Source organism: Xenopus laevis, chromosome 3L (genome assembly GCF_017654675.1).
Source record: "Xenopus laevis strain J_2021 chromosome 3L, Xenopus_laevis_v10.1, whole genome shotgun sequence".
Taxonomy (NCBI): Eukaryota; Metazoa; Chordata; class Amphibia; order Anura; family Pipidae; genus Xenopus; species Xenopus laevis.
This window is the reverse complement of record NC_054375.1, coordinates 38034893-38106981: the sequence shown is the minus strand read 5'-3', so window position 1 is coordinate 38106981 and position 72089 is coordinate 38034893. Positions and strand designations below refer to the sequence as shown.

At 38.0% G+C, this 72089-nt stretch overlaps 3 protein-coding genes across 4 annotated transcripts in view; 2 read left to right on the top strand and 1 right to left on the bottom strand.

Moving 5' to 3' along the window:
• cystm1.L (cysteine-rich transmembrane module containing 1 L homeolog) overlaps positions 1 to 11052 on the bottom strand; it is a 13743-nt gene extending 2691 nt beyond the window's left edge. The window contains exons 1-2 of the mRNA XM_018252106.2: positions 10853 to 11052; positions 3066 to 3310 (exon numbers count right to left, since the gene is read on the bottom strand). Of these exons, the coding sequence (XP_018107595.1) occupies positions 3066 to 3297 (232 nt within the window). The 5' untranslated portion in view covers positions 3298 to 3310; positions 10853 to 11052. The remainder of the gene's footprint in view (positions 1 to 3065; positions 3311 to 10852) is intronic.
• An 11784-nt stretch (positions 11053 to 22836) lies between these two features.
• myot.L (myotilin L homeolog) lies at positions 22837 to 51841 on the top strand. Its single transcript, XM_018252105.2, has 10 exons — positions 22837 to 23110; positions 28816 to 29345; positions 32641 to 32785; positions 33738 to 33839; positions 35670 to 35722; positions 45259 to 45391; positions 46860 to 47067; positions 47901 to 48066; positions 49318 to 49451; positions 51452 to 51841. The coding sequence occupies exons 2-10, from the start codon at positions 28924 to 28926 to the stop codon at positions 51622 to 51624; spliced, it is 1536 nt and encodes a 511-aa protein (XP_018107594.1). The 5' UTR covers positions 22837 to 23110; positions 28816 to 28923; the 3' UTR covers positions 51625 to 51841.
• A 3028-nt stretch (positions 51842 to 54869) lies between these two features.
• Positions 54870 to 64761, top strand: nme5.L (NME/NM23 family member 5 L homeolog). 2 transcript variants are annotated; one of them, NM_001094325.2, is given in 6 exon segments: positions 54870 to 54944; positions 57059 to 57214; positions 58032 to 58237; positions 61053 to 61153; positions 62508 to 62626; positions 63600 to 64759. In NM_001094325.2, coding segments are annotated over 5 exon segments (660 nt in total). In that variant the 5' UTR covers positions 54870 to 54944; positions 57059 to 57067; the 3' UTR covers positions 63687 to 64759.
• Positions 64762 to 72089: the final 7328 nt, after the last annotated feature.

The window sequence follows — 72089 nt, the reverse complement described above, 5'->3', positions numbered from 1 at the left end:
ATTTTTTGGTGTTACTGGTCCTTTAATACAAACCAACTGTGGTATCATTTGATTTAAATGGTCTTGCCAGAAGATTACTGTAGTGTTTTCTGCTTCCTAATTCTGAATTCCTAGAATTAACACCATAGTTAGCCTCTGCTCAGTTCATGGTACAAGTGGATTAGACTTTGTTACTTTTCTTTCATTGTACATTTGAATTTGGATGGGTTTCTTTGCTCCAGTGTCTTAATGAATACTATATTCCTCTCAAATCTTAACATTTGAGTTCTTTTTAACCCAAAAATGTGAATTTTGACCAAAAATTCTAATTTTTGTGGAAAACACAACTCAAACCTTAATAAATAACCCCCCAAAGGGTTGGAATTTGCTTTGCTAAACGTTTAGGGGGCACACGGGCAGATTCGGGGAAATTTATTAGCCTGTCGATTAATCGCCTCTTCTTTGGGGCGACAATCTCCCCAAACTGCCTTCCGCCTGCTAAGATGAAAAATTGCCTGCGGCAATGCACTAACGGCGACTCGATTTCCGAAGTCGTCCGAAGTTTCCTCGTGAGTGCCATTGCTCTGGCATTTTCTCATTATAGCAGGCGGAAGGCAGTTCGGAGCGATTGCCGCCCCGAAGAAGAGGCGAATAGTCGCCTGGCGACTAAGTCTCCCCGAATCTGCACATGTGGCCCTGCCCTAAGGATTCAGAAATTTTCAAAAAGTACACGGATTGGACAAAATCCTGCATTTGATGCACCCCAATCTGTGGACTACTGTGGTCTTAATATTTTACAATGTTGTCAGATACAAATACAAACTTCATAAATTATAGTCTCCATTTATTCCTATAGTCAAATACAGAGAGAATATTTTAAAAAGGAAAACGAATTTATAATATATTTATAATCCCTGCAGTATATTATAAATGATATAAAGCTGAGCAACTTTGTGATTAGATTTTAATTGATAATTTTCTATTTTTTTAACCCATGACAAACTAGTTAAAGCAGTAAATGCTGATAAATGTGTCAGTTTGCCCTGTGACAACAAAACACAATCCCCCATATGTAATAAAAGGCACTAAGTTTGCCCAGGAGCAGTAACCCATAGCAACAAATAAGATGTTTGCTTTTAAACAGGTGACCAGTAAATGGTACCTGCTGATTGGTTGCTATAGGTTACTGCTCACTTAGCACATTTTATTAAATAATCTGTGGCAACTGTGACAACACAAATTTTGGGACTGCATCCTAATTCTCCAAGTTAATTGTTAATTACTCTGTCCTTCAGTTTTCAGTTGATCTGGGTGTCCTAGACTGGTAAAAATGCATCTAAATCCTGTTGATATATTTGTAATGCATAATATGATATGAATATATATATGATTTAGCTTAGTCTTTATCCTGGTGCCAGTACCACTGTTCCCATAATTCTATGCTAAGCTTTTCTTTTATGTATATTTATATTAGCACAATTGGTAAAAGGCATTATGACAAAAAGGACAAAGGACAGAGACAAATGAACACTAGGAATTATTTTTCCACCTGTAAGAGGAGAAGGTTGAGTATTAATCTCTTTTGTTCAGAGCCAACCTCAGCTAATTATTCACTTTCCCTCCAAGTTCACCCTAGTGGTTAAGGCCTAGTCATTTTACTCCTTATAAAATATCAGCAAGCATGGCAGCTGTGCTCCTTCCAGCCCCTGTGGTACAAGGCCTGAAATCTTGTCCCCCCCCCCCCTAAAAATCAAAGAGGTCTCTTTCTCTAGCTATGCTAGTCAAAGTACTGGGAGCCTGATTGCCATTTTTATACCTGAAATTTATTATCATGATGTCTGCTTCACCTGTATTTTGTATACCAAGAGGCACATTTATCAAAGGTCGAATTTCGAATTCATGTGAGTTTTTAAAAACTCCCCTAAACTTCCATAAATTCGACCAATTGAAATGTATTTAAAAAATCGGATTTTTTTAGCTCAGGTGAATGCAGGGGCACTCCGTCAATGAGGCAAGTTGAGGCACTCGCCTCAGACGGCAGTGCCCCCCTGGTTGCCAGGGGTGGCAAAAATGGCACTACTGGTAATTAAGAGCCGAATTTCCGGTTTTCAACTCGGAAATTCGGCTCTTTTAGTGCAGAGAGCGCAATTGCGGTCTCTGCACTAGCGACGTGGACCTCCCCGACCCCCGTCCAGCACTGAAGGTGAGTGCGGTGGGGAGGCAGGGGGCGGCAAAAACAAAGGCCGCCTCAGGCGGCAAATTGGGCAGGATCGCCCCTGGGTGAATGCAATCGACCCAAAAGAAACTTGAATCTCAGGATGGCTGCAAACAACTCAAAATTGATCCCTGGACCTCTCCATTTGACTTAAACATCAATTTAGCAGGTTTTAGGTGGCAAATAGTCAAATTCGAGTTCTTAAAGGACCAGAGTATGAAAATCAAATTACATTTTTTTTTAAAAAAAAAACTTAAATCGAATTTCAATAACTCCCTAGTCGAATTTGACAGTTGATAAAAAACGCAAAAGTTCATGATAGGATGATAAAGAACAACAAGTTAAATCCTGATGTAGAATATTGGCTATATACAGGCAACTGCCAAAATAAAGGTTGCATGGTCTTGAAGATCCTCTCTCCTAACAAGTTTAGCCCAATTGGGTTCTTCTTTAAAGGAAAACTATACCCCCAAAATGAACGCTTAAAGGAAAACTATACCCCCCAAACAATGTAGGTCTCTATAAAAATATATTGCATAAAACAACTCATATGTAAAACCCTGCTTCATGTAAATAAACTATTTTCATAATAATATACTTTTCTAATAGTATGTGCCATTGGGTAATCATAAATAGAAAATTGCCATTTTAAAAATAAGGACTGCCCCCTGGGATCGTAGGATTCACTGTGCACACAAACATACCAAACAAATCAAACTTGACCTGAACATGTCATTATAATAAAATAAATCTCTAAATATAAACAACACAAAGGAATCTTCCATTTCCATTTTACGTACTGAAAACCCACATTCACTAGTTCAAGGTAATCTGCTCTTTCAGATTCTTCCAAAACACACAGACCATGTACCTGTATTTTTAGGGGCATCCATATAAACTGGTGCATTAGCGGGTGGAGGTCCCTGCCATCCATATTGCGGATATCCTTGATAGCCTGGTTGTCCTGGCTGTCCTGGCTGGTATCCTACTGGTCCTGGAGGATTGCCAGGATATTGGTTTGGAACTGGATAGCCTGGTTGCTGGCCATATGGCGGGTATGGAGCAGGTGGGCTTGCATATGGTGGAGGGTTTTCGTAATTCATTGAGAAGTGTTTTCTATGGAATAAAACAAATGCAATTTATAATCAGGATGTTAAATAGAACCAGAGTATTTTCTACAGTAAATGGAGTTCTTTAGCATGATGCCAAAGCCGGAAAAGGTTTACAATTATCACATACGGTTTCATATTATAACCTGCATATGTTTAATCATATAACAACCTTATTAATCACAAAAGATGCATACATGTATAGAATCCATTATCCAGCAACCCTTACCCAGAAAGCGTCGGATTACAGCAAGGCCATCTGCCTTTATTTTATCCAAATAATCCAAAATTCTAAAAGTGATTTCCTTTTATGCTGCAATATTAAAATAGTACAGGTATGGGACCAGTTATCCAGAATGCTCGGGACCTGGGGCTTTCTGTCATTTGGATCTGTATACCTTAAGTCTACTAGAAAATCATGGAAACATTAAATAAACCCAATTAATTATTAGTTGGGATCAAGAACAAGGTACTGTTTTATTATTACAGAGAAAAAGGAAATCATTTTCAAAAATTTGGATTATTTGGATAAAATGGAGTCTATGGGAGATGGTCATTTTGTTATTCAGAGCTTTCTGGATAACGGATTTCTGAATAATGGATCCTATGCCTGTACCTTGTACTTGATGAATTAAGCTGCATAAAAACATAACGATGGCAAAACAATCCTATTAGATTCATGCAATGTTTAAATGATTTTTAGCAGACTAAAGTTATGGAGATCCAAATTACAGAAAGATCTCTTTCTTGATACAATAAAAATCAAGAATGCATCACTGTTTGAGTCAGCATCATCATCTGCTCCAAGCAACTGGGAGATCCCATTTCAGTTGGCAGAGATAAACATATTAGGACAAAGCTGTATTATATTAGATATTGGGTTAACTGAATATTTCTAGGGTTCAGCAGTTCCTCTCTACAAAGCTGTGTTATACACAACTATGATACATTTACGTATAGCTGATGTTTAACAGTCCCTTCCTACAAGGCTGTTTTGTACAAACCTCTTATCAAAGTATTACTCTGAGCCACTGATAAAAAGCTCTCTCATTATAATCCCTTAAAATGGCCATAGACGCAAAGATCCTATCGTACAAATCGAGGATTCGTACTCAGTGAGGCAACTTTGGGCGACTATTGAAAACGCATCGCCGCGTGTGCATTAGGGCAGGCGACTTTTCATTGTAGCCTATGGGGAACAACGTTGAGGCAGTTCGGGGAGATAGTCGCTCAAAAGAAGAGGTGATTAGTCGCCAGGCGACAAAATCTCCCCGAAACTCCTCGTGTGGCCTTACCCTTATTAGGCTGCTGCGGGGGAAAAAGGGAGGGGGTGATATCACTCCAACTTGCAGTACAGCAGTAAAGAGTGACCGAAGTTTATCAGAGCACAAGTTGGCCTATTGCAGGTCAGGTAGCGGATCAGTGGGGGAAAATTGTGGTTTGTGAGTCTGGGTTTTGGGTCTGGGTTGTGTTACTTGTGTATCTGGGTTGCAGGGTATGGGTAGTGGGTATAGCGGGTATGGGTAGCGGGTACGGGTATAAGAAAATGGACCTATGCAGGACTCTACCCAAAAGCCTAAAACTATTGCTCTGTGAAGCTACAATTTTATTGCTATTGTTACTTTGTATCAGGCACCCTAGCAATCAAGTAGCTGCTGAAATACCAAACTGGAAATCTGCTGAACAAAACACTAAAAACTGACAAACCATAAAAAATGCAAACTGACTCAGAACATCAATGTCTATTTTATACTAACATTTAATTATAAGGTGAACTGCCCCTTAAATTTAGCATGAGGCATAGGTAATAACCCTGAGATAAGCACCCTGGAAGACCTTGTCTTTTTCACCTATTTTTTCTGAAATCATTTTTGAGGACTTCCCCGTTCTTCTACCTTTGTCATTGGGTGAGAGATGTAGTATGTTGTTTTGCATTTGGTAGTTAAGGTGTAGAACAGAACTCAGCGGAGGTCCCAAAACAAGCATCAGCCCAGTCTTTCTAAGAAGTGAGTGTGCTCCCCTCTCTGCTATAGACAACAGGTTCGCTTATACTCTCAAAATATAAATTATAAATATCCCCAGGGGTGTAACTACAGAGGCAGCAGACTTTGTGGCTCCAGTGGGGCAGGTATAGGGGCCCCATATGGGCCTAATTCGTGTACAATTTCAATAAATATTGGTAAAACAGGTCAACCTCTAGACATTTTGGGAGCCTGAAAAATAATTTGCCGTGGGGCCCAGTAATATCTAGTTACCCCACTGCTGCCCCCTAAGATTCTGCAATTCATATTCCAACAGGAAAACCCATACACAGCTTTTACACATGCTCAGCTGCTCCACAATTCCATCCCACTAAAACTCATCTGGAAACCAGTCGCTTAATGCTGTTTACGGCTTATAACTTTTAAAGACCTTTTTTGTTTTTTACTGCCTCCTTAACACTTAATTCACATGCAACACTCAAACAAGACATTTCACACACTTGTTGTGTACCCACTAACTTCCTAAAGTTTCAACACCCTTGAGTGAATATAACAAGAAAATATTAACTTCCACATTATTATAAGTGAACAGAAATTTAAGTACAAATACCAAAATTCTGCAGAACTAATCTTCCATGGCCCCAACAATACACATCTCTCCTTCATCTTTCCATATAGGTCACCCCCCCCCCAGACTTTCCTTGTCCTTTAATCCTGCATTTGTCAACTGAGAAAAAAATAATACATAATAACACACATTCATCTTAAAATATAGATTTAGAGACAATCTGCTTTTCAATTACGTATTCACTTCATTTTTGCTGAAAAAAAAAAAGACATTTGCATATTGAATAGTAACTTGGTACATGTATTGGACCCGTTATTCGGAAACCCGTTATCCAGAAAGTTCTGAATTACGGAAAGGATATCTCCCATAGACTTCATTATAATCAAAGAATCAAAATTGTAGAAAATGATTTCCTTTTTCTCTGTTTTAATAAAACAGTCTCTTGCACTTGATCCCAGCCAATATATAATTATTCCTTATTGGAAGCAGAACCAGCCTACTGAGTTTATTTGGTGTTTACATGATTTTCTAGTAGACTTAAGGTATGAAAATCCAAATTACGGAAAGATCAGTTATCCGGAAAACCCCTGTCCCCAAGCATTCTGGATAACAGGTCCCACACCTGTAATAGAGACCATGAAAAATGACTACTGCTGATTTAATATAAAAAAAAGGGTGGGGCCTTTTCCCTGGGAAAGCAAAGCCCATTTGTTAGACACCACCCAATGCATAAAATGACTTTGTTTCTACCCCAGTAACCACAACTCGATGCCTCCATCTTGACTGCTTTTCTCTAGGGACCCCAACCCCTTCTCGCTGTCTAGGACTAATTTCCAACTTTACTATACTGTGCATACGCTGGTCCTGCACTGCTGCAAGGGATTCATGAGAAAAGCAGTCAAAATGCCGTACAGTGCTTACAGGGAAAATACCCCAGGTCGTTTCATTTTTTACAGAGGAGGAGTGCTATTCCGAGGTAGAAAGTAAGTGACTTTAATCACAATCTGCTACCTCCCAGTGAATTTTACTCTCCTTGCATTGATGTCAGGGATTCTTAATGCATCAGGACCAAAAACTGGGTTGCAATATTGTTTGGGACCCCCTGAACAAAGTGAAAAGGAGTCTACTATATGTCCTCCAACAATATAGTACAGGTATGGGATCCTTTATCCGGAAACCCGTTATCCACAATTACGGAAAGGCTCCCATAGACTCCATTGTATTCAAATCTTTCAAAATGATTTTCTTTTTCTCTGTAATAATAAAACAGTACCTTGCACTTGATCCCAACTAAGATGTAATTAATCCTTATTAGAAGCAAAAACGTTTACATGATTTTGTAGTAGACTTGAGGTATCAAGACCCAAATTACGGAAAGATCCGTTATCCAGAAAATCCTCAGTCCCGGGCATTTTGGATAACAGGTCCCATACCTGTATCATAAACCCATACATTTATCAATAATATAGAGCAGTGATCCCCAACGAGTGGCTCTTGAGCAACATGGTGCTCTCCAACCCCTTGGATGTTGCTCCCAGTGGCCTGAAAGCAGGTGCTTATTTTTGTAATTTCTGTCTGGAGGCAAGTTTTGGTTGCACAGAAACCAGATATACTACCAGACAGAATCTCGTGTAGGCTGCCAGTCCATATAAGGGCTACCAATAGCCAATCACAGCCAGTGGCGTAACTAAATATTACTGGGCCCCACAGCAAATTATTTTTCAGGCCCACAAAATGTTTAGAGGTTGACTTGTTTCTCCAATATTTATTGAAATTGTATATGAATTAGGGCCTCATGGGGCCCCTATACCTCCTGGGCCCCCCTGCAGCCGCAGGGTCTGCTTCCTCTATAGTTACACCCCTGATCACAGCCTTTATTTGAACCACTTGGGAACCTTTTTCCTGCTTGTGTTGCTCCTCAACTCTTTTTATAACTGAAGGTGGCTCATGGGTAAAAAAAGGTTGGGACCCCTGATATAGAGACATACTGCCAAGGCTGTAAGGTATGGATGTTTAACCCAGAATCAAATTGATTCTGGGTTAAACATCCCATAATCGCAACCTATTTGGTCAAAATTGTAAAATCTTCCTTTATTTGTACGTGCTGCATCACTTGATCTTATGAGGCCCACATTCATAGGAAAGCCATTACTATGGTTATGTACTCTTGCTCTGAAATACTAATACTTATTTACTATTAACAAAAAAAAAAAAAAGCACGATTGACTGGTCATTTTCTTGTGTGGCTCAAAAAATATAAAGAAGCCAAATATTATAAGAGAGACAAATGAGTGAACGGATCTACAATGGAAAGGGTGTAGCAGGTAAAAGCCTGGAGAAAAGCAAATAAAATTAAGAAAAGACCTAGTTAATTATTAAAGGCATTCTGGTAAATAATTAACAGTGTAGGCAGCCATTTTAAAGAATTTTCACTTCCGACATTAAAAAAAATTAGTTTTTAATCACAGTGATGTAGATGTCACTGAAAATCCATAGGCAGGCTATTATATACTCATTTATTTATTCTAATTTCTGTAAGGCTCTTACACAGCGGTGATTCTTCAATCAGTTTCATTCAGTGGCTTTTTTTATGCGTTCCACTGTATGGCAACGCACGAGTTAACAGTCCCCATTCTACTGGTGGGACCGCACTTAACCCCCGAAAGGAGATGGAACATTTTACCTGGATCCGATGGTTCAGTGTGGTGCCGTGGGTAAAATCACTATTGGATAGAACAGCGTCTGTTAAAAAATGCGTTCAGGTTCAGCGTCCCTATAGGATCAAGTGAAGACACTCCTCTGTTTAAAGGGGTGGTTCACCTTTAAGCTGACCATGGCCAATTTGAAGCAACTTTTCAATTGATCTTCATTTTTTCTTTTATATTGTTTTTGAATGATTTGCCTTTTTCTTCTTACTCGTTCCAGCTTTTTAAAGGGGGTCACTGACCCCGTCTAAAAAAACAAATGCCCTGTAAGGCTACAAATGTATTGTTATTGCTACATTTTATTAATCTGCTTTCTATTCTGGACTTCTCATTTTCATATTCCAGTCTCTTATTCAAATCAATGCACGGTTGCTAGGGTAATTTGGACCCTAGCCACCAGATTGCTGAAATTGCAAACAGGAGAGCTTCTGAATAAAAGGCCAAATAACTCAAAATCCACAAATAACGAAAACCAATAGTAAATGGCCTCTGAATATCATTCTCTACATCATACTACAAGTTAATTCAAAGGTAAAACCACTTTAACCCTTATTTATTTATTTTTTTTCTACAACCTGGCCCATCTTGGTTAACAATGCTTTCTAATACAACAATTGCATTAGCTGCAAAGGTTGTATCAGATTATTTCATTATTTCATTTCAATTATTTTACATGTCATCATCTATTCCTTCGACTCCCAGTGGAGTATAGAGCATCCGTATAGGGCATGATTATGCTATAATAATAATAATTTTAGCAATATAGTAATAATATATTGACACGTCAATTAAAATACTCCTCATTCTTCTCTTAGTTTAACAACAAATACTGTGTATCATATTCACCAACTGTGTGGCAAGAGCAGGACACAACCAAAATATACAGGTCTAAACTGTTCCTACATTCAACTGAAGAATCAGATTCCCCTCCCCAACCTGCAGACTGTCCTTTACTGTCCTTTCCTAATTTTAATTTAGGAAACCGGGCAAGATCTGCTCAGCCGGGTTTTATTTAGACAAAAAGGATGAAGTTGATGACTGCGTAACTATGAATGGTGGGGAGCGTCAGCGAATGATAAAAAAGGTTAATGAGAACGCTTCGCAGAGTACAGCGTGTGATTAAAGACAAGTGACTAATTAGAAATTATTTGACGGAAGGGCTGGAATGGGATATTTCGATGAACCGGTACAGGCAGGCTCCCATCTCTGCATTGTGTGAATCTCACTGCATCAGCCTCTGTCCAACACTGCAGAGTCTACTGCAACAACATTCCCTCCCTTCACATCAGTCTCGGCTCATAGATAGGGTTGCCACCTGGCCGGTAAAAATGATGGTTGATGCCAATGTTATTAATAGGGAAGAAAGATAAATATATAGGAAGGCCGGAATTTTTTTCCCAGAAAAGGTTGCAACCCTATTCATAGAAGAAGAAAAAAAATCAAGATACAGGTATAGGATCACTTATCCGGAAACCAGATATCCAGAAAGCTCCGAATTACGGAATGGCTGTCTCCCATAGACTCCAAATTTTTAAAAATGATTTCCTTTTTCTCTGTAATAATAAGACAGTAGCTTGTACTTGATTCCCAACGAAGATATAATTAATCCTTATTGGAAGCCTATTGGGTTTATTTAATTTCTAGTAGACGTAAGGCACGAAGACCCAAATTACAGAAAGATCCGTTACCCGGAAAACCCCAGGTCCCGAGCATTCTGGATAACAGGTCCCATACCTGTACTGGCTTTCTATTGCTATAGGTGAGGGTTTAATGAGATCCAGCTGCCTGAAAGCGTGCGAAATGGCGAAATGGGACTATGCAAAAGGTTTTCGTTTCCCAGTCACACTGTGAAGCAATAATGTTCATTGAGTGAGAGTGTGTGTCCTGACTCATTGTATCACTGCCTCTGAATCACACAAGGCTGCCCACTTGTTGCAACTGTCGCTGACACACTTACCTGGCAGTTTAATGGGCACAGGCTGGACGAGGAGCCTCTGATGAAAGTGAATGTGGCAAAGGCGACTTCCTGGGGCTCGGCCGATTGTTGTTGTTGTTGGTCTGAAGCAATAAACAAAAGGGAGGGCAGCAGCACTGAGCACAACCTTGCGGTAACACAAGAGCTGCCACTGCTAACAAGGCTCCGCTAAGAATATAACCCCTGTTACTTTCTATCACTATCCGCAGCGAATACCGTCATCGTATCGGACCTGACGTCATGTCACCAAAGAAAAAGAACACGTCCTCGCCTTTCAATGACGCAGCTTCTTGCCCCCAAGCGCGGCGCATCTACTTACCAAAGTTGCGAAGCCTCGTCTCCTCCGTCCAGTCGCTCCTCACTGCGGCCAAATCGAGCCCGACAGCAGCAGCAGCAGTAACAGCACAGGCTGACGTCACGTTCTCTCGAGATAGCGGAGTCACCAGGTTTCGTTGCTAAGATGCTTATCTTGAGTGTCTGACACGGTACCTGTTGGCATAAAAAAAAATGGCCTTGTGAGGTGTGAATGTTTGCTGTGCAATGACTAGAGATAACGGCCTCGGGCTGATAAGGCGTACAGAACGTAGGCAAATGGTACAGTCCATTGAGTCAGGCACTGAAGCACACACCCTTCAGCAAAAGGATAAAGTGCCCCAAGTTTTACCTCCGTTTCAACTAAGGGACTGTGTGTGGTGTTTCTGGCCTGCGCTTTGGTGTCATCTTTGACCAGTCCCTCTCCTTCTCTAATCTTATTAATAATACTATTGCCAAAAACTGTAGTTTCTTCCTCCGCATTATAGCCAAGATACACCTTTTTCTTTCACAACAAAACTAATCCATGCCCTTATCTTATCCCATTTAGACTATTGTAATCTCCTTCTAACTGGTCTTCCTGACTCCCATCTCTCTCCCCTCCAATCAGCTACCAGGATCCTTCTGCTCTCTCCTAAAAGGGAACCTGCTCAACCTAGGGTTGCCACCTTTTCTGGAAAAGAAAACCAGCTCTCCTATATATTTATCTATTTTTCCTATTAATAACATTGGGATCCGCCATCATTTTCCGCCATCATTTTTACCGGCCAGGCCGGTAAAATACCGGCCAGGTGGCAACCCTAGCTCAACCCCAACTAAAATCCTTAGCGTGGCTGCCTGTTAAGCAATTGAGAGCATATAAAACCCTTCTACTAACATTCAAAACCCTTCACTCCGCTGCTCCTCCCTACATTTCTTCTCTTGTCTCACAATACGTTCCTGGTTGTCTTCTCCGCTCTTCTCAGAGCCACCTTCTCTTCACACCATCCACATCAACTGCCACGTCTCAAACCCTTCTATCTTGCTGCTCCTTACCTCTGGAATTCCATCCCTGAATTCCTCTGTAAGAAATAATCTCTCAATCTCTTCAAGAAAAAACTAAGAGTCTACCTTTTGGAGCACTAGAACATTAGCCTAGTCCTGTCCCTACTGACTATGCCTTACCATGTGCACTTTTTCATCTCCAATTTGTGCCTATATGTTAGCCTCCCATCCACTTAGACTGTAAGCTCTATGGGGCAGGGACCTCCTTCCCACTATGTCTCTTACCACTTTGTCCTAATATAATTCTGTATATAGTTATTATATGATTTGTCTTCTCCGTATATACTTTTATATATTGTACTTTTATGTACTGTACAGCGTTGCAGCTCCTTAACAGCGCTTTACAAATAAAGTTATACATACATACAAAAGGGCGCGCCACCCCAGGGATGCCAGGTCTAATTTTCAAAACCAGGCAAAATCAGCTCGAAAGCCCAAAAATAGCCAAGAGGCACTTCAAAAGTAGCTAAAAAATTGCATATGTGCAGTGAAAAAAAAGTCTAAAAAAAATAAATATATATATATATTAAATATATCTTTTCAAATTTTTACACGAAGCAAAATGGAACAGATTTGCCCATCACCAGGGACCTAACTACAAAGGGGGCTTAGGAGGTATAGGGGGCCCCATGAGGCCCGAATACATATACAATTTCAATAAATATTGGTAAAACATTTTGGTAGACATTTTGGTGGCCAACGGTTTTTTTCCCCAAAATTGTCTGATTTTGAGCAAAGTCACTGGAAAATGCAAGTATGCTTGAGAGTGCCAGGAGACTTGGGTACAGAGCCCCAAAATCTGGGAACTCCCGATTTCTACAGAAGCCTGCCCAGTTGCATGCTGGGTATTGTAGTCTTATATTAAACTTGCCAGTTGGCAGGGTAGCCTGGCTGGTAAAAAGTATGGCCAATCCCAATGTTATTAATAGGGAAAAAAGCTAAATATAACTACATTACCCAACATTCATTGGGAGACACAGGCTTGGCACATTAGGGCAAGAAAACTTTGGCTGGTTTCCAAAGTACAAACCAGCCAAAGGTCCAAAAAGTAACCCAAATCTCTACCTTGGCTAGTTTGTACTTTCAAAGCCCATCTGGACTTTAAATTAGTAGCCCAATTTGGCTGGAAAACCACAAACCCTGCTCCCCCCAGAAGTTTTGCTGCATAATTAAGTTATTTTTTTCTTTTTATATCAACATTTTATTTGACAATTCAGGCATCCAGGATATTGCACAGACATAGACACTTCCATAAAAGCTATTCCACTTGCAACATTTTGGTAAGAGAAGGAAAAAAAGAAAAGAATAGACATCCCAATAGTGTCAATATTTCACTTTATACAATTTGTAGTAAAGTTATTTCTAAGCAAGCACCCATACACAGCTATTTCACATTTTCTCTGCTTTTAGATATTTGTAATTGAAAACAGCAGTTGTTACTTTATTTATTATAATACACACGTCATGTGAGTGAGTCATGACGTGAGTCATGTGGCAGAAATTACATCACTAAGCTTCGATTATAACCAATGACATCACTAAGCTCTGTTCCTATAGTGAATAAAGTACCCCTATTGTAAAATACAAGGATATTATAAGTCACACAGGAGTTCCATGACCATATAAAAGCATGAGGCAGAAGACCGAGTGCTTTTATACAGGTTTTTGTGTATTATAAGGATATCATTTACAGGAGATTCATGGCTCTTGTGTATTATATAAATTCTGTATAATATACACATACAGATACTGTTCTTAGTTAGGGATTGATACATTTTCTGGAAAAAAACATTGGCTTTTATAAATTTTTTTCATCTCTTTTCCTTATTAATATACTGTAAATTGACACCAGCCAGATGGCAACCCTACTCTCAGTAGTAATTTAACTGCTTTAAAGGGACAGTAACACTAAAAAAAATAAATAGGACAATTCCTTCTAAGCCCTTCCATAAATACAGTATGTTTTATTACAACTTCACTTTAACAGATCTATTTAATAAATACCATTAGAATAATTAAATATGTCAAATGAGCTGTACCCACTGTAGTAAACTATTGTGCCCTCTTATTCGCCTGGACTCACTGGCAGCATAAAGCTTAGTATGTTCTGGTCATGGTGGTAAAGGGACCACAGGGTTGGAGGCTATTCAGAGAGATAAATATGGTGGAGATGGCTTTGGGCCTCTCCAAAAATATGGCATTTTCCATCCCCCCTATCAAGGCATACACCATAGAATACTATAAGTGGAAGATATGGGCTATGTTAAATTTATTGCCAGGCACTTTCAAACAACGGAAAAATGCAGAGCATTATCTGTTCTTTCATCCACTTAGGCTAAGGCCACACTAGGCGATAGCGTGGCGATTTGACTCGCGGCGACTTTTCGCCACGACTTTTAAGCCGCAATCGCTGTGGAAACTTTTGCGCTGGCGTCTATGGGGAATCGCGAAAAATCGCCAGCGTAAAAACACACGCGGCGATCTTTTTTCTATTGTCGCTCGAAATCGCCTAGCGAGGCAATTTCGAGCGACAGTAGAGAAAAGATCGCCGCGTGTGTTTTTACGCTGGCGACTTTTCGCCGCGAGTCAAATCGCCTAGTGTGGCCTTAGCCTTAGCCTTAAGGTTATTAAAGTGCTTATGTGCAGGTAGTCTGGGCCTTAAAGATTACCAGACAAAAAAAAACAGGGAAACTTCTAATAAATGAAATCAGAGACATTAATGCAGTGGCATAATGACCCTCCGCTCCCCCGCCACATTGATAAATGACACTGCACAACTGGTCCAGGCCTCCCCTTTCCTGGGTACTTACACCACTGCATTCATGGTGGAACTGGGAGAGACTGGGAAACTAGGTATACATTTGTGCACTGCCTCTGGGGTGCAAGCAATACATGTTGGTTCCATTAAGGAATGAATACTGATACAGAAAGCTAAAGTACAAGGTGAACTTTATATAATGAGGAAGGGCATCTAAATGGGATATGAGACCTTTGTTGCCTACCAGCTAGCTAATACAGTCCCCATAAGTTTACTCCTTGCTGAAAAGGAATCAATATCTTTTTTTGAAACTACCTAATGTATTTTCTAAAACTACAATTTCAGGAAGAGAATTCAACAGTTACACAACTCCGACTTTAAAACTCTTTTTTTTCTGATCTCAGTGGATGCAAATAGGCTCTGGTTTTTTCATAGACAATTGTAGACTATTTTTATATTCCAATATGGTGAATTTTTTTATCAACATCGCCACCTGCTGGTCATTCTGGCAGGATGTCTATAGTCAGGAAAAAACTCCAAAAAGAAAGGCGTGATATTGCTCTGCTTGAAGCGATACCGACACATTCCTATAAAAATCATAGGAAGGTGTCTATATCTAGGAGCTGCTGCACTCCAAATATTTTCAACTGAAAGCCCCCCATAACCGCCCCAGCCCCACGAACCTTCATTAACCCGACCCTCCAACACTGCTAAATAATCTTCTGTGTTGTTTTAATGGGCTGAGGGCAGCGCGATCGTTTCATACTCTAATTACAAATGAAAACAGGACTGCAGCCTATTTTAAGGATCGCTCCGCCCCCAGCCCAGCGTCACTGAGGCAATGCAGTAGATCCGTTAACTGTGTCAGAGGGTCAGGTTAAGGGCTCTTACACACGGCCGTTCCAACCTGCGCTCCCCTGCGTTCCGTTTTTTGGCGTTCAGCCGCAGGGGAGCGCAGGAATAGACGCAAGTCATTATTTGAAATGGGCCTGTACTCACTAAGGCGCGTGTAGGCACCGAACGCAGGAAAAATGCAGCATGTTGCGTCTGAACCTGCGTTCAGACGCAACATGTACAGGCCCATTTCAAATAATGACTTGCGTCTATTCCTGCGCTGCCCTGCGGCTGAACGCCAAAAAACGGAACGCAGGGGAGCGCAGGTCGGAACGGCCGTGTGTAAGAGCCCTAACGAAGGTTCGCACGGCTGGGGGTGGCTTTGGGGGGGCTTTTAGTGGAAACTATTCGGCGTGCAGCACCTTCTTGATATGGACACGTTCCTATGAATTATATGGGAAGGTGTCGGTATCGCTTTTAGACTATAACTTTAACGGGTGGTTTACCTTTAAGTTAACTTTTAGTATGTTATAGAGTGGCTAATTCTATGCAACTTTTCAGTTAGCCCTCATTTTTTCCTTTTTATAGTTTTTGAATTATTTGCCTTCTTTTTCTGGCTGTTTCCAACTTTCAAATAACCCCATCTAAAAATAAATGTTCTGTAAGGCTACAAAGTTATAGTTATTGTTTCTTTTTCTTACTCATCTATCTATTCAGGGCCTCTCCTATTTATATTTCAGTCTCTTATTCAAATCATTTCATGGTTGCTAGGGTAATTTGGGCTAAAAGGCTAAATAACTCAAAAAACACAAACAATAAAAAATTGTATTGAATATCACTTTCTACATCATACCTAAAGTTCATTTAAAGGTGAACAACCCCTTTAATTTTCGAAGGAGAACATATCACTGCAATTTTACATTAAGTTGTTTTTAGGCTTTACATTTCCTTTAATGAAATAACTAGTTTGGATATATACCAAATACCAAGTGCATAACATTATATTTAATAGAGGACCTTATCTGCTACTTGGCTCCTAGATTGCTAGATTGTCGAGTATGACAAATACTAGATGGAATTTATTGTCCTGCATAGTTCTTTATCATCTAACAACATGTATATCTGCTCAGATAACACAGGTAAGCTTGTGCATAAAACCACACTAGTCCATACAGTTCTGCGATTGTAATTGTGTTCTAATATCTTTATTAACTACTTCTTGATTGTGTAAAAAGAAGAAATGACGTGGTTAAAAAAACTCAGCATTGCTTGTTATTAATAAAACAAAATCCAATACCTTCCTATGCTGGGCAGATTACTGCCTCTCCACGTTTTATGCCGGATTCTCCTTGTGTAAGTATTTAAAACTAGATTTTGTAGAGAAATGCTTCTATGGTTGCCATCTATAATAGCCAGGCTTCCCTAAGAGCTGGTTAACTGTATGGTATGTATTACATAATGGACAAAAATGACACGCCCAAGTTTAATATGATATGTTACAGAAAATCACACAATACCAATAAAGTCTGAATCAAAGTAGTGTCCTGCTTCCGAAAAGAACTAAAGGAAGTGTCCTGTTATTCACCAAATTGTCACGAACGGCACCCAGAATCCAGAACCAATGTTAGGCTCCCTGGTCTCAGCTCTTGCTTCTGCCTTTAACAGCCGCCTTTCACCTTGGAAGGAGCCTCGGCTAATTGGATGCCTCCAGGTCTTATAAAAAGAGGAGCCAAGCGAGGGTTCTGGATGAGCAGAGGGGCACGATCGTTAAGCAAAGTCTTTTGGGCAGAAGGTCACAGTTCAAGGGATAGATGAAAAGCATAGTCAAACAGCCAGGTCGGTGCTGGCAGAATTAAAGCGGAGTCAGACAGGCAAGGGTCAAAAACCGGAAGATCAATCAATGTGGTCGGATAAAGGATTTCAGTATAGTCGGATAACAGGCAGGGGTCAGAATCACAGAAGTCAGAGTGGTCAAGCAGGCAGGGGTCAAAACAGGAATCAGAATATATATAAACGCACCCAGGAACTCACAAGTGGAGCCAAGCAACGGGCAAAGAATAGTACACTGAATTACCCTTAAATAGGGTTTGAATTTCACGCCATTGCGTCAATGCATATAAATCCAGGAAGTGCGTGCCCTAGTACTAACTCGCCGGCAAAGAAGAAGGACCACGAGGCGGGGGTCCTGCCACCAGGGTTAGTCCTCACACAAATAAGCACACAAATAAGCAGAAATATGGCTGCTCAGTTCTGGAGAACATGTTTAGAAGGAAAACAGAGAACTGTTCTGATATTGCTCTGCTCAGGAAAGAGATCTTGGATACCATAAATGTTTAGCTTGATGATTATATCTCAAGTTTATTAAATGTGACTGACTTATTAAGTACTCTGCATGTCTTTGGTTTTTGGTATTTTCCTGTGCTTCTCCTGTGGTGGCTCCTCTACCCACAAGTGTGGGGCTTGCTAGCTGTTTCTCTGTGTATCTAGTGGCTGAGTCTGCACAGGCATTCACTGGCACCTCTGAGTGTTTGTTCACACTTCTTTTCGCACAAGCACATTGCTCATAACTGTGTGAGAGGGCATTTTATCTTGTATAATGTAGGCAGCTTCTTCGTCAGCTCTTACCATACTTATGCCCATGTAGTATGATCTTTTTTTGTATCGCTATGGGATCTATTATCTGGAATGCTTATGATCTAGCGTTTTCCAGCTACTGTTTTTTTCTGTTATTTGGATAACCATACCTAGTAAAAAACATTTCATAAACCAAATAGGATTGTTTTTTTAACTAATATGGATTTATGCAACGTAGTTACCATTGAATACAAGCTACTGTTTTACTATTACAGAGAAAAAGGAATGAAATGAAAAATTTAACATTTCAGTTACTATGAAATTCCTTTATTTCAAAGCTTCCCGGATTTCAGATTTCCAGATAAGAGATCACAAACCTGTACTAGCATGGGATGTATTGGGGGTTATTTATTTCTCAAGTCCTTAGCGCTCATGTAGCAAGTAGTTGCATTTGACGGAATGCTGCTCTCTCGTCCTTGTGCCAGAATGAAAATCTGGTTGTGAGGAGCAGACTGCAGGTCAGTTGTGTACCTTAACAAGTACTGGGAGTGGTGGGCACACAGATCCCCAAGGCAGCAAATCTTAACCTCGCCCCCTCCCAATGGCCTGCTTGCCCCTGCATGCTACTTCAAGTTTGTGATGAGCAACAAACTTTAAGGGGCAAATTTATCAAAGGTCGAGGTGAATTTTCGAATGAAATAAATCGAATTTGAGCTATTTTCTGTGTACTTCGATTAGGGAATAGTCCAAATTCAATTCGAATTTGAAAAAAATTAATAAATCAGAATTTTGAAATTGATCATGTACTGTCTCTTTAAAAATTCAACTTCGACCATTTGCCATCGAAAACCTGCCAAATTGCTGTTTTAGCCTATGGGGGACCTCCTAGAACCTATTTGGAGTCAATTGGTGGACTTTGAAAAATCAAAGTTTTTTTGGGGGAAAACTTTGAATCGAATTTGATCGAATGCTCTATTCCTTTGATTTGTACGATTCGAATTTGGCCGAATACAGACCTATTCTATTTAAAATGGACCTATTCGACAAAAAAACTTTGACTTAATTTCGGTTGGTCTTTTTGAATTCCAATTTCGAAGTTTTTTCAATTCGAAAATTCGACCCTTGATAAATATGCCCCTAAAAGTATGAGTGGGTATGCGGAGTGTGTAATTTTATACAGCAGACCCCGCCCACGATCCAGGCTCAGGGCCCCCTGCAACCAAGGGGTCTGCTGTATTATAGTTACACCACTGCTGCAGGTCAACAATATTATATTACCACCTGCAATAGAACCCCATTGTGACATGCATCTCGTGACACCCTCTTTAATTTGCATGTGTGAATGACACACAAGTTTGTAGGTAGGACTTGGGTAATAAAACAGGCATTCTCCCAACTGTCCCTCATAAATATAGAGCTGAGTAACACAGTCAGTGAAAAACATTGTGGCAGTATCATGCAAAGATCTGGCACATTATGCCAGTTTGGTGCACTTTGCACACTGCCTGGGAGGTCATAAATTCTCCTATTGTGTATTATCTTAAGCCTTAAGTAAAATGATTCTATATTTTGTTAGAGCACTGTCTGTCTATCCTTGATTACCCTTGACAACACTTGACAACTCTCTGTTACAGCTGTTACAACTGTTACAACCCTGAGGGCAATGGGCTTGAGAAAATACTGGGCCCCAAAAGGGCATAGGTGCATGTGTGGTCTCTGAATTATCCTGTACAACAGGGATCCCCAACCTTTTGAACCCGTGAGCAACATTCAGAAGTAAAAGGAGTTGGGGAGCAACACTAGCATGAAAAATGTTCTTGGGGTGCCAAATAAGGGCTGTGATTGGCCATTTTGTAGCCCCTATGTGGATTGTGAACCTAGATTGAGGCTCTGTTTGGCAGTGCAACCAAAACTTGCCTCCAAGCCTGGAATTAAAAAATAAGCTCCTGCTTTGAGGCCACTGGGAGCAACATCCAAGGGGTTGGAGAGCAACATGTTGCTCACGAGCTACTGGTTGGGGATCACTGCTGTACAACAATCCAGCGGCTGCTTAAATAATCATATCTCAGTCTATTCTCTAAAACTAAGACCTGTGTGTGTGTTGTTCCTATGTGTGTAGTTGTGTGCATGTGCCAATGTGTTTCTGGGTCTATTTGTTAGATCAGGAGCGCCCATACTTTACTTATGTGAGGTCTACTTTTAGTCATGATTTCCCATTATGATCTACATCCATAAAAGCATTGTTCACAGTCTGTTCCGTGGAATATATTACTAAATATTGATTCATGAGAAAATGTACATTGCTATATTTAACAATCAACTATTTCTTAAGTAACTTTAACATAAAAAATATCTGAATGAAAAGCATGGAACAGGAGGGTGATTTAGACAAGCTGATTGTTGACACTGGCTTGAGATCTACTGATCACCAGCTAAAGGTCTACTGTTAGATCCCGATTTACCTTTTGGACACACATTGTTTCTGTATGACAATGGTGTGTGCCACTACATCTATAACGGAAAGAATACACATCACAGAGTATTCCAATTTATCTTCCTGTGCTGGGAGGGGTTCCACCGTTCCCCCCTGACCATTAGGGAGAAATACAAAAATATATTTTAATATCTAGCACCACTGAACATCCTCCATAATGAAACATTGTTTTTCTCTATTTTCACCTTTGCAGGATATGCTTGAGGTTATGTAGCAATAGGGTTTATCAGTGGCAACTAAAATTGGGACAGAACTGCAGCCATTAAAATGCCTATGCACTATGAACTTGTGTCTTACATGCACTCATATCAGAGCTAGTGCCATTTGCCAGTCACGCTGGTGCAGAGCCCCCTCTGGATCAAGGGAACACTGTCCCTGTTGCATCTGTCAAATCTAGGAATCATAGGCTTAGTTGCTTAAAAAAATCCTGTGAATCAAAAGAGCATCTGGTGTAAACCTCTGAGGTTGTGGGTCATTGATTTTCCTATACAGGAACTAAGTGGTGGCTTTAATTTTCCTCTTTCAATGTATTTGGTTTAAGCCTCTAATTCTGACCTTAATAACAGCCCTGTTACATTGCAGCATAGTAGAACTATAATCGTTAAAAATCACACGACTCGTGGTACATTTTGCCACCTTAAAGTATGGACATCAAAACGCCTGAAGTGCCTCATCATTGTCCACAATGTAAATTGCAGCAGGTAAGTAATTGAAATCACATTATTATCTTTATACAAACATACACATACAGGCATGGTGATTTAGAGAAGTATTACAATACGCTAATGAAAAACTTTTATTTCAAGATATAAAAATTCATCTTCCTGTCTCCCTCTCTCTTTCTCTCTTTTCTATTATATTCACAGGCACACATGGAGAGAGAGTGATAGCATGGCATTTTAGTTAAAGATATGGAACCTGTTATCCAGAATGCTCGGGACCTGTGGTTTTCCGGATAAGGGGTCTTTCCATAATTTGGGTCTCCATTCCTTTGATCTACTAATAAATCATTTAAACATTAATTAGACCCAATAGGATTATTTTGCCTCCAATTCGGATTAATTATATCTCAGTTGGGATCAAGTACAAGGTACTGTTTTATTATTGCAGAGAAAAAGGAAATTATGTGTGTATGGGTATGGATCCCATACCTGTACTCCAAAATCTTTTTTTCACCTGCAGCTTCTTCCCATACACATGAATGGAAAATATGCTACCTTTATTTATGTAGTCGTGTGGCAGGCATTCCTGAGAGACTCCCCAAATAGAGCTTCAGCATCTGCAGTTGCCACCCTTTTTGGAAAATACCTGCCTTTCTATAGTTTTATCTACCTTCCCTTTTAATAATATAATAATTGACAATTTTATTATATTATTTAATTTATATCATTGGCAACAAGCATAATTTTTAACGGCCATTAAAATACTAGCCAGGTGTCAAGTCGAACAGTAAGGGAATGCATTTTGATTGATATGGTTTATCAAAGAAAATCATATTGATTAAAATGCCTGGGCCCTCTCCACTACCATACCCCATGGTAACCCATGACCTTCCCCAATTGTATCAAAATAACAAATAATTTACTGTAGGTATAGGATCTGTTATTCAGAAACCCATTATCCAGAAAGCTCCGATTGCGGAAAGGCTTCCATAGACTATCCAAATAATCCAAATGTTTAAAAATGAAAGAAAAAAAAACATTACACAATTTTCTCATAAACTTAAGGTATAAAGATCCAAACTATGGAAAGATCAGTTATCTATAAAATCCCACATCCTGAGCATTCTGGATTACAGGTTTACTGTACTACTTTTTATTATTGTTTTATTATTCCAACACTTTCTAAAACTTTGGCCATGGTTTGCAGAAAGAAAGTCGGCAAGCACTCCGGACACTGCTCGTAAAATTAAAACGTTGAAGTTGATCTCAGTAAGTTAAAATCATCAGCATCCTGACGCGTTTTGTATCACAGATACGTAATCATAGGCATTTATTACAGGTCCCATACCTGTATTACTTTTTATTACTGTAGGGTCCAACACTTTCTAAAACTTTGGCCATGGTTTTGTAGCTTTTGCATTAATTCGAACCATTGCTTTCATTATACAGATACAGATATGAGGTCACACACATTAAAGGAAAGCAAATGATGAGATTTCCATTTTTAGGGTCTGAAACAAATCTCCCACCCCCTCCCCAGTCCAGTTAGCTTGTTCTATTTCTTCCTCTTTTTTTTTTTCCCCTTGTCACTACGGAGGGGTTTTCTAAAGTCTATTCATTATTGCCTTTTTTACAGCTCTGAACTTGCAGAAGAAGTAACAGTGCCATACACAGACTCTAATGTGTTATGGAAATGCAAACTCCTAGAAGGCTGCAACTGCAAATGTGTGTCATTTTAAAAGTGACTCTTATGCAGACATAATGATCTGAAGGCTAACCATAGCACGTCAGCTGTTACTTAATGCTAACAGTTGTCTGCACGCTTTCAGTACTAAACCATGCAGTCCAGCACATGCCACTGACTACGACCCATGTTCTTCATGTAACTCACTGCATGAGGTAAGATACTTCATTTTACTACCAATCTTTTGTGCGTGGTTTTTGATCCTCCTAAATTTGATTATGTTAATTACCATAACTGAGTTTAGAGTTTTCAAGTAGAATAACAACATGTTATTTTGTCTTTACATTTTAGAGGTTCTTTACACTACAATGCACAGTGATCAATAGGGCATTCTTAAATAATACGATGTATGTCTGTAAATAGTTATCCATTAAATTCTTTACAAAAGTTCTATTGTTTGAAATGTATTGTTGTATTCTGTGTGGATTCTAAATGTCATCTAGTTAGGAATATGAAAGGAGGAACACTAAGAGACTGTATGGATATCAGGATCAGCCCGTGCTGTATTTTAATAAAACAGATTACAACAGATACCATGGAACTTTGAAGGACATGATAGGGCAATAATACCATAGCAGCATTTACAGTAATTCTAAATTCTTTTTTTTTTGAAGATTAAGTCTGCAACTTTGCAGCAGTGCTATAAAATGTCTGCGCTTTTGTTTAGGACTAGGAGTGCTTATATTTGTACTTGTTACCTTTCAGATATTCACTGTTGCATTGCTGGAAGTTTTACATATGAATATGAATTCATAGTCTGCTCATTGCATGTCATAAAAATATCAGCAATAAGGTATTAGATTAGAAAGTCAACTACAGGTATGGGATCCATTATCCGGAAACCCATTATCCGAATAATGAAATGGCCATCTCCCATAGACTCCATTTTATCCAAATAATCCAAATTTTTAAAAATGAATTCTTTTTTCTCTGTAATAATAAAACAGTAAGTACCTTGTACTTGATCCCAACTAAGCTATAATGAACCCTTATTGGAAGCAAAACCAGCCTATTTGGTTAATTTAATGTTTACATGGTTTTCTGCTAGACTTAAGGTATGAAGATCCAAATTACCCCAGGAAACCCCAGGCCCCAATCGGATAACAGGTCCCATACTTGTACTGCAAATAAATGTTGCCAAGCAGATATGGTGCTTTGTTGCCTGAAGAAGGTCTCCTCCCCCAAAAATACTTTTGATCCAGACAGATTTAATAACAGATTTTACATGTGGCAGCCCATTGTAATTGTGGCAAAAATAGAACTCTGCTGACTGGAGAGGAATATGATAAATTTAACATGGAGTACATGGGGCAGAAGAGAGATTTTCTCAGACAGAGGGAAATGGAATAATCAAACTTTTACAATCCATGTTTATCTGGTATCCAGAACATTTTTATGACCCAAAATAACAGCACAGTTTGAGTCTGCATTGATGTAGGCTGTATTAAAAATGAGTTTTCCATATGCTACTCCTGCCTTCTGTTTTGGAGTTTTAGTGTGACACAGTTTATCCCCTGTATAAGGAATTCTATGTCAATTCTGTTTAATACACAAGTACAGAAAATATAGCTCATTATCTAATAAAACACTCTAGGACAGGGAATAATATAGTAATTTAGTTTGAAAAAAGACACGTTATTTTAGGCTAACCTTTTGGTCTAAATTGGGCTTTTACCATAGGTTGGACCTTTAATGGTGGCTTGAATTGAAACCACCATTAAGGCCATTGTTCTATTTGTATTTGGTCTTCTTGCGCATGTTTTATTTACTGCAACTCTCCAGTTTGGAATTTAAATAGCTTTGCATTTCTTAATTTAAATGCAATTGAAATAACTGATTGCAATGGGCAGTGACCCTGGAATTGGTTTTGACTGTAAATTAAATCTGAAAAGTACAGAAGGATAAGCAACACAAATGAGGTAAGGATGTTGTTAGTAACATTATGCTTTGCATTGGAGATTGCACCAATTTCATCATTGCTTCATGATCACTAAATCTCGTACTCTCTATACAGTACATGTCCGTGTATTTATAGAAAGGCAGTCAGTTGTAAGCAAATAGCTTTGCTTCAGCAGGGGGAATGAAATAGTTGGACAGCAATTCTCACAGCCATACATGGCAGATAGATTTTAGCCTTTAATACAGACAGACAAAAAGGGATAGAGCTGTTTAAAATAAAGTCATTAAGAAACATTATTAGCATGAAATTTCAATATACATTTATGAGTGCCCCAAACTAAATAATTTTAAATGTTTTGTAAAATGTTTGTAATATTGTCTCAAAATATGCATGATAGTTATCCCAAATATCCCAGTTTTGTTTTTTTTGCATTTAGAGGGTAGATTACATACCCTGGCATATACTGATATACCACACAAACAGGAAAAACATTATATGAAAATAACTCTATAAATAAGCTTTGACAATTCTCCAGTGTAGATAGGAAACCCACTGAATATGTATATTAAAGCAAAAACAAATGCTTGTTGTAGGTAAATATATATTGTATTCTATACTAGACCTGTAAATAATTTATGGATATGGAGAAAGAAAGGAAAGAGACTATAGGGCAGATTTACTAATGGGTGAAGTAGCCTTCGCTAGTCGAAATCGCCAGAAATCCCATCTGCAGGGACATTGGCAATTTACTAACGGAGTAGACAACAATTCACTAGCGAAAGAGACCGTCACTAGCGCAGCTTCGCTCCTTATTTTTGCTCAGGTAAACTGTTGTTACTCCTCAAAGTCACTAAAGTGTGAATTTTACAGAATGTTACTTTCTTTCGTCCAGAGTTTCTTTTGCCACCTTAGACCTGCCAGCCTTTTTTGAAGTTACCTGGTATTTTGCTCCCCTTGCTGAAGGTCTGGGGTGTGAGAGCGGTAAGCTCTTTCAACACATTTACACGCAGCATACACTGGTTATATATTTGTAAAGTTTGTACTAGTAGGACATGCAGCATTCTTAGGAACAAGAAATGTGTACCTACAATCAGGCAAGGACATTTGTTACACCCGGAGGTTTAAATGTCCAACATTCACATCAAGATGTGGCACTGCACATTAGCAATCGACATGCTCACTTTCCAGTGCAAGAACAATTATGCCAGTGGGCAGAGAAGCTACATTACTGATTGATTTTACGCCATTCTTAATACAGAGGAACATTTTGCTAACTCTAGCTACAAAGAACTTCTCCAGGGTGTTTTTCAATCAAACATTCACTAGTTTGTCTCATTTAGGAATCTAGTCAATTTAGAGGATTTACCCTTAACAACTACTGTCTATTTACGATCCTTCAGCTTGTTCTCTGGTGGGTTTAGAGTTTAGAAAACCAAGAGACTAGTTTATGGAGCAGTTGTTTATGTGCATCTATTTTAAAAGCTTCTCTGAAACACAACCCCATGTATCCTGAAACAGCTTTCTCCTTATTTCATTGTAATAAGCACGTTTGTTTGACAAGATTACTTGAAAAAAACCTTTTCTCTTTATTTCATTCAACATAATCTAATCCTGAATGTAATTCAGTAGCAAATACAGTAGCTATCTGACTACAGATATAAAAATGAATGGCTTGTTAATTTCAGGCTAGGACTATAGAACCTTTCTAAATATTGGAATTAATTCTCCATTTGTACCATGCCAGGCAAAAGGGAAGGCAATAAGATTAAAGCTAAAGGTCCAGCTAAAAAGGAGCTAAGCCATTTAAGCACTGGTGGGTATGTTCCAGAAGGTCTGGTGCTTTATTTTTGTTGTTCCAATGCCTTTGTTTTTTTCAATTAGGAAAAATATGTTAATGTTTTCTGCATGACTATATCCAAAACTTCTTAATACTTTTTATTGCATTGGACCTCAGATCTCAACCTTTCTTTTTTTTGGTATGCAGTTGTTTTGTTGTAAACTTGTTGTTTTGTTGTGTTGGACCACCAATATCAACATTTAGGGGCAGATTTATTAAGGCAAACTTCCACCAGGCTCTATGATTAAATGTTTGTAAAACGAAACGCGTCAGGCTGTGGACACAATAAACTTTCTTCACTTTTGAACATTTGCCTGGTGGAAGTTTGCCTTATTGAGTGCCTGCTCTATATTGGTTTTGTTGGTTTGTCCGCCCCCCCCCATGCTGAGGGCTCAGGGCGGTGCACCTGGGCCACTTCCCCTGTGTGGTGAGTAACCTTTATACTCTTTGGAGACCCTAACACCACAGATGTATTTTTGCCGTTTTATTAAGGTTCGACTTGTGTTTTTACACGAAAAAATGTGAGTTTACGAGGTTATTTTTAAATCAAAAAAAAATTTTTTTGGGTTAAAAACATTTACTATACCCCGACCCTGGAAATAGCTTGAATCCGATACACCATATAAAACCTGTCTAGGTCATGAAGAAGTCAATGGCAGAGGTCCCTTGAAACATTTGAAGATGTTAATAGCCTTCATGATGAGTGTTTCGCTTGAAAACACGATCAATTTGAACTATTTGAGTTTTTTCTAGCTTCAGGTTGTTAACCCCGAACATGCTAATTCGAGTTTTTTCTTAAATTAAAAACCATTCAACCATTGATAAAAAAAACCTCTTTTTTGGTATGATTAAATAATTTGTTGTTCTTACATTTTCCATCTTTGGCCACTATTGCATCATAACAACATTTGATTTAAGATTTATAAAGAAAATAATTTTCTTTATTGTTTTTGTTTTGTTATTTTATTCTTTCAAGTCACAGTTTGGGCCTTAAACATTTTTGCATGTTTTGTCAAAGGTAATAAAATGAAACCTACAATGGCTTATATTGTGTTGGGTAAACTTTTTTTATATCTATACATGCAATTTGCTTCATTAGCCTTTTAAGATTTTAATGTCTGTGGATTTACCAATCAAGAAACTAGTCTCACATAAACCATAAAAAATCTAGGGGGGGTGGTGAAAGCACTCTTAAGGCTAATACAAAATATATTTAAGTATAATGCAAGTGCTACTTACAATGCACTTCCCTGGGCCCCTGTCTCATAAGTAATTCAATATAAATGCAAATGCATATGTTTACAAAACAGGGGTTTTTAGTTACAAAGTTATGATCATAAAGTTGAAAAGCCACCATACCACGTCAAGGTAAACCCCATATGGCCGTCCCTAACTTACTTAACTCAGGTCACAATATAAAAAGATACTTCTCTGCATAAAAGCATTACCTGTACACAATGTGTGTTGTGCATTGGTTTCAATTCGAAGGCTGAATCCTCCCCCGCCAGCAAGGGCTTTTAAGAGAGAGAGATTGCTCAAAGCAACGCCCATATTTAAAAGCATAGGACCACCATTAGTATAAAGGGGTGGGTATGGGGTGCTATTAAAAAACCACACTGAGCTAAACCATAACCATATACATTATATCAAGTAGTCTTGCTAGTAGACTTCAGGGAGATAGGATGGTAAGAATTGCAGTTGAGTGGGTCTCAATGAGGACGTAAAAGTAAAAGAAGTACATAGTTTCTGCAGCTGGTTTAGAGCACCTTAAAATACATAACTCCACTATCACCCTCTGTCATCTCCCAATTTTAGGGTTCTGTAGAAATTACCCTAAAAGCGTTAGAGGTGGCTCTTTTAATGAACACAATAGGATATTCTGGGGTGTGATTTTAATAGATAAAAACAAGCCAGGCAAAACATCCCATGATGTTAAAGGTCTTAACAATAAAAACACTGTTTGAACTTGAATGTGTCTTTTTTTGCCTCAATATACAATATTACTTTAACTAGTTGAAGTGAATTACTTTATTGTTTATAAATCATAGATTATAAGGCATTTCATATGTAATGCAGAATGAATGTATTGGAAAAGGTTGTATTAATTTATAATTTTATTTCAGGTGTGATCACTTCAGGAAAAAATATACCAATGTGGATTATTTCCCATCATACAGCACTGGCGAATTAATAACTGGTACCTTAACAGTCAACAGCAAGTGCCTTAAAATATGGACTTCTCTTCCCTGCCTTCTGTCTCTGCAATGTATCAACCAACAACATTTAATTATGAGCGCCCTAAACATTTTATACAATCACAACCGAAATGTCAGATAGAATCCACGTCTCAGTCTACCAACGAAGCTGTGCATACAAGCAGGTCGCCGAAGAAAATTTCTATTTCAATTCAGCCTCAGTCATGTCCATCACAAAATATGAGCTCTGCAGCACCAGTTGTGTCCTCAAAATCAAATCAGTGTAGTAAAACGGAAGTTCTTTTACAGCCCCAGTCTTCAAACTCTGCATTACCTGGGCAAGTAAAGGACCACAGCAAAAATACATCAACTGCATTTCTCGAAATATCACCTTCCAACAACAGTGAAACAAAGCAAGTAACAAGCAAAACAAAGATGATCAGTCCTGGTACATCAAAGTAGGTAATCTTACTGCCCGGATATTTATTTGTTTTATTGATCAGCAAACCATTAATTCTGCTTTTTAGGAAGCCATTTTGTACCAACCCGGTACTTGATTATAGGCCTATGATTAAGTACAAAGCCTATGATTGGTACAAAGCTGGGGTCCACACGTACCGGTATGTATTTTTAAATATAATCTTGAATAAAGTATTTTCTTTTTTTAAGTAGAATGTGGGGGACCCAGCTGAATCTAAATAGTACACCCGGCCACACCCTCACCCTGCCTAGGCCCAGATTTACCTCAATTTACTCAACCTCTGCAAAACCTGTCCATGTCATACAAGCCTTGCTTTTGTTGTCTGCAACTTAGACTATCATGTTTGTCTGGGACCATTCTACTTTCCACCTGGCCCTGACAGAACTCTAACATGTTCCCTTAATGGTAGCTCTGAATCTGTGGAAACTTATGATAAGAAGGTAGGGGTTGCCCCCCCCCTGAAATATTGATCTTTGTGGTATCAATGGGGTGAGCTCCCCAGTACTGTGACTATGATGTTGGCATTCATCTAGGGTTCAGGCACCACTACACTATATTTAATAGTTAAGGGAACGTGCAACTGTGAAGCTACAAACACAGTGAAACATATAGTGACAAGATAGAAATTAGTTGTCTGTTTTTTAAGAAGGCAGCAATTACAGAGTATAATTATAATATATTCATGTTGTCATTTATATAATTAATCATTTATATATAATTATGTAGAAGCTGTTTACTTAAGCAGGGAATACAGGTTAAAAATACAATAGTTGGGTTTAGGTTATCAAATGAACATCTTTTTGCCTGATTTGGTCACTAATAGGGTGGGCCAAATTGGGATTAGCCAATTATTTGACACCCTGCCATATGATCAAATCATAATGTGGGCCTATGCAGACCTATCAGGAGAGAACCAGATCAAAGAGCCAATGTGGTCTTCTCCCTACGGGATTTTGGAACATGTTGGATAGATATCTGACCAATTTTCAGATGTCCAGATTTCATTTGAGCAGGCCCCATACACTGGCCAACAAGCTATTAGCAACCCAGGTATGAAAAGTTTTTTTCATACTTCAGAAAGTACTCACCAACAGAGCAATAAAAACTTTAGATTGTAAAATACATAGAACAGCCGTTAAAGCCCCTCTACAGCTCCATAGGCAATGCATGTTTTAAAAGTCATGGACACATAAAGAGGATGGAAAATTCTGATTCTCATAACATGCACAATTGTTGAGTCCTACAAATGAGTTTGACAATCTGTGATCTATATTATACAGGGGAATGCATTAACTGGTTGAAGATTATCCAGTATATATTATGTGCCCATACTTGGGTAGATGCTATTGGATACGGTAATTTGGTCAAAAACCTAACATTCACCCAGTGTGCCATATGACTAAATGTAATGTATTTGGTATTTACTTATGTATGAATGGGCACTACTAAGGCATAAAAAGTGCAGATCACTGAAAAATCTACTAGACTAGTGCAAATGTGTATACTCAATTATTGTTGCATCTTAAAGGCATTGTATTTATTCCCATTCTGTGTCAGTTTAACTTGGATTAAGTATTTGGAAGGGTTTTAGAGCTCAGCACTGATTCTGAGTTGTAACTAAAACAGTGGTATTGGACTACTTTGATGAAGTGACATAATAAAAGGAACAAGAACAGATGTTTTACCAAAAACTCAATTTCAAGTATCAAAAATAAAAAAACAGCTGCAACATAATACAATTATATCCAAGACAAAGTCAGGGATGCATTTATTGACCCAGTCGCCAAACCCTCCAAAGTACAGGCTAAGGCTAAAAACGTGTCCTTAAGTATATAGCGTTATTCTCTTAACTAAAGTGCTTCTACATTTTTCTATTTGTTGGAATACATCGGGCAGTGGTGTAACTATGATTGACTTGGTCGAACCACTAAAAAATCTTCAGGGGGGCACAGCATGCACCATCAGCCAGTGCGTTGACCTACCCCCCATCAACCCTGTGCTGGCCACTCCCTGCTTGCTTACTTGCGGTGGTCAGCGAATTTTATTTACTTCAATGGGTAATACTATACAGCAGACCAGAATGCTGAGTCCCCTTCAGAACCAAAGAAGGACAACCACAAATAAGCAAACAGCTGCTTTTAGACTCCTAGCTAATTTGTGGTTTTCAGGAAATGTATTTTCAAAACAGCAATATGGTCACAAAACCCTCTAAATGTAGTTTCTCATTTTAAAGATCTATATCTTTATAAAGCTGAACTACAAAATTCTTTGTTATGTGTAGTAAGCATGGGATCCTTTATCCGGAACCCGGTATCCAGAAAGTTTTTAGTCTTGCTTTTGGAGAGTTTGTAAAATAGTGGGACCAGTTACCTGGAACATACTGGTGGATTGTTACACACCCTTTGAAGACAAATACAAATATTTTTGGAAAAAGTGTGAATTTCGAAGTATTTCTTTGGGTAATTCAATCATCGAATGGGTCAAATTCGATCGAATCGACCATTCGATAGTCTAAGTACTGTCTGTTTAAAAAATACTTCGACTTCATACTTCGCCACTTTAAACCTACCGAGCTGCAATGTTAGGCTATGGGGACCTTCCCCACCGCATTTCTAAGCTTTTTTTGATCTAATAAAAATCGTTCAATCGATTGCTTAAAATAGTTTGAATCGTTCGTTTCGAACGATTTTATTGTTCGAACGATTGATTTTTATTCGATTGTTTGATCGAAGCATTTGAGGTAAATCCTTCAAATTCGATATTTGAATTCGAAGGATTTAACTTCGAGGGTCGAATTCGAGGGGTTTATTAACCCTCGAAATTCGACCCTTGATAAATCTGCCCCTTAATGTTTTGGAACTGGGTTAGACTGTTTTATCCTGCTACAAGTACTTAATGAGAGTTTTAGGTTGCTATGGAATTAGAAGTGAATATTTGTGTTGGTTTCGTATAGAAAGGGTCAACTATGTTATTTGAAATTATTTCACAGTAAGCTTAGAGCACAATCTTATTTACCATTTCCAGTGATTCCCCAAACGCTTGGTTTGGCTTAACTCATGGACAAGGAAGCAACCGAAAAGTTCTAGTTATCAATTAATCATAAATAAACTTTATAACTTTAAAAAAGATATACAAACACAACTCAAGCCTCTGTCCCATGTAGCTTTATTTTTTCCTAATGATTCAAATGTTCACTGTATTAATATACTGAAAATATCATCACACATTTATTATATGGATGCATTGTATAAATCAAGCAAAATCATTTTCAGTTTCCAAAATGCATCAGCAAAGACAGACTTAAGGCAAGATCAGCAAGTCTATGAAAGAGGGATACAAGGAACAAAAGATGCTTTGATTCAAGACCTAGAAAGGAAGCTGAAATGCAAAGAAAGTATTCTGCACAATGGAAACCAAGTAAGTTACAACTAATTTACTTTTTATTGCTTATCTTTAAGTGGAAGCTTTAAAACCACTTCCTGGTTGCAAGTGAGAGTATAGTGCCTGATTCAGTATTCCATACTGTAGTGCTGTAGAATACAAAGAATTATGTGTATATATATATATATATATATATATATATATATATATATACTGTATATATGTATATATATATATATATATATATATATATATATATATATATATATATATATATATATATATATATATATATATATATATATATACTCGAAAACTTGCTTGAAGCCGGCACAGCACGTATAAAGGTTAAGTTTGCCTGGGTGCAAAATGCAAACAATACGATAACTGTCCCAAATAAGGCATGCACTCATAGGTCTTATCCAAGGTGAAAAAATGGTGTTTATTCAGCTAAAAACTGCTGTTTTTTGCTGAATAAATACAATTTTTTCACCATGGAGATAAGACCTGTGAGTGCATGCCTTATTTGGGGCAGTTTTATATATATGCTTTCTTTAATGGCAATATATATATATATTTACTGTATAATGAAGACCAACTGCAAATTGTCTTAAATACCATTGTTTCGATTATACATAAAAATTCCTTTTAAGGTCAACTACCCTGTTAAAGTTGATCTTTTATGTGAAAAATATGTCTACATACTGTATTTTCTTGGATTATGTTTACAAAATGTATTATTTCAGTATGATGAGGCTTATGTTACATTTTCATTTTTTATTTCAGTATGATGAGGCTTATATTACATTTTCATTTTTGCAATAATGTCTTGGTAATTATTGCACAGGTATGGAACCCTAGATTCATCTTGAACCTGAGTTCACTTAAAGCAACATATTTTTTTGCAAATTTCTATGTAAAAGTATTTACGGCAATCATTATGGAAAAATTTAGTCCAAAATTGTGTGATACAATTCTATTTTTAAAGCGCTTAACATATGAAGAAAAGATGGCTCGTAGGCTTCTTGGAGCAGAAAATGCTGCATCAGTATTTGAAGATCACATGGCAGACTGTGTTCAGGATTCAAAGGTACCTTTTAAGTAATTTTAATGCCATGTTGAACTCTTTGAGTATTATAATGTGAATTGCAAGTTGATTACTGTATGTCCTGTCATTCTACTAACTGAAATAATCAAGTTACCCTTCACTATCCCCTTCATAACAACCTGCCTTGCTATGTGCAGGCAACAAAGTCAGATTTTAATGGAAAGTTGAATCAAATACATCATTGGTGTGTGTTTCCCTCTGCCTAGACCATGTATTTGAGCTGTCTTTCAAAATAACTGACTCCAACACAAACAGGGGTGCTTCGCCAATGAGGCGTGTTGAGGCTGTCGCCTCAGGCGGCAGCGCCCCTCTAGGTATCAGGGGCAGCAAAAATGCTGCTCCTGGTACTTTAAGAGCGATTTTCCGGGGGAGGGGCGGCAGCAGCAACTGCTCCTGCCTCAGGCGGCAGAGGGGCCAGGATCGCCCCTGAACACAAAGCATATAGAGAGACAGATTGCTGAGAGAGAGTGATAGTGAAGAAGAATAACTTCATTATTTCAATGGTATAGAACTTTTTACTGATTACATTTAGAACGTTTCTTATTTCCATGAGATAAACTAAATATTTCATCTTCATTTTCACAATAGCTCCCCTAAAATTAAAATGGCAATTACAACTGTTTTCATCAAATTAAAAATTATGTATTGGTTTAGCTATTTCTTTCACTAAACTGCTGGAATAGTGAATTCACTTTCATCTTTCAGTTTATCTCATCTCAAAGACTCAGTAATACACTGATACATCACCCCAGAAAGCCCAGCACAGCTTCAAAATGAACTTTGTGAACGTTACTCTTAGGGGCAAATTCACTAACCTGCGCAGTTTCGCTAGCGCAGGCTTTGCCGCACTTCGCCAGGCGAAGTTTTGCCAGGGCACCGCTAATTCACTAAAATCCGAAGTTGCGCTCAGGGAGGCGAAAGGTAGCGAAGTTGCGCTTAATTTGTCAAGCAAAGCAAAGTTACGCTAGCGATGCCTAATTTGCATACGGCACCATGTTAAAGTTCAATGAAGTATATGTAGCAGCAAATACATTTCACTACACAAGCCTAGGAAAGCTTCATAAAATAAAATAAGAGTTGTTATTTTGCCCTATACATGTGCCCACATGGAAAAGACGCCAGCGTTTTTTGGGACTTCAACTCTTTTTGAAACAAGCCCCATCTACTCTATTGCACTTCGCCTGGTCTGAGGTGGTGAAGGCAAGTATGGCGCAAGAGGTAACGTTCAGTAAAATGCACAAGTTAGTGAATTAGCGTAGTTATGTCCCTTCGCCATATCGCAACTTCGCATGGTGTAAGGGTGCGAAGTAGCGCTAGAGTAGGTCTACTTCGCTAGCGAATTTATGCCAGCGCCCGTTAGTAAATCAACGAAGTAACGAAATGACGATACGCTGGCGTATTTGCACTAGCATTAGCCTCTTTGCGCTTTAGTGAATTTGCTCCTCAGACAGCAGTGCAATGATCCTTCATTGAACTGTAATAAGAACAAAAAGTAGCTTAAGCCAAAACCACAGAAACAGCGCTGGGACTTATGGCATATATCATCATCATCATTTATTTATATAGCGCTGTCAAGATACGCAGTGCTTTATATGAAAATTGTTGGAAATTGGACATTTTCTGCAAACACCCATGAATTATACAGCTACAGTGTTACTGAAAATATGTAACCATGCAAGCGTTACTAATAATAAATACATTGTAAAGGCAATATCTTTGTTATATAAACTATTTTGTTACAGAGTTCACAATGTATAAATATTGTTACATCTGTGTTTGCACAAATAATACTAGTATCATATTTTTTTACAGCAAATGAACAGTGTAACACTGCCTAGCCTTCAACAGCAGGAAAAACATATAAGGTATGATTTTAATCTTAAAAACTTCATTATTAATTATTATCATTATTAATATTTATCTGTGATCTTTATTGTGTTAATCTAGTACACCTAATGGAGGCATGTTATATTAAGCATTGTGCACACACCAATATTTTTGATTTCTATTTTTTTATTAAAGCAGGTTTTGTTTGGTTCTGATCTAGAACAGCTCATCTAAAGCAGTTTTCTGGAAGACTAGTTAGATAAGTTGTACCAATATCTACAGCAGGACTGCAGGAATTTCCTTCTCATAGTTGTCTAAGGGCAAGTCACGGCTCTTAATGTGGTGGTTCACCTTTGAAATAACTTTTAGTATGACGTAGAGAGTGATATTCTGAGACAATTAGCAATTGGATTTCATGTATTATTATTTGTGGTTTTTGAGTTATTTAGCCTTTTATTCAGAAGCTCTTCAGTCTGCAATTTCAGCAATGTGGTTGCTAGGGTACTAGAATATGAATAGGAATGGGCCTGAATAGAAGGATCAGTAATAAAAATTAGCAATAACAATACATTTGTAGCCTTACAGAGTATTCGTTTTTTATAAGGGGTCAGCGTCGCCCATTTGAAAGCTGCAAAGAGTCAGCAGAAAAAGGCAAATAACTATAAAGCTATAAAAAATAATTAAAACCAATTACAGTTGCTAAGAATTGGCCATTCTATAACATAGTAAAAGTTACCTTAAAGGTGAACCACCCTTTTTAAGCCACCTCAGTGAGATTGTTCTCTATCTCTCAAATTGCTACTCCGGGCACAACTGGAAATGACTTTCCCCAAATGTAATAAAAAGCACCATGCCGTGTAACATGTTGGAGAAAAACATCATCGGTGATGTTGCCCATATCAACCAATCAGCAACTAGATTTCAATAGTCATCTACAAGTTAGAAAGCAAAAGCAAAGATTTGATTGGTTGCTATGGGCAACATAACCAGTGATGTTTGTCTCCAATGTTTTACACAGCATGATAAACAGGCCCCTAAGTATGTCCAGGTGAAGAAACCCAGGACAACCAATAAATGTTTAAAGCTAGTAAATGGTAACCTCTGATTGGTTGATATAGGTGATCATATTATCATAATATTTCAGAAAATATTCAGGGAAACACTTTCCTGTGCATCTGGATAAATTAGGGGGAACTGGTGAAGATTACTTACAGGGTAAATAATCAATTTGTCCTTTAAAGAAAAAAAACAACAACAATAGTAATAAATGAAACTCCTAAGCTCTCATCACAAAATAAAACAGTTTGCATTCCCTATGACCTTCATGTTTCTTATTCTCTAAACCCCCATCTCATTTCAACTGCAACATTTCTGTCGATCTTCTGCTTGTCCTGGAATTCAATGTCATGACTTGCGTCAGACTCTCCCCTTCCATCCAAACCATCAAACCTTCTCTGAGACACACCTGTTAATAAAAGCCCTTTTGAATGCACTCTGGATTATCTGTCAACATACCACAAAGGACAATACTTTCCAACAATCATGTGTGGCAGTAGTTACTAAACAATTTAGATTTTGACCTATGAGCAGCAATTTCTAATCTTGTAATAAGAGTTGGGTAAACTGGTTGATGGTAACAGAGAAAAGACTGACATGTTAAGTTGATTCTTTTATTCTGGTCCCCCCTACCCCCATGAAACAGTGTGAATAAGAGGGGAGAGAAGCAGCTGATCAAAGGGAAGAAACAACATCAGATGGGTGCGATTGGTGGGCAAGGCGGATGAGGTAATAAGGTGGGCAAGGCTAATATGTTAAATACAGCCATAGTGAGCCCCCAGAATTGAAGGGTCCTGGGCAACTCCCTGGTCACTCTGTCATCAAGAGAACAGGCCTAAATGTGTGACTGTATTCTAAATTATTATTGTAATTGAGCAGCAGCAAAAAAACACAACTTCTGTTAATGTTTTGGTAACAATTTTGACCCTATTGTACAGACTGTCAAGGAACTGTCTGGGCCATAGATTCCACATTTCTGCATTCCTATACAGTGCCCAGCAGTTGGGACTAAAATGTTTAAACTGCTGAATAATGAAAGTCAATAATTCCCTTCCCCTCCCACAGTTTTATAATTGAAATACTATCGAACAGGTTAATCATTGAAGGTTTTGTTTTCTTGTCCAGTCATTTGATACCAGTTTTAACTCTACTCTAAGGTCAGATACTCATATTGCAGTTGTTCCAAATAATGTTCTTATCCACCAATGTCAATAGGCAGGCATTGCATTCCAATGGCAATATGAAATGTTCTTTTCCTGCAGCTGTCTCACTGCATCTTGTACAGCTTACTGGTGCTGTTATGTGCCATACTACAGTTACAAATAGACTTTCAAGCTACTTCCATGTGAATAAATTATTGGTAGAAAGAAAACTAGTTACTAAATTCAATTTGTTTTAAGATTTAAGATATTTTTTACAGAAAACACCTTTGTGCACTAAGTTCCAAGGAGGCAGGATGGGGGATGCCATCATGCGTGGCACGGCCAACCTCTCATGAATACATTGCTGCTGAACATGGCAGCAGTATATTCATAAAGGGGGCACTAGTCTTTGTATTTCATTCTGGATCACAAACAGCTGGACATGTATTCTGTCTGTTGTTATAACTAAAAATGATTAATTGATTTTGTATTTCTTTCACTAAATAGTGCACAGCAGTGCAAGTGCTTGAATTTTTCAGTTGATCCCATCTCTGGTTCTGCATTGACAAAGGTTAAAAGTTTTTCATTTTGCATTTGATGCCATTTTGGTTCTTTCAAAGGCAATATTAATATTGTAATATACCGTCACCAATAATACATTCACAAAGTAAATGCAAATATATTGCACATTGCGTATCGGGAGATGTGCTCCTGGGGACCCAGTTCTAGGATATATTGAAGCTCTTCTCCAACATTTCATTTCTGTGGTCCACTGGTACGTCCATGTCATAATAATACATAAAAGAATGAAGCTCCTCCACTTAAATGTATTTTATGAACAGTATGTTGTAATTGCAAACATAACAAACAACCAACAACTAATGTTGGTCAGATAACCACAATTCAATATTATTCATATGTCTGTTCAGTATAGACTTGATCAGGGTCAACCCAGGCCATTCTACAAGCTGAAGCAGTTAGTAGAGAGAAGACTTCTTTATTCTTCTTTTTGCCTATCCTATTTCTCCTTCATGCCAACCATGGGGGAACTCCTGCAAGACAGATTAAGTCACATATCAAATGATCTCTTCTAGAATCATATTTTATGATAAAGCTAAAGGTTGGGTATAGTAAGAAATCAATCTAACCTCTTTCTCTACCATAGAATGTTGAGCACAGAATATACCTTCTATTCCAAATCCAGCGCCACCCACTGTCCTCACCAACCAGTTATGTTTTTAATGTACAGAAATATTTTTCTTCGTGGCCTCAGTATATATTACAAGATGTTTTAGATATGGCTAAATCCATGAAATCTTATTGGTGGCTCTTGGTTACTGCTCCTGGGCAAACATTGTGTCTTTTATTAAATATGGGGCAAGGTACCTAATCAAAACAGCATGTCGTCTATCCAAAAACAAACTATTCAGGACCCTGTAGCTTGTATGAGTCAGTATTTGTATGTAATCAGTGTGTCTGAGACATATGTTGTATCTTTTGAACAGCACTGTGCAGAATGTTGAATCTTTATTAATAATACTACAATAACCAAAGCTATAAAGTAGAATCCTGCAGCAGGTTGTGTCCCTGCAGAATACCCACAAAGTCGTCAGGACAGATTATACTTGCCTTGCGCGTGGACAGCAGGTGCCCTTTATCTGCAGTGGGGTTGGGCTTATGGTTAAAAAACAGACCTGCGCAGGTCTCTTCAATAAAATGACTATTGTGGAAGCATCAGTTAAACTCATTTGCAGATCTCTCATCTAAGATTCATAAGCTTTTTCCTTTTAACCTGCACAGGGGCAGGGATTGATGTGAATGTCGTATGTTTAGTAAAGTGTTGTGGACTTTGCTGGTGTAATATAAATAAAGGATAATAATAATAAAAATAAAATAATTGCTTAGCTTCCAACAATATAGAGCGATAGGATAAGAGTGGTACACCACTTGGGAGTGTTGTCAGATGTTTTTGTATTAGACTCAGACAAATGTGGGACCCATAAACAACATGATTAAAGGAAAGATTTCTTCTTGGAGTCAAAACTGTTATACTTTCACTTGTATTACTGTTTTTCTTTGTGTCCCTATGTAGATAAAGTTTAGACAAACAAAAAGTCTTCATAGGGTTTTAGGCTTAACAGTTTAAAGAGAACAAACCCAATAACCTTTTAAAGTTCTACACAGTCATCCGTTTCCACTGGGTGTATGACTATACGAATACACATGGCTTTTCCTAGGATAAAGTGTGACTTAATCCTATGTGGCAAGACACCAAATATCTGAATAGATTACACAGCTAAATAGTTTTGTAGCTGTCAAGGTTGAAAAAGACAAGTCTGTCAAAGTGCAAGCTCTCATATAATTTCCCAGTGTTAGTCCAGAGAGAAAGGCAAACATTAAATCAGCTGAAGAAATTCCTTCCAGTTCTTCATTTCTTGGAACTTGCAAAAACTGTTAACAGCACCTAATTCTGCAGAGACCCACAGTTACTATGTACTATGTACCTGGCTATATAGCGATTATCCTTTAAATCTGTACATTCTTAGGGGCAAATTCACTAACTGGCGAAAATTCGCCAGCACTGGCTTTGCGCACATCGCAACACTTCGCCAGGCGTAAATTTGCCTGGACAACGTTAATTCACGAAGATCCGAAGTGCCGAACGCTGGCGAAATTATGCTCAGCAGTTCGAAGTTACGCTAGCGTTGGCTAATTAGCATACGGTGTGCAGTTAAAGTACAATGGCCGTATATGCTGCAGCAAATACATTACACTACACAAGGCCAGGGAACCTTAATAAAATTATTTGAAGTTGTTATAATGCCCTGCACATGTGCCCACAGTATAGTTTAGGTGCCATATGTTAGCAAAGGTAGGGGGGAAGGAGGGTACCGCAAAAAAAGATTTACAATCTTTTTCAGTCTATCACCCTTTAAATAGGAAAAAAACACCAGCGTTTTTGGGACTTGAAAATTTTCAACTTTATTTTGAGGAACTCCCTGAGGTGGCGAAGGCAAGTCTGGCGATAGAGGTAACGGTCAGTAAAATTAAAAATGTAGTGAATTTGCGTAGTAACACTCTTTCGCCAGACCGAAAATTCGCCTGGCGTTAGAGTGCAAAGTTGCGCCAGAGTCTATCTCCTTGGCGAAATGATGCCAGCGTTAGTAAATTGGCGAAGTGCCAAAATGACGTCACCCTGGCGAATTTTCGCCAGCGTTAGCCACTTCACCCTTTAGTAAATTTTAGAGCCATAGCACACAGCACAACAACACTGTATCCACACAGCTAATGTTCAATTAAGACGTTGTATTCATTTATAACCAAGCAATAACATGTCTAATGAGGCACCCGCTACTTATCACCTCAAGCCAAATTTTTATTTACAAATTTTACTTTCAGTGCAGCAGCTCATTCCCCTATTGAGCAGCTACTTGAAGTTACAGGCAAACAGAAATATTAAATGCAGATGTAGCATTAGAATAGGTAATAAACTGGGCCGTTGCAGCAAATGCTATTAACTCTCACTTTGTGTATGAGTAATAGCATTCATTATAGAAGTGGTTTCAGTTACATTAATGCTTAATTTTTGTTCTTGGAGCCATACAGCAAATTAGTCAACATTTAGATGTAGCTACTTAGCTGTGAGCAGCAATATCAACTCCCCATATCAACAGTACTCATTCTTGTGGTAGGGTCATAAGCATGCTCTGCACCTCACATCAGTTTGACACAAGGTGGAGAGCGAAGAAGAAGAGCAGGCACAATGCTACCCTATAATTTCCACCTGCCCTATGGACAGGGATTTCTTACTGTAAACCTTCCTTAATTTAGGGGATGGGTAGTTGCAGGAGAGGGAACACCTATGTGCTACCCTTCCCTCATTAATAGAGTGCTGTATTTATTGGGCAGACTAGATCTCTGAGATCTTTGGCCATTCAACAAAGTGCAAGGTATGGCTAAGCGTGCAAAAACATGCTGGTTTAGTTTGCACCCAGTTTTGCACTTTGCACCCTGTCCTGCACTTGGTAAATGAGCCCTGTTAAGTCTTGAGCACTTCCCTAGTTTGGGCTAACCACCTCTTCAGTATATAAATAAAAGTGGTGCAGTGGACCTTCTCTTACTACTAAGTATGTTTAATCTTTCTAGGGGGCAAATTCACTAACCTCCAAAAAATCGCTAGCAACGGCTTCACTCACAGCACAACACTTTGGCAGGCGTTGATTCGTCAGGACAATGCTAATTCACTAAAATCCGAAGTTGCGTCCAGGGCGCCGAACGCTGGCGAAGTTTCGCTAGCGTTACTACGCCAAGCAAAGCGAAGTTTCGCTAGCGTTGTCTACGGCTGGAAGTCAAAGTTGAATGGACATATATGTTGCAGCAAATACATTACACTACCAAAGCCCGGGAAACCTTAATAAAATAATATAAAGTTGTTATATTGCCCTACACATGAGCCCAGCGTATACACGTAGTTTATGTGCCATATGTTAGGAAATGTAGGGAGGAAGCCGGTTACCACAAAAAAATTTTACTCTCTTTTTCAGCCTATCAAAGGCGTTTTTTAGGACTTTCAACTATTTTTTGGGGAAGTCCTATCTACTCTATTGCACTTCGCCTGGTCTGAGGTGGCAAAGGCAAGTCTGGCACAAGAGGTAACATTCAGTAAAATCCGAATCTTAGTGAATTTGCGTAGTTACGTCCATTCGTAAGAGCGCAAATTCGGCAGGCGTTAGGGAGCGAAGTACTGCTAGAGTCTATCTCCTTCGCTAGAGACCTTACGCAAGCAGCCGTTAGTAAATTGGCGAATTACCAAAATGATGTCATGCTAGCGAATTTTCACCTGCGTTAGTCATTTCACCCTTTAGTAAATTTGCCCCTAGGTCTCTTTACATTCATTTAGCCTAATTTAATTATATTGTTGATCTGTGTTTTATTACGGACATGGAAATTTCCTGCAAGTTTCAATCATGTAGAAGCACAGGTAACAGATGTTCTAGAAAATCAGGTTTATACTGATGCACTATCCTCAGCTAAGGCACAGCTAAAAGCGCCATTAATAATTCTTTCTTTTTTTTAACCTGTATTGTATTCTCATGTACAAGTAATATTGTTTGTAAAGATCTGAGCAACATTTTTTTTTACCCATACTTCTAAATGATCTGCCTAACACTGTCAATGGAATGGATATTAAGGGGCAGATTCACTAAGGGTCGAATTTCGAAGTAAAAAATACTTCGAAATTCGACCCTCGAATTGAAATCCTTCGACTTCGAATATCGAAGTCGAAGGATTTAGTGCTAAACGTTCGTTCGATCGATCGAAGGATTTTTCGTTCGATCGAACGATTAAATCCTTCGAATCGAACGATTCGAAGGATTTTAATCCAACGATCGAAGGAAAATCCTTCGATCAAAAAAAGTTTAGCAAGCCTATGGGGACCTTCCCCATAGGCTAACATTGCCTTCGGTAGGTTTTATCTGCCGAAGTAGGGGGTCGAAGTTTTTTTTAAAGGGAAAGTACTTCGACTATCGAATGGTCGAATAGTCGAACGATTTTTCGTTCGAATCGTTCGAATCGAAGTCGAAGGTCGTAGTCGAAGGTCGAAGTAGCCCATTCGATGGTCGAAGTACCCAAAAAATACTTCGAAATTCGAAGTATTTTTCATTCGAATCCTTCACTCGAGCTTAGTGAATCGGCCCCTAAGAGTACAAATGGAATTCTCAAGCAGATAATTTATCTTTCATGTTGTTTAACTTTATGATCAGATCCTGGGAGAGCAAAAATGATATTGATTTGTTTGTTATATTGTATTCCAAACACCTGCCTGTACAATATCCCATTCTGAAACCAAGTTGCTCTTCCCTTTGCTGCTATAACAGCTTCTGTTCTTCTGGAAAGGATTTCCATTAGCTGGAACATTGTTGGTGGGATTAGCTTATATTCAGCCATAAAAGTCTCATTTTCAGATGTATTGATGCAAAATCGAGTATGCAATTGAAGGTCACCATATACATGGCCACTTGTACAGTATGTGTTTGTTAGTCCTCTGCACAACTGGTCATATTGTTTAAAGTACTGGCCAGTGAATGGCCAAATTAAGTAATAGGTATATCAGTGAAGCTATTGCCTATAAATATCTTACCCCTGCTTAGGCAAAGGCTACGTTCTCTTCTGCAGGAGAGATCATAATTACTCCTGTGTATTTACATGGGCATGTACACCAACCTGCAGCCTACAGTTGAGCACTTTGATTACAACTAATCCCAAAAACAGGGAAGCATAGGTCAAGCAATCCTTGAATATACTAGTTTCTGCAAGACAAGGGTGGGACATGGGTGTGCATACCCCTTCAGTTACATGTGATTCCGTTGGAGCAACATCAGCTACAACATGTAAGGGAAGCCCTCTCTTTTAAAGTGTAAATGGTATAAATTAATTTATATATATATACCACCTTTTTGTAACGAATAGGAAGATAGCTCCAGAGGTGCTTGGACAACAAGGAGAAGGTTGAAGGTTAGTTGCTTTCTTCCAGTATTCAGACAAGAACAGATTTATCAAGCAAAGGGCTGATTTATCAAAATGTGTGTTTAAAACTCACCTACATTCTGTTCATTCCTATGGGATTTTAAGAACTGTATTTATCAAATGTCGAGTTCTAACTTTCACCCATTGATAAATACAATTCTAAAAATCCCATAAGAATTAGTAGAACATGGGAGAGTTTTTGTTTATTAAAGGGGACGTTTACCTTTAACTTAACTTTTAGTATGTTATATAACGCCCAATTCTAAGCAACCTTCCACTTGGTTTTCATTATTATATTTTTTTTATAGTTTTTGAATTTTTTGCCTTCTACTTCTGACTCTTTCCAGCATTTAACGAGGGTAACACCTAGGCTGGAGGGGGGGGGGGTCTATGTAGGGTAGGGGGTTAGGGGATTTTAATATAAAGGGTTTGGTTCTCCTTTAAGCATTATATAATTCAGCAGCATTTTCAACCCTCACCCATACAGAATTTGCTTTTCCATTGTTCATGCTATAGGAGCATCAGGACGGTATCATGCTGCCAGGCTGTTATAGGAGCCCATGGGACACCACAAATAAACAAAACATTGGTTGCTAGTCAGCCTATGTCACATTGAAATAGATGGATCCAGTAGAAGAATATGTGTTCTTATGACACTGGAAGCACTTTTTCAGATTCTGTAACCTTCCCTGGATATAGCTATGTATAGATACTAACGAAAACCCCATGTGTGCAGTTAACTAAAATGTATTCATTCAAAACTGGATTATTCTTACCAGCTGCAAACTGTTGTCTTTCCATAATACTTTGTGTTTAAAATGTAAAATACAATCTATTGTGCTTTGCAGGAATAGAGGTTTACCAAGTAGAGAAGAGTCAAAATCAGGATCCATACAGGAAAAATATTTTCCACCAAGATTTTTGCAAGTTCCAGAAGATTTAACTGTGGAAGAAGGACATTTCTGTCGAATAGACTTTAAAGTGAGAATGATGTTTAAGCTTATGTGTGCATACTGAGAACGGTATATATAATTATTTTATTCAAATACATGAGGGCTGAATTCCAAGTTTAAAAGCAATTTCCAGACATTGGGCCAGATTCAATTCAGCGAGAAAGAGGTTTATCATGTGAAAACTTCAATGCAATTTGAACTTGAATTCAACTTCAATTCAATTTGAACTTGAATTCAATTCAGAAAAACTTATCTCACTGTTTATCACCTGAAAACCCTTTTGCAGTCTATGGGGAAAACTGGAACTGAATTTGGAGAAACTGAAACTCATCCAACAGTTTTCACGGGATTAACCATGAGATAACTTTTTCTCACTGAATTGAATCTGGCCCATTATTTATCATATTTTATAGCTTTGTAAATGTGTGTGCCCACTTATTAGGGGTGCTCAAGGGGCTGCTGCTGACTCTTTTTATGTTGAAGCATGTCAAGAGGGGCCACATCACTTGAGCTCTCTGCACTGGAAAAGCTGATTTTACATTTAAAACAAATTCAGACAGAGGCAGATTTTTGCTGTCCCTGGTAACCTGTTGCAGGCTTCCAATTTAAATAGTATCTCATGACTCAAAATCACTATAAAATGTTCAATTTATTTATATCAGCTTATTAAAAAAACATGCAAATGTCATTAATTTTTTGCCTAGGGAGAGAGAGAACCTTAAACGTTTTTGCACCCTATGGAAGGAGGGGCTTTGCATGCACCTATGCATGCATTTGGTGTCTGTAATGCCATTTACGTCCATTAAGTTTGGTGCAATTCAGATGTATCCATATACACAACCTGTCATGAGAATCCTGGAATTACTGCCAGGTCAAGGTCATCTTACAATCATCCAGTGCAGATCCTACAATATAATTAAACAAGATTATCAGGAACGGCCTACGAAAATAGTTGCAAAAGATTAAGCTATATATACATGTATTTTTATATATTGTATATATATATACATGTGTTTATCATTTCTGAGAAAATTCAAGGTACTTCCTCCCATTATGGAAAAAACCAAAGACATTGGGTGAGTTTTTTCTCTGTTGCAAGCAATTTAGTGTACATTGTTCAATGTACATTGAGTTTTTATCGTTTTTCTTATTATAGGTGTGGGACCTGTTATCCAGAATGTTTGGGACCTGGGGCTTTCTGGATAACGGGTCTTTTTGCAATTTGGATCTAAATCTTTTAAGTCTGCTAGAAAATCATTGTATCCATTAAATAAACCCAAGAGACTGTTACTGCTTCCAATAAGGATTAATTGGATTAATAAGTAATTTTATTATTACAGAGAAAAAGGAGGAAAAAGAAATTGTTAAACTTTACTTTATTTGATTATAATAGAGTCCATGGGAGATGGCCTTTTTATAATTTGGAACTTTTGGATAACAGGTTTCTGTATAAGGGATACCATACCTGTATTCACATTATGTCAATCATTTTTCAGGTGACTGCTGTGCCTGCTCCAGATGTTTCATGGTATTTAAATGGGAAAGTGGTTCAAGCTGATGATTTCCACAAAATCATAGTGTCTGGGAAAGGTGTTCATTCATTCATATTTGAAGTAGTTAAAACTTGTGATGCCGGATTGTATGAATGTGTGGCATCTAACCGTGCTGGAAAATCAACATTTACTTTGCAACTTACTGTACTTGGTAAGTCTTTGTTTTTTTTTTTAAATACTAACCGGATTTGTTCTAATTCTCAAAAGTGGCAGTGACTACACCAACCTAGCATATAAAGTTCACCGAGCTGCCCTCTGTATAATAAGATGCTAAAAGCCTAGCTTGGCTGGGGGAAGGGAGGAGTTTTTTTATACAGAGGCTGTTCAGTGGACTGTGGATTTGTTTTGAAGATGCTTGTAAGCAATGGAAGTAAAATGTAGGGCAAGGCAAAAAAAAAACCTATAGATTAGATTGCTAGTTTAGACCTACCTACACCTGTAACTTGGACTTTACGCCAGTGTTTTTTTATATCAATGGTCTTATGGTGGAACCACAGAAATTTCTGCCAGCAGCCACTTCCCATTAAGGTGAATGGGAAACAACTGCTCTGTTATACATAATATTTCCACTAAACTGTTGTTATTTCAGCCCTGTGTATATGTCATGTAGACACTGTTCCCTCTAAGCTGTGCACATACACACAGACTTTAAGGCCAGTGCACACAATTCTGTTTGAAAACACAAAATGTTGTATTTATTCTGACCTGAAAGCACAGTTTCTAAAAACACACACGTTTAAAATGTGCGTGCAATGTCTTTTTATTGTGCACATAGCCAAGAGGAAACTAGAAGAAACATTGCTTGTAGAGTAATGTGAATATAAGGTTATTCAGTGTTTGACATTATTGTGACTATTTTTTAATCTTTTGTTTTCTGGAAAATACAGAAACTGTAGAAATTAACTGTAGAGCATATTATATGTTATTAATATTAGATATTTTTATATGTAAAATTATGTTTACAATACAATAAAACTATTTCAGCACAGGAACTCAAAAGGCCTCCAAGCTTTATTCAAAAGCCACCAGCAATAAAAGCAATTGAAGGAGAAAATGTAAAAATAGAATGTCTTGTCTCCGCCATGCCACAACCAAAGATATTGCTGAAAAAAAATAATGAGATGCTACGTTATAATACTGACCGGATAAGGTAAATTTCTAAGATGATTTGTAAGGGTTTCCCTCTTCATCTAACTTTTTCATTGTACCAGTGTGTAACATGACCATTGGGTCTTTCCCAGCCCCTAATAATATCTGTTCATTTGATCCACCACATGTCAAACCCTAGTACGGGACAAACAGTTCAGCATTTAGGGTCCCCTGTTACTACTACCTGCCCTTCCTAACACTCTCCTCCAACATCTTCACTCAAAATGACCTTTCATCACCACCTGTAACAAATCTGTCTCTTTTACCTCAAAGATCCCATCTCTACCATTTTTTACTGGACCTTGCCAGTAGCTGCTCAGTGAGCAGCCTTACCTCCCCCAAGTTTGCAGTAAATAATTTAAGCAGTCCCCTTCGAATCTGAATTAGATTCCAAATGGAAAACCCACATCCTAAGTGAATGTTCCCTGTTAAACCTGTTAAAGCTGTTCGAAGATTACATACATATGACAACACACACACCGCCACAATTCGCCAGGCGAAAATTTGCCAGGACAATGCTCATTCACTAAAATGCGAAGTTGCGTCCAGGGCGCCGAACGATGGCAAAGTTCTTCTAGCGTTAATTCGGCAAGCAAAGCGAAGTTGCGCTAGCGTTGGCTAATTTGCATACAGCGGGAAGTTAAATTTCAAAGGATGTATATGTTGCAGCAAATACATTACACTACACAAGCCCTGGAAACCATAATAAAACAAAATAGAGTTGTTATAATGCCCTACACATGTGCTCACTGTATAGTTTATGTGCCATATGTAAGGAAATGTAGGGGGAAAGCTGGGTACCCTAAAAAAAACTTACAATCTTTTGCAGCCTATCTCCCTGAAAAACTGAAAACTCTCCAGCATTTTTTGGGACTTAGAAAAAATTTTTACATTTTTTTTTTGAGGAAGTCAAGTATTGCACTTCGCCTGGTCTGAGGTGGCAAAGGCAAGTCTGGTGCAAGAGGTAACGTTCATTAAAATCCACATCTTAGTGAATTTGCATAGTTACGTCCATTCACCAGAGCGAAAATTCGGCTGGCGTTAGAATGCGAAGTAGCGCTACAGTCTATCTCCTTCGCTAGCGAATTAATGCCAGCACCCGTTAGTAAATCGGCAAAGTCCAGAAAGCGTTAGTCACTTTGTCCTTTAGTAAATTTGCCCCAATGAGTTACACCAACAAATTCACTAAAATTATATATATTATTAACTTTTGTATACCAAGTGAACTTTCTTACCTTTACTTTTTTTTCAGGTTATACCAGGATGATAGTGGGAGAGTTTCCCTTGTGATATACAACGTAAAAAAAACAGATGATGGATGGTACACCATATCGGCAGTAAACGAAGCTGGCGTTGCAACTTGCCATGCACGTCTTGATGTTGCAGGTAAGTAAACTGAAAGCCTTTTAAAGTACTGAAAATCTGTTTGGGGTTTGTTGCTGCTCTGATAATGTAACAAATATATTAATTCTTTACTTTTATTTGTTCTTAATCAAAACCATTCAGTACCCCCTTCTTTTAGTAAAGGTTCCTACTGTGGTTCTTATTCCATAACCAAATTTTATCTGTATATATCAAGAGAAAAGGGACAACCAATGATCTCAGTCTAAGCACACAAAGACCAGCTTTAATGCATCGTTTTTACCGGGAATCAGATACTTAGCTTAGATACCCTTATTTATAGGCTTCTTTCAAAGATAGATGTAAGTGCTAAATGTGCATTCTTATACTGTCAGTTGGATCACAGTGATGAAAGCTTATCATAAAACCAACATGCTGCTTTGCTATACTAATCAGTTTAAGTTCAATGTAGACTACACTGGCTTCCATCACTGTATAATGCTGAACTATTAACTGATTGGCCATGAAATGTGTGCATGTTATAGGTGCCCAATCATATCTCTTTAAAACAGAACTATACATTTCTTTTGCTGCTGAGCTGACTAGAGAGCTAATCAATTGTACTGCATGGCTTTATGGACGTCAATAAAATATGTGGCATGAGTCAAAAACTGATCACTAATCAACCTTGAAGAACTGTTTGATTCTTATTTATAGGCAGATGAAGAAAGCCCAAAATGCAGGTAGAGGTTTCTCATGTTCTAAAGTCTTTATATATATAATTAAAAGAAAATAATATTAAAGCACAAATGAGTTCTCATCTTGTATCACACATTTACACTTTAGCCGTAATGTGTAATAAAAGTCACTTTGCCAAAGTACAAACCTGTAGAAACCAATAAGATGTTTACTTTTAAACAGGTGACCAGTAAGTGCTGCCTGTTGATTGGCTAATGTAAGGGGCCGATTCACTAAGGGTCGAATATCGAGGGTTAATTAACCCTCGATATTCGACTAGGAATTAAAATCCTTCGACTTCGAATATCGAAGTCGAAGGATTTAGTGCAAATACTGCGATCGTAGGATTATTCCTTCGATCGAACGATTCGAAGGATTTAAATCCAACGATCGAAGGAATATCCTTCGATCAAAAAAACTTAGGAAAGCCTATGGGGACCTTCCCCATAGGCTAACATTGACTTCGGTAGCTTTTAGCTGCCGAAGTAGGGGGTCGAAGTTTTCTTTAAAGATACAGTACTTCGACTATCGAATGCTCGAATAGTCGAACAATTTTTAGTTTGAATCCTTCGATTCGAAGTCGTAGTCGAAGGTCGAAGTAGCCCATTCGATGGTTGAAGTAGCCCAAAAAAAACTTCGAAATTCCAAGTTTTTTTTACTTCGAATCCTTCACTCGAATTTAGTGAATCGGCCCCTAAGTGTCTAGACCTGTAGTAAACTTTGCACTTTTTATTCCATTACCACATTAAATATATCTGACAGCTCTTTCAGTATGCAAAATCACACTCTTTCTCTGAGAGGTGTTTTTTATGCATTCATTCTGTAATAAATGCTGTAGTGCAATTAGCAAGGAGCAGACCTTGCAAACGTGGGGGGGGGGGATAGACAGAAGGAGTGGGTAACAGAGTGTTCTAGAGCAGGGGTTCCCAACCTTTTTTTAACCGTGAGCCACATTCAAATGTAAAAAGAGTTGGAGAGCAACACAAGCATAAAATAGTCCCTTGGGGTGCCAAAATAAGGGCTGTGATTGGCTATTTGGTTGCCCCTATGTGGACTGGCAGCCTACAAGAGGCTCTACTTGGCACTATACTTAGTTTTTATGCAATTAAAACTTGCTTCCAAGCCTGGAATTCAAAAATAAGCATCTGCTCTGAGGACCCAGAGAGCAACATCCAAGGGGTTGGAGAGCAACATGTTGCTCGCGAGCTACTGGTTGGGGATCACTGTTCTAGAGGTTCTAATTATCTCCCTGATAAGTTATGTCACTGATATACTATGTAAACACATTATATCATGTTTGATTTCAGCTCTTGTCAACAAACAAATGCCAAGTGTGAAACCACTTAAGGTTAAACCAACTTTTAGCAAGTACTCAGCACTCAATATGAAAGGGTTGGATGTGCAAGAGGCTTATTCACCGGAAAGGTACCAGAACTCTCAGCCTACCTACCCGGGACTTCTTGAAAGTGAAGAACTTTAAGAGACATATATTGTGTAGTGAATATAGTCTATCCTTTTAAACATTGCTGTGTTTAATTGCTGTGTATTTCTTTTTTTTAAACAGAATAACAGTATATTAAATGGACGTTAGCATATCAAGTGTATACACTGACTTTTTTAAAAGTTATTTATGAGATTGTTATGACAATGTATTTAAAACTTCAAAACTACTGAATAAAGTTACTATATATGTTAAACTCTCTGTTTTTTAAAATTTGACAGAAAAAAATATGAGAGGCTGATCATTTCTTCTTTTTCTTCTTGATCTCATATTTTATTAATTTTGTTAAGTTGTGCGGGAAAAAAACACAACACCTTGCATTGACTACTATAGAGACTTGGCAGGTATTAGTTGTGGAACTTTACATTTTAAAGAGTGTTTTCGATTGATAAATCTGAGTTTGGTAAACTGGAATTTAAAAAAAGTTACTGCTTAAAAAGCTTAATCTTGAATTTGAATACATTTGCCTTTGTATCTCTCAGGCAAAATTTTTTTTTTTTTAAGGTTTTTAAGGCCTTATTCTACTTTTCAGTAAAGGAAATTGATAAAGGAACGTCAATAGTAATATTCGCCTCACTCCCAGTTTTTTCTCTATTCCTGTTCTTTGTTTTTGCAGTGACTGGTAGTAACCAAAAAGATTATTGTTTATTATTTACTTTCTTTTAGTACCCTGTTCAAAGCTGATTGCTGATTGGTTGCTATTGCCAAATTAGTTACTTGTATATTCAATTTGGGATCTTTGCCCTAGGTCCACAAATGCCTTTTCCAGCCCTGCTCTGCAACAGTGACATCTCAGTAATATCATTATGGATCCTGTTTCAGGATACTTTTGCTATACTGTGGACATCATTGTGCAAGGCACCCTCCACTTCTCCCCAGTATGGAATTCATGTGAACAGGGTGATTTCACCTTCAGCCACCATATATACCAGGGTGAACACATAGATAGGAAGAAGGTCATCCAGGAAAAAAGAACATATGGCCCCAATACTCATCCAGTACATTGCTTCATAATCTCCAACAAATGAAATTAAAGCTGTGCTCTAAAGAAATAACCGGCGCTGGGGAGGGTGCGGAATAAATTTGGGTTGAGATTTCAACTGGGCAAAAAGCTACAAAGAAAATTATCATTGGTGTATGCTACAAACCACCTCGAATAAGTGAAGAGATTGAGGCCCAACTACTATTACATATGGAGGCTGCTTCACAACTTGGTCAAGTTATTATTGTGGGTGACTTCAGTTATCCAGACACTGACTGGGGTAATGGGGTTGGGAAGATGGAAAAACTATTGGGTTTGTAAATAAGCTTTAGGACAACTTTTTATTCCAACTAGTTCAAGAACCTACTAGGAATGACTCTCTTTTGGACCTGGTAATTACTAATACTGAACTCATGTCTAGCATTTGTGGGTGAGCATTTAGGGAACAGTGATGATAACATGGTCTACTTTGAGATTATGTTGCAGAAACAACTCTATAAGGGAGAAACTAAAACACTAAACTATAGACATGCAAACTGCCAGTATGAGGGCATCTCTGCAACATATAACTAGGAAATATATTTTAAATATGTAAATAGTAAAAAAAATTGGGTCAGTTAATTTATAATAACAGAGATGAAGCAGAGATTCTGAACTGTTATTTTTCATCTGCACAAATGAGAAACCAAGTGATGAAGGTTTCCTTCTAAATAGTCCCAATGATGTGCCCTACAAAGGAGTGTGACAGGCTACAATATGCTTACACGACACTCCTTGCAACTTCTATGAAATGCAATCAGTGAAAAGCTTATAGGCAACGAGAATGCAAATATATTGATTTTCTATGCATCTTTTATTGATTTTCTATGCATTTTTTTTACTTGCCACATTTATTTACTTCAGGCCTCTTCACCTCTCTCCTCTCTTGGCAGGTCCAAAGTCCCAATGACCCCATTTTCTGTGGGTCAATCTTAAATCACAGACACCAAAAAGGGGGTTAGGCTGAATGAGATGGGTTTAGAGGCATAACCTATTAGATCTGGGACTGCTCAAAATGCATTTTTTTATTATAAGATATGAAATCTGGGAAAATACTGGAAAGTTGATGTATCTGTTATCTATGAATTATCAATCAAAATAAACTAAAGTATCGACTGCAATATATTTACAAACAATATCTGCTTTACTTGAAGGGGACAACAATTTTTAATAGTATTTTGCACAGCATGGGTTAGGGCAGTGGCCAATGGGGAGATTTGTCACCCGAGATTTTTATGAGCAACTGTGTACGACAAATCTCCCGAAAATGCCTCTCCATTGGAAATAATTGAAATCGCTGGCGGTATGGCACTGATGATAACTTTGGCTTTCCCAGGGCCGGATTTAGTGGGTGGGCGCCCAGAGGCCGTGTGGTCCTATCGGTCCCGCCCGTATACTCCACTCCAGTGCGAGCGCACATGCACGGCCTTGCCACAAATCCGGGCCTGGGCTTTCCTAAATCGACCAAAGTTTCCTCGTGAATCAACTTCGGCAACTTTGGAAAACGAAGCGTTCAAACGGGAAGGCAGTTTTGGGAGATTAGTCCCTGAAGAAGTGATTTGTCGCTGGGCGACTAATCTCCTGAAATAGCAGTGTGTGGCACTCGGATCACTTCGGCTTTCCGAAGTTGCCCAAAGTTTCCTCGTGATGCAACTTCGGCCAACTTCGGAAAATGAAGCGTTCCGAGTGCCATCCCCTCTGTGATTTACATTCCAGCCAATGGGAAGGCAGTTTAGGGAGATTAGTCGCCCTCAGAAGAAGCAATTTGTCGCTGGGTGACTAATCTCCTGAAATAGCAGTCTGTGTCTCTGCCCTAAATCTCCAGAAGTTGTTGCTGAAGGAAACTTTGGGCGATTTAGCAATATGTTAGTCCTGTGTATATTGATATTTGTGGTAGTAGAGGATCTCTGTTTTTGTCTTTTTCTTATAATGTTTAGTGATTAGAACGCTCCCTTTTACTTTATAGTACACGACCCAGTGTTAGATGAACTACAGATAAAAATAATAGAAACAGGATATTTTTCTTGAGGTAGATTAAAATGCTATTTTATTTGTTGCTTGCATAATACAGATTGAAAATGCAAAGACTGTCTGTTTTGTTGCCTCTCCTGAGGCAGTAAGGTAGGCCTGTAACTATGGGAACCGCAACACGCATCACCTTAGCAACCAAGGACAATGTCGAGAGAATATGACGTCAGCCAGAGCCGGAGACTGGTGAAATTCTCTGGGGAAGCGGCTGAATCGGACTGGGACTCGTTGTTACGAATCAGGACCATTTGTAAGTGCGGAAACTTTTTATTGCGTATGGATTTCCTTAAAAAAATAGCTTCCTGGTTACTATAGCTACAGATACATGCGGCTGCGGTGCTGCTCTTTGCTGCAAATGTCCCCGGTGCTCTATGAGCTCAGGGGCTACCGGGAAGTTTCCTCACGGTCTGTATCACATTATTGGCTTGGCTTCTACGGGTTCATATGGGTGTCTGGTTTGTTTGGTCAGTGACTGCAGCTAACATGAATAAAATGATTCATAATGCAAGATCCTATCATTCTAAGCGAAATTTCCATTCAGATTCATGAATAATTCCCAGTGTAATTGCTTTTGAAAACAGTTTCTGTCCTTTTCTGTACAGCTGGTTCTGACTCCTGCAACTGTGTCCCCACAGCGCCTTCCATGCTCTCTCAGCAGTCAGAACCAGCCCTGCAGAGAAATGGCAGCCACCAACAGCTTGGGATCCCGATTACATTTTCAAATAACTTTAAAACTAAAAACTATAGAAAAATACGTTGTGAATCTATATTGCGCTAGAAGAGACAAATTTCTGGTTTGAAAACCGGAAATTCGGCCCTTAATGTACATTTTTGCCGCCCCTGGTGGTATATTTATCAAAGAGTGAAGTTAATAGTGAAATTCCGCCACTAGAGTGAAATTCCGCCACTTCCCATTCATTTCTATGGGGTTTTTAAAGGCGTATTTATCAAAGGGTGATATTTCACTTTCACCCATTGATAAATACGCCTTTCAAAATCCCATAGAAATGAATGGAGAGCTGCGGAATTTCACTCTAGTGGCGAAACTTCACTCTTTGATAAATTTACCCCCTGGTACCTAGCGGGGTGCCGCTGTCTGAGGCGAGTTTCTCAACTTGGTGTAGCGCCCCTGCATATAAGCAAATCACTGGGGAATTACATAACTATCTAAATGTACAAAACTGATGCAACATTTCATGGTTTATCTGATAATGGGCCAGATTCAATCCCGTGAGTGAGATTCAATTTGATTAGGAAAAACATTTCTATTAATTCCGTTTTTTTTTCCATAGACGTTAACAAGGTTTTCATGCAATAAACAGTGAAATAAGTTTTCCTCATTAAATGCATCTGACTCTATGGGAAAATCTGGAATTTTCTTTGGTCCACTGGGTGATATTGTAATTAACTTCTACAAAGTTGCCCACTGACTGACTGGTCCAATGCCTCAACACCCTCCAAAGGCAAATTGGAGATTCTTCAGATGTGGTTTCTTTTCTGTCTACCTCTGGATCAAGTATAACCAAACTACAAAGATTGAAGTGTCCCTTAATGCCAATAAAAACTAATTTTGGAGTTATCAAAATCAAAAGGGGGTTTTCCATAAAGTGGAAGATTCTCAACATCTAGAGGAAAGCAAAAAAAAAAAATATATATATATATTAGGGATTCGGGCAGGATTCGGCCTTTTTCAGCAGGATTCGGATTCGGCCGAATCCTTCTGCCAGGCTGATCCGAATCCTAATTTGCATATGCAAATTAGGGGAGGGGAGGGAAATCGCACAAAACAAGGAAGTAATTTTTTTCCCCTTCCCACCCCTAATTTGCATATGCATATGCAAATTAGGGGTGGGAAGGGGAAAAAATGTATGCAATATGCAAATTAGGATTAGGTATTCGGCCGCAAAGGATTCCGGGGTTTGGCCGAATCCAAAATAGTGGATTCGGTGCATCCTTAATATATATATATATATATATATATATATATATATATATATATATATATATATTTTGCTTCCTTGAGGGTGCAGGGTCAAATTAGAATATAAAGTCGTTTTTAGAGGGACCCGCTCTCCTTGTATTGTGAATTCAAAACTTCAGACCTTACACATGTTTTGTTCTCCTAGTGGGACTGAAACATTGACAAATAAACTACATATATATGTATACGCACAGGATGTGTTATGAACCAGATGGTTTCTCTATCTTGCAATCTCGTTTAGTGTGAATTCCATCAGGTTATTTGGCCAGTAATGCACAATGAAACAAGGAGTCATCAGCTGCGGTATTTAACAGGATTTGTTTTTAAAGAACTTGTATTAAAAAAAAAAGCCTAAAATTAATATTTATTTCTTTTAAATAAAGGTGATGACTATGGAACAAACTCAGACACCGGGGCTGCCTATGAAAGCTCCCAAGATTTATGTTGAAAGAACTCTTGCTATAATAAAACCAGATCTCCTTCACAAAGCAGAAGAAATTGAGGATATCATTCTCCGGAGTGGGTTCCACATTGTTCAGGTAAAACTACTTTACTATTTTTGAAACTGTGCAATTAAGATATCACATGTTTTACGTGTACTTTTCCTCTTGCAGACTTCACTCTTCTACATCCAGCAGTCTGCTAAGACTAAAGATTTTGTGTACTGCTGTGGCTTATTCTGTTTTGGATGTTGATTAAAAGATGAATAGAAACTTTCTAAAAGGTTTATACGGTTCTGCTACCTGTGGTTCTACAACTGTTTTTGAATTGCATTTCCTATTGTCTTCCCACAGCATAGAATCATCTGAAACCTCCATGCCAGAAATGTATTATATGATATAGATTCTGTGGATGCCATAATATATTCATTTTTCTCCTCCTATTGTCATAGTCCAGTCTTTCTCTCTTCCCTCCTCGTGTGTTGTAATTATAAACCCTTCTTCTTCTTCTTCCAACCACTTGTTTGTTGTTTTCTCACATTCTTCCCCTTCTTATTATTTGCACATCTCATTTCACCATTAGGTCTATTGCATATGACTGGTATTATCCTATGTTCCTGTGCTGTGGCTTCATATGTGCATTTGATTGTATGTGAATGCAGGAATTTATAGAACACATTGTACTCTATAGGGACAGTACCGAACAGACTGCACTAAAACTGCATTCATAATTGTACAGTATTTTCAGCCATGTTGGGAACAACCCCTTTAATATGCAAATTGTGTTCATAGAAATGTGCATTTGTTATACTTGAATCTGATATATTTTTCTTTTTCACCTTTTGTTTTGAATGCAATTTTTATGGTTTTTGAGAGCTAAATGACAGCCTGCTTTAACACGTTTACAATTTTACAGAAGAGAAAAGTGCATCTCAGTCCAGAGCAATGCAGTGACTTCTACTCAGATCAGTATGGAAAGATGTTTTTTCCTAGTCTGACCGCCTATATGAGCTCAGGCCCAATAATTGCAATGACATTGGCAAGACATAATGCCATCTTACACTGGAAAGAATTAATAGGACCAGCAAACAGCTTGAAAGCAAAAGAGACACAGCCTGATAGGTATGTAAAATGTACTTGCTATTTACTATTTTGCCTAGGTTGCATATACTGTAGATATGGTATCCATTAACCTGGTATCCAGAAAACCCTGAATTAAGGGAAGGCCATTTGCCATTTCCTCCATTTTATCCAAATATTAAATTTTTTTAAAAAGTATTTCCTTTTTCACTGTAATAATAAAGCAGTACCTTGTACTTGATCCAAACTAAGATACAATAAATCCTTATTGAAAGCAAAACCAGACTATTGGGTTTATTTAATGTTTAAATGATTTTCCAGTAGACTTAAAGTATGAAGATCCAAATTATGGAAAGACGTGTTATCCAGAAAACCCCAGGTTCTATACCTGTATTTTGTCAAAATTAACTCAAAAAACATGATCACTAGAGGCATAGGGACTGGTTTAGGTCAAATGTTTTCAAACGTTTTCCATTCAAGTCCCTCCTTAAAAGGAAAAGTAACACCAAACAGTTAAAGTGTTTTAAAGTAATTAAAATATAATGTACTGCTTCGCTGCACTGGTACAACTTTGTGTGTTTTATTTAGAAACACTACTATAGTTTATATAAACAAGCTGCTGTGTAATCATGGCGGTAACCATTCAAAGAGCAGATTACAAAGCAGATACCAGATGCACTCTATAGAATCTCATTGCATTCTATTACAGAGCTTATCTGTTACCTGCTAATTAACCTGTGCCTTTTCTCCTTTTTTTAGCCTGAATATCTGCCCGTATGGCTACACAGTAGCCTATTTACATAAACAATAGTTGTTTTAAAAAAAACATGCATAACAACGGTACATTATATTTTAATTACTTTAAAAAAAAAAATCAGTTCTTGGTGTAACTGTTACTTTAAGGTCAAATATTTTCTGGCAGATTTATCAAAATGATGTTTAGAGCTTAATAAATAAAAACTCACCCACATTCTATTCATTCCTATGGAACTTTTAGGATTGTATTTATCAAAAGGTGAAAGTTCGAGTTCACCATTTGATAAATATGCTTCTAAAAATCCCATAGGAAGGAAATAGAACGTGGGTGAGTATACTTTGAGAAAGGCTAAAACGTCAGTCACAGGCTGTTTTATGAATAAAAGTCCAGAGAGTGCTGTTCTATATGGGATGGATGAAGATAATGTGTTGAACGTGCACTCAGGCATATGAACACTTTATTGTTGAGAGTGCCTGCTTCCTGTGGATATATATATATATATATATATATATATATATATATATATATATATATATATATATATATAGTGCCAAAATATTCTGCAGCTTTTCCGTTTAATAAAGATTATTGGAAGGACTGGAGATAGATTTCCGACAGACAGTGGCTGGATGTTAGTAGTGGTGGACAAAATGCTCCGTGTGTGAGCTTAAGAGCTTTGATGGAGCTTTGCTTATAGTACATTGCTCTTCCGCTTATCCATTATTAAATATCACTCCTTAAAGGGCATACACTTAACTGTTCCAGCATAATTAGACTAAGTACAGGGGAATATGTATTCTGGCACAGTGTAATGGTGTCTCTTTATACAGACCATGAACATGGAAAAAAACAACTCAAAATCACATTTTATTTTTGGACAAATTTGGAATCTTTAATTTTAAAATAAGTCTAAAACAAGTCTTCTTTTCTACAGAAACTTCCCAGCTTAGAAATTCAGGGTTTTTTTGTGCTTATTAAACCTTGAGTTTCTGACAGCATTTGCATTATGCAAAAATCAAATCATGGTAAAACTCGAATGTTGATAAATTTGCCCATAGCTATTTATAAATGGCCATACCCCTTCTTATTCTAAAAAGGATAATGTAAACCCCTGAACATGTTAAAGAGAATAATGAATAATGAAAAGTGGCAACCTAAGCAAAACTGAAGAGAAGTCAGTAAAACCTTTGTAAATTCCAGTGAAACTAAAACAGGAGAGAGAAACAGTTTGCTGTTTGGTCAGAACATTACATTATTCTTGGTCTTTTTAGAAAACTCTGGCAACTATTCTATGCAAACATAGTACAGGTACCTGTTATCCAGAATGCTTGGGATCTGGATAAGGGATCTTTCCACGATTTGGATCTTTGTACCATAAGTTTACTAGAAAACCATGTAAACACGAAATAAACCCAATAGGCTGGTTTTGCTTCCAATAAGGATTAATTATATCTTAGTTTGGATCAAGTACAATGGGCTGTTTTATTATTACAGAAAAAAAGGAAAACATTTTTAAAAATTTGGATTACTTGGATAAAATGGAGTCTATGGGAGATGGCCTTTCTGTAATTTGGATCTTTCTGGATAGCAGGTTTCCAGATAACGGATCACATACGACTGTACAGGTATGAGATCTGTTATCTGTTAACTCTCCCATAGACTCCATTTTAAGCAGATAATTCTAATTTTTAAAAATGATTTCCTTTTTCTCTGTAATAATAAATCAGTAACTTGTACTTGATGGTAACTAAGCCGCCTGAATCCACATTGGTGGCAGAACAATCAAATTGGGTTTATTTACTGTTTAAATGATTTTTAGCAGAGTTAAGGTATAGTGATCCAAATTCCAGAAAGAACCGCTTATGTGGAAACCTCGGGCCTCCATCATTCTGGATAATAGATTCTATACCTATACAAAAAGTTCACTATTCCGGAAGCAGATATCTACTGATTCACCCAATCTTCTTCTCATATATCATGTATTATGCTATATGTTAACTGCACATGTATGATTTGCATGGATTAGTTCTATATGAAGCATTTAAAAAAAATTAAAGGATACTATATAAATGATTAACAGTAGGTAATAATTTGTCTCAGTTTAAGGGCAATATATGGGACTGACGACCTCCGCAATGCTCTTCATGGAAGTTATTGCTTTACATCTGCTGAGAGAGAAATTCGATTTATGTTTCCTGAAGGTAATGTAGAGAAATGCCTTTGGAGTTTACTGTACAACTTTTGGTGTGTTTTGGCATAATTTCAGTAACCCATAACTTTGTAATATTTTTGCCATTCTTGGGTAAATATTAGCACTGTAAACAAACATACATATACCTTTTTATTCAGTTCACGAAAGCGGAAGAGAACCTATCCAACCAGTTTTTCTGGTTGTTTTTTTTGTGTTTTGTGAAACTCCTCGTTAACTTAAATATCCTTATATTTTACAAAAGGGGGTACTTTATTCACTATATATGTAATAAAAGATACTAAGTTTACCCAGGAGCAGTAACCCATAGCAACCAATAAGTTTGCTTTAAGACAGGGGACCAGTAAATGCTACCTGCTGATGGGTTGCTATGGGTTACTGCTCCTGGTCAAATGTAGTGCCTTTTATTACAAAACCCCCATTGTGTTTTGTTGATTTTTTTTAAATCAGCCTTATCATGTAAGCATAGTATATTTATACCTTTATCAGAGCTCATATCAGTGTCGGACTGGGATGCCAGGGACCCACCAGAGCTCATATCAGTGTCGGACTGGGATGCCAGGGACCCACCAGAGACCTTAGGCCGAGGGCCCACTTTCTAAACTATTATACCTCCTCTCCTCACTCACCTCTTTATTCACCTAGTCTCTACATAATATACTCTATTCTTCCTTTATTAAGAATTTTTCTCAGAAATAAATAGGGAAAGACCATGAAATAGACCAAGTGTTTAGCAGCAAGAGGCCCACTGACACCTGGGCCTCCCTGGAATTTTTCCTGGTATACCGGTGGGCCAGTCTGACACTGGCTCCTATAGATCCTCTATGGTCTATGTCTATTTACAAATGAGGGGGGGGGGTGTTATTCATGAGCAAAGAGGATAAGAATAGCCAGTCACAGGGCTGCCGTAACACAGGAAAAATTAAACTCCAGTCTTTTGTTAGGTTCATTGATCTGTTGGTTGCCCAGCCGCTAGTTGGGATTGGCTGACTATCCCCCGTCATAATTAGTGCTTGTTGTTTCCCCTTAGCAGACTTTTATTTTGATACTGTTGAGAGCAGAAGAGCATGCTTAATGGCAGCTGATATGATTCCCAAAAATACAAAAAGGAAAAACAATGCTGATAAAATTACAGAGTGACAGAAATATAAAGTGAATAAAAAGCACATTACTGCACTTTGTGGCAATGCTTTCAGAAAAAGGCTTCTAGAACGCGGTGGCATGACTTTTTATGCAAAGTATTTAAGTTAGAGATGGACATCTCTTCCTGAAATGGGAGCTTCTTCTGTACTTTTAAGAGCCATTCTAATATGTTTACCAGATCTCTCTATAAATTTTTATTTTAGCTCTCATTGAACCTGTGCCTATCGGCCAAGCCGCTACCACTTACTTGAACTTGTTTGTCAATTCAACATTGATTGCCGGCCTCACAGAACTTTGCAAACAAAAACCAGCTGATCCATATGTAAGTACCCCCAAACCACTGTTCTTGTACCATATATTTTATCAGTATTTATCACACCAATACAGTGGGCCATATTGGGATGAGCTGATCGTTTGCCCCCCAGGTCAACAATGGAATTCTAATGGGTCCTATTAAAGGAGAACTAAACCCTAAAAATTAATAGACCTAAAAATTACATATTTTATAAACTGAACTTGCAGCAGCCTAAAGTTTCAGCTTCTCAATAGCAGCAATGTTCCAGGACTGATGCTATGGGGCAGAATATTACATTCTGATGCTAGTTGCACTGGTTTCTGTGCTGCCATGTAGTATTTATCTGTGTTAATTACTAATTAGCCTTATATTGTGACATTTATATTCTATGTGTACTGTAAGTGACAGCAGCACAGAGCATGTGCAGTGAATCAGCAGAAAAGAAGATGGGGAGCTACTGGGGCATCTTTGGAGGCACAGATCTTTACTGCTAAAGGACTGTGGTTGCCTTTGGCTGGTACATAAGCCCAAAACATAATCTACAACATTTCTAGCCTACTTCTTTAGTTTAACTTTCCTTGTCCTTTAAGACATGGGGTCCTTGCCAAACAGCATTTATAAACTTGCCCGACTGAACCAATTTTTGGTCTGATATTGATTAAGCAGGACCTCCAAGACTGAGACCTGCAGAATAAACAGGAATAAAAAAAAAAAGAGCATCTTTATTAAAAAAATAAATAAAAAAAAGATGGACTACCCTTTAACTATAGTCGTGCTGCTTTTAGGGAGCAATAGGAGGTACAGCCCCTTGGGTGTCTGTAAATACACTACGTCCTTTAGCCATAAAATTGACAATCATTTTTAAAAAATGTTAATTACTAATTTTTCGAACACATTTTGGAGCAGTTAAACATGACAAAAAACATGAATAAAACGATTATATTTTGATGATGTTCCTTTAAAAAAGTTTAATTTATGTTTATCCTTTTGCCCCTTCCAGACATGGCTCGCTGATTGGCTTCTCAAGCATAACCCAAACAAACCAGATGTGGAACACTGTGTTATTATTCAAGAACCTACTAAATAATAACATTTGGTATAAAAGCTTAGCAGTCAGTGCTGCAGAATGTAATAGATCTCTCTGAAATACAGCTGACCTTTGTTAAACCATTTTAATGAATTGTTTTATTAATTGATGGAGAGAAAGTTGCTGTGAAAGAATATAGAAATATAATTGGGTTGTAACACTGCATTTATGTGCAAAACAAGAGGTTTTTCATGAAATGCGTCATTTAGTGCAAAATCAGATCCAGATAGGTGCCCCTCCCATTGACTTATACTGGACCTCAACAGGTCTGAGATGGTGGATTTTCGGATTTGGGCAACATCAGGGTATAATAAATCGGAAAAAAATTAAGTTTTGTTTTTCCTCTAAAAATTTGAGTTTTCTAGTGAAAAAAAACCCTCTCATTCGATTTTAACATTTAAATTTTAATAAACAACCCCTTTAGAATTCATGGTTATGGTGTTCTATGTTGGTACCTAATGTCATTTGGGAGATAAGTCTTTATAGTAAATTCAAATTCCAATTTTCGAGTTTTACAATTTACACATTCAAATTTGAATCCAACTATTCAAATGTAAATTTGAATGTGAGATTTACCACACCTCGACAATGCAAACAGTACTAATTTGAATATTCGCCACCTCAAACCTGCCAAGTTCATGTACAAGTTAATGGCAGAGGTCCGTTGAGCCATTTAGAGATGTTAATAGCCTTCCTGACATTCAAGTTTTTTTCGGGAGAAAAATTTGATTCATATAAATCAAATATGATTCAAATTTTCGGGTCGGGAACCATTAGACCGAATATTAACCATTACATTTTTTTATTAAATAACCTCCCAGTTGAATTGTGAATATATTCGAATTAGATATAGGTTAATGGACCTCTAAGCTTTGAGAGGATTTTTTTTTTTTTTTTTAAATAAAATCTGTAAACCTACGGTTAGTGGAAATTTTGGTCTTGAAAAACTGTAGTGTGCTGCTGGAAGTTTTTGAGCAATATAAATACATATTTGTTATTGGATTGTTCGTGAGACATAGAACTTTCCAAATCAGTTGTAATTTTGTGCATACAATAAAATGTGATTTTTTCCCTATGTTATGACAAATATAAAAAAATGTATATGTAGAATTCTATATTTTGTCACAGAAGTGGAATTACTTGTTTGTCTGCCGTTAGAAAAGCAACAAATGATCATAATGGAAATCAGGGTTCAGAAGAGAAAGCAGAGCACAGAGGTGCATTGTAAATGAGACCTGGGGATTATTTATTAAAGTTACAAAAAGGATTCCTGAATCCCCAGCCTCTCCAGTCAATTAGTGTGGTGTCCGAAAGAGAGGTCGGCACCTCTCCAATATACATAAAGACGAAAATTAACCAGACACTCAACAGCAAGTGAAGCGGGGCGGACCCCTGCGTGTTTATTTATTAAAGGTCAAGTTGTGTTTTCTCAAAAAATTCAAATTTTTCGAGGGTAGTTTCCCTAAAAAACTCACATTTTTCAGGAAAAATAACCAACATTTTCAAGATTGATTATGCCTCGAAGCTGCTAAAAACCCAAACCCGAATATAGACCACCTAAAACCTGTCAAGGTCATGTAGACGTCAATGGCAGAGGTCCCTTGAACTATTTGAAGATGTTTTTTTTGCCTTCATGATTTTTGTTTTTTTTTTACTTTGGTTTGTGCTTGAAAAAATAATTTCGAGCTATTTCGAGTTTTTCCCCCGATTGCATTCAATGGAGTTTTTTTATATTCAGATTTTTTCATGAATAAGCAAACATTCGAGCTGTGAATTTATTCGAGGTGGAAAAAAAACCCTCACAAACTCGACCTTTGATAAATAAACCCCCCTAGTGTTTGTACAATTGCCAAAATGTGTGCTCATGGTATGTGAAAGTAAGCAGGTGTTAGTGTGTGTGTGTCTGTGTCAGCAAATACATTGAACAGTACACACATAGGGGGTTATTTATCAATGTCTGAATTTATCTCAATATTTTCTGCTACAAACTCTGATCAAATCCGCTCGGGTTTTTTACGCTTATTTATTATTACATTTTCCCAAAATTTGCTTTGTGGGAAAAATCAGATTTTCACAAATTTTTCAGACTTTTTCATCCGATTTTCGCGATTTTTTCCGTAATTTCCCCCTGAAAACTTTGGGGTATTGCACGAAACCCAGCGCACATCAAAAAATCATTGGGACTTCTCCCATTGATTTATATGCAACCTCGACAGGTCTGAGATGACGGATTTGTGATTCTGATTTTATATTAAAAAAATCACGTGATTTTTGCATTCGGAGTTTAGTTTTGTTCTTTTGCTCTTCTCATTGTCTAGTGGCAGGGAGACAACGTAGGAGCCACATCTGTAAAATGTACAGTCTGTTGAAGAACCTTTTAGGTTAATGCCATAGGGGGCTGAAACTCGCCATGCTGAAAAATGCAGACCAAGAATTGGCCCCTACGCTGGAATCTTGCCTTCACCCAGATCCATTGCTTCTGCCCTTCCTAACGAAACACATGAATGCTCTATTGTACACTGCCATCTACTGGTTAAAAGTAGGAAATACATTTAGGAAAAATACAGATATGGGACCTGTTATCCAGAATGCTTGGGACCTGGGGTTTTCCGGATAATGGATCTTTGGAAATTTGGATCTTCATACATTATGGGACAGATTTATTAAGGGTCAAATTGAAAATTTTAATTTTCTAATTTTTTTATGGTCTAAACTGTCAAATTCGACTAGTGATTTATCCAAACTCGATTCGAATTTTTTTTAAAATTCAAATAAGACTATTCGCCACCTAAAACCTGCGAATTCATGTAAAAGTCAATGGGAGAGGTCCAGTGACCAATTTGAAGATGTTTGTAGCCTTCCTGACATTCGAAAAAATTAGAATTCGATTTGAGTTTTCGGGTCGATAAAATTCATCCGAGTTTTAGATATTCGATTTTTTTTTTTGTAAATAACCCCCTCCCCGCTGAATTTTGAGTGTATTCGAATTTGATAGTTTTTAAAAACTCACATAAATTCGAAATTTGACCCATGATAAATGTGCCTCTAAGTCTTCTAGAAAATCATGTAAACATTAACTAAACCCAATTGGCTGGTTTTGCTTCCAAATTGGATTAATTAACGGATTAATTATATCTTAGTTGGGATCAAGTACAAGGTACTGTTTTATTATTACAGAGAAAAAGGATTATTTGGTTAAAATAGAGTCTATGGGAGACGGCCTTTCCGTAATTCGTAGCTTTTTGGATAATGGGTTTCCGGATAACAGATGCCATACCTGTAGTTAATAAATTATAATTCATATCATGTTACAATATATATATATATATATATCAATCATAAAAAAAACCCTTCTAGCCCATTTCATCCTGGATCCACTCGAAAGGGGAATCCTGCAGATTTGTACTTCACTCATTTGATCCTTAAATAAATAACCGCTCGCGTTTTTTTACAGATTTTCCTGTGGCCTAATGTCAGCCAAGTTATCTTCCATCACTATTCTTTTGACCCTACTTAACTAGGATTTTAGGACAGGTAATATAAGCGAAAGTGGATAGAATGACTGTAAGTGGAATAACATATTCCTTGTTGGTTGATTTTAATGACTGTAATTTCCATCCTTTTTAGAAATTCTGCTATTCAAGAAGGGAATCTCCCTCTCATCAGTGTGTACTGACTTTTAGTATAATGTAGACCTTCATATTCCATCATTTTTTGAACTTCTAGACAACAAAGCTATGCAACAATTGGCATGAAATATATATATACATTGAAGAATAATTTGATAAAACCACTTGGCCAATAAGCAGTTTAGCTGCTCTCTCCACATACCAATATGGCATCTATAGAGGGCAGCACAACATCTCTAAGAGAACATGGATTTCCTGCAATAGAAGCTTGATATTCCCAGGTCCTCACCAAATATGGTGCAAAATTGTGGATGTATGCATTTTTGCACACAAAAAAAACAAACAGTGCTCATAATACCTCTATCTGTTTGCTACCTTTCCACGTGGAGCAGGTGGTAAATACAGGGCTTCTTTGCAACCTGTTCTCCCCAGTTCTTAAAGGAGAATGAAAGGCTACGAGTGAGCAGGGAGAGACTCATGCTATGAGTGTGCAGGGAGAGACTCAAGGCAGGAAGTGATGTCACACCAAGCAAATATGGCAGCTGCTATCCTAAACAAACAGATAGAGCTTCTAGAGCTGTTTACTCAGGTATGGTAAAACATTCTGCAGAATAAATATAGTGTTATAGCTTGCATGATTAGCATTAAACTGCTTTGGTAGTTTTCATCCCCCTGTAACATTCGTGTCTGTGCCTCAGAAATACAATTTAGTTGTGATCCAAATATCAAAAAAAGAAGTCCCTTTGCCTTTGGCAATCACCCATCAGCGGGGTTATACAATTACAAGGTAATTTTCGGGGAAATTTAATAATAAATAAGCGTGGAAAACCCGAGCGGGTTAGATCGGAGTTTGTAGCAGCCGATATTGAGATAAATTCGGACCTTAAGAAATAATCCCCATAGTGTTAATGGGTCCTTGTTATAAAGTATAAAATGTTTCCTTGTCACTGCTGATACATGCTAAGCATATGTGTCTAATGGGAATACTAAGAGATCAGAGATCAGTGTATAATGATTTTCCTCTTCCTTTTTGTTTTCTAGCCTTGGGAAGGCGTTACAAGTTTTCCTTGCAGTTTCATTCCCGCCTAACTTGCTATTGTCTAAGACTGGCCATTCACAACCTCCCTTATCACCTCCAATAGTCACTCTCTGTTATAATCCCTTTACCAGAAACCTGCAGGGCTTCAATGGCCCTTTGTGGCATAATATTTATGTTACCCACCCCCTTACTAAATTACAAGGTCAAATTTACATAAATCTATTGAGAATCAGATACTTTCCTATAGATTCAATACTATCCATCAAATAAGTATAAATTTCAGTTCTTATGTTAATAGGTAGCGTTATCCATTTTTATTAAAGGGGTGGTTCCCTTTAAAATTAATTTTTAGGGGGTTATGTACTAAACTCCGAATGCAAAAATCATGAAAAATTTGTGATTTTTTTAAATAAAATCGGACTGTTAAAAAATCACAAATTTTTCGGAATTTATTAAACCCCGAGGATGGAAAAGTCAGAATCTGAAAATCTGGCATCTCAGACCTGTCGAGGTTGCAAGTCAATGGCAGAAGTCCCAATGATTTTTTGATGTGCGCTGGGTTTCGTGCAATACCCCAAAGTTTTCGGGTGAAAAATCCGAAAAAAAATTAAAAATCGGATGAAAAATTGGAAAACAACATGAAAATCTGATAATTTTTTTCCTGCAAAGCAAATATTCTGGAAAATTTAATAAATAAAAGCAAAAAACCTGAGCGGATTGGATTGGAGTTTGTAGCAGAAAATATTGAGATAAATTCAGACTTAGATAAATAACCCCCTACATATGTTATAGAATGGCCAGTTCAAGGCAACTTTTCAATTGGCCTTAATTGTTTATTTTTTAATTATTTGCCTTTTCCGTCTGACTCTTTCTCACTTTCAAATTACCCCATGTAAAAAGGCTACAAATGCATGGTTAGTGCTACTTTTTATTACTCGTCTTTTTATTCAGACCCTCTCCTATTCATATAAACAGTCTCTTATTCAAACCAGTGCATGGTTGTTATGGTAAGTTGGACCCTAGCAACCAGATTGCTGAAACTGCAAACTGGAGAGCTGCTGAATAAAAAGCTAAATAACTGATTTTAATTATAAAATTAAAATCAATTGCAATTTGTCTCAGAGTTTCACACTCTACATCATTCTAAAGGTTGGCTATATCATTTAAGGATACCTGAGGATCTAGGGGGTCCTATAGTGTATGCGCCACTCCTCTCTGAAGTACGCACTTGGAACACTTCCTTGTTTTTGACACATTTGCATCTCATGTCATCGTGTTTTGGCGCAAGTTTTAAATATTTAAAGTTATATCAGCCTTTTTCCAGTTGCACAACTTAGGTCTAATCTATTAGTTCCTGGGTGCTATTACTGTGTGTTTCTGAGTGTTCCAGTGATCCTTGACCCTGCCTGTCCCCTGACCTTGTCTAGTTCACTGCCTGTCCTAACCCTTGCCTGTGTATTGACCATTCTTCGGATCCGGTCTTGTACTGGTGTGTTTGAACACAGCCTATAACCTCGACCATCCTTTTGTCTCTCAATTCTGTACTGCTGCCCTGTTGGTATTGACCCAGCATGTGACTCTGACTACACCTCTTGTTCTTCGTTCCCATACAACGAGCGTTCGCTTGCCTGCCACAACTCTCTCCTTGGTCCTCTCACGCTAAGATCTTGCGGCACCCGAGTAGCGGAGGGCTCCTCCGGAAGTGAAAGTCAGAAGACTGAGGCGCGACCAGGACCGTGGGGAATGTTCTGGGTTTGGGACACCAATCGTAAGAAATCCCTTTAAAACGTTAAAACAAAATCAGATTTTACACGTTATTTTCTTCTCATTTGGAAAAAGTTGTATACTAGTTGTATACATTTGTTTTTATTTGTTTGACTGAAAAAAAACTAGAAATTAAAATATCTGAAATGTTGAAAATACATCTCTTATTTACTTACATGAAAACTCACCAAGATTTAGCTTTTCAAATTTTTTTATTAAAATTGTTACGATTTTTTCAATTAAAAAAAAAATCTCGAAGATGTGAGTTTCGGAAAAGACAAATTTGGGAAAAAAAATGGAGGGTTTTTTTTTTTTTGGAATGGTTTTTCTCAAATTGGCTGCAGGAAGCATGTTTTCCTGTAGATGACATAAAACATGTGCAATTGCCCTTTGGAAAACCAGAATGTGATTTATTACCTAACTGTCTTAAATAGTCTGAAGCCCTGTTACCTATATTATTCTCCCTTCATTAAATAACAAGTGCAAAAATTTAAGCAGCTGACAATGGTTTTTCTGGCCATTATTTCCTACAATTTACAGCATAATCACAGGTGCCACTAAGTAACACATGCCACATCTTTTGAATAATTTGCCGATACATATTCTAATGAGTCTCTGCATCGGTGAATCCAGTGCAATTTGCATATCCTGATGCCATTGTGTACGGGAATTGTGCGATTTTTAATTAATGCTCATTTCTCCAGAAACAGCATTAGAGTGTGATTCATGAGGGGCACATTAGATGCATCTGTAAGGGAAACAGCTGTAAATTTTACATCTCCTCATGGTGGATAGTGGTGTAACTAACAGTGGCTGGAACTGGGTGCAGAATGGGTAGCCCAGCCCCCCTGAACAGTGATTTTTTTTGGACATAAATTAACACTTTTCAAGATCAAGTGTTGGGCCTTTTGGCTAGGTACCCCTTCTTATGATCTTCTGTGAAGAAGGAGAAACACTTGGGGGCAAATTCACTAACCTCCGGAAATTCGCCAGCGACGGCGTCACTCACATCACTACACTTCGCCAGGCGAAGTTGTGTCCAGGGCGCCGAATGATGGTGAAGTTTTGCTAGTGCTAATTCGACAAGCAAAGCGAAGTTGCGCTAGCGCTGGCTAATTTGCATACGGCGGGAAGTTACATTTCAATGGACGTATATGTTGCAGCAAATACATTACACTACACAAGCACGGGAAACCTTAATAAAATAAAATACAGTTGTTATAATGCCCTACACGTGAGCCCAGTGTATAGTTTCGCCTGGCGTTAGAGTGCGAAGTAGCGCTAGAGTCTATCTCCTTCACTAGAGAATTTATGCCAGTGACGTATGACGGCTACTGACTTCAATGTGTTCCCCATATCGCTAATTTTTTGACAAAACGGGACAGATTCACTCATCGCTATTTATCAATGCTCTTATTCATTCTAATAGATCCCTATGTGTCTACCATCCATCATCTATCTATTTATCCATCATTTTACATAGTTAAGTTGGGTTGAAAAAAGACCAAAGTCCATCAAGTTCAACCCCTCCAAATCTATCTGTCCACCCATCCATTCAGTGTCCACCAGGGGCTCACCCAAAACTTTAGACCAGGGCCCACCAAAAAACCTTTGACCAGGAGCCCACTTTCAGTATTATTATTCTTCCTCTCCTCACTCAACCTCTATTCTCATAGTCTCTTTTCTTTACATACTATAATACTATAATCTATTATTCCATCTATTTAGCCTTTTTGTTCTCATAGAAATAGGGAATGGCCATGAAATAGGACAAATGTTTTGCAGCAGGAGGGCCCACTGACACCTGGGCCTACCGGGAGTTTTCCTGGTATCCCTGTGGGCCAGTCCATCACTGCATCCATCTATCTCTCTCTCTCTCTGTCTGTCTGTCTGTCTGTCTGTGTCTCTCTCTCGCTCTGTCTATCATCCATCTACCAATTATCTCTTTCTCTCTCTTTCTCTCTCTCAGGG

Excerpts from the sequence above, each read along its gene's own strand:
- nme5.L (XM_018251094.2), top strand. The coding sequence starts at position 57,062 with ATGACTATGGAACAAACTCAGACACCGGGGCTGCCTATGAAAGCTCCC. Across the intron at positions 58,238-61,052 it reads AAAGAGACACAGCCTGATAG|TTTAAGGGCAATATATGGGA; the intron begins GTATGTAAAATG and ends AATTTGTCTCAG. Across the intron at positions 61,154-62,507 it reads TCGATTTATGTTTCCTGAAG|CTCTCATTGAACCTGTGCCT; the intron begins GTAATGTAGAGA and ends TTTTTATTTTAG.
- myot.L (XM_018252105.2), top strand. The coding sequence starts at position 28,924 with ATGGACTTCTCTTCCCTGCCTTCTGTCTCTGCAATGTATCAACCAACA. Across the intron at positions 47,068-47,900 it reads TTTGCAACTTACTGTACTTG|CACAGGAACTCAAAAGGCCT; the intron begins GTAAGTCTTTGT and ends AAACTATTTCAG. Across the intron at positions 49,452-51,451 it reads TGCACGTCTTGATGTTGCAG|CTCTTGTCAACAAACAAATG; the intron begins GTAAGTAAACTG and ends GTTTGATTTCAG.